At 44.7% G+C, this 72,089-nt stretch overlaps 3 protein-coding genes across 4 annotated transcripts; all 3 read left to right on the top strand.

Annotated features, from left to right (window-relative positions):
• The first annotated feature begins 3,096 nt into the window (after nt 1-3,096).
• On the top strand, nt 3,097-4,026 carry LOC139229066 (olfactory receptor class A-like protein 4). Its single transcript, XM_070860724.1, has one exon. The coding sequence runs from the start codon at nt 3,097-3,099 to the stop codon at nt 4,024-4,026; it is 930 nt and encodes a 309-aa protein (XP_070716825.1).
• A 10,342-nt stretch (nt 4,027-14,368) lies between these two features.
• On the top strand, nt 14,369-44,746 carry otud3 (OTU deubiquitinase 3). 2 transcript variants are annotated; one of them, XM_070860958.1, is made up of 9 exons: nt 14,369-14,388; nt 15,081-15,499; nt 26,311-26,459; nt 28,649-28,761; nt 32,708-32,830; nt 33,398-33,544; nt 34,464-34,560; nt 35,986-36,173; nt 43,460-44,746. In XM_070860958.1, the coding sequence occupies exons 2-9, from the start codon at nt 15,297-15,299 to the stop codon at nt 43,634-43,636; spliced, it is 1,197 nt and encodes a 398-aa protein (XP_070717059.1). In that variant the 5' UTR covers nt 14,369-14,388; nt 15,081-15,296; the 3' UTR covers nt 43,637-44,746. The 2 variants fall into 2 exon arrangements, with proteins under 2 accessions (XP_070717059.1, XP_070717058.1); XM_070860957.1 differs by lacking the exon at nt 14,369-14,388 and adding an exon at nt 14,406-14,671.
• Nucleotides 44,747-51,122: 6,376 nt separating this feature from the next.
• LOC139229283 (E3 ubiquitin-protein ligase RNF186-like) lies at nt 51,123-51,752 on the top strand. The gene has a single exon (XM_070860956.1). It carries the CDS (start codon nt 51,123-51,125, stop codon nt 51,750-51,752), a length of 630 nt encoding a protein of 209 aa, XP_070717057.1.
• Nucleotides 51,753-72,089: the final 20,337 nt, after the last annotated feature.

Genomic DNA, 72,089 nt, shown 5'->3' with positions numbered 1-72,089 from the left:
TGGGAGCCCTCTGCTACCAGTGTTCCTGGCTACCAGCTCCAGGGCCTCCTCCATCCCTCCCATGTTATATCTTATTTGTTGGACAAAAACTCGGTGCCAACTATGTTCTTGGTGCTTAGTAGGCTTATTGCTGCTGGTGAATCTCCATCGTGCCTCTACACAACAGCCAAACAAGCACACACCACACCCACACACGCTTTCGGTGCCTCTCGGCTCCCTCTCTCTCTGTCTACTCTTCTGTGCATGTCATGATGACCCTTGACCTCCTGAATCGCGGGAATCGAGCCATTGCCATGCCGTTGCCAAGGATGGTGACACTTTACGGCAGAAGGTCAAAAAAATTTAACACTAACGCCCATTTCATATCGCTCGCGGTAACGCCCATTTTCAAAAATGGAGACTAGGTGCTTTGAGAATGGGCGAGAAGCCGGCGAACTGAAAAGCCTTTTTTACTGCCCACGCCAGAAATATCATCCATTTTTGGGCGATAAGCTCAAAAGTGGAGGTTCTAGCCCCAGGAAATTCAATATTAAAAACAGAAAAAGGTGGAAATACATAGCAATCAACATCCGTAAAGAAAAGATGCTGAAGTGAGAAGTAGATCAGGACAGGGCTGATGATGGGTGACTGGGATTGAGAACAGGATAGAATACAGGCAGCGTATGAGTTGATACAGATGGTGCCAGGTGTAAAAACCCGGCAAAATACTGACAGCATTTCGAATCATAGAATCACAGAATGGTTACAGCACAGAAGGAGGCCATTTGACCTGTCGAGCCCGTGTCAGCTCTCTGCAAGAGCACCTCAGCTAGTCCCCCTCCCTCCACCCTTGCCCCGTAGCCCTGCAATTGATTTTCCTTCAGGTACTTATCCAATTCCCTTTTGAAAGCCGCGATTGGGTCTGCCTCCACCACCCTTTCACTGCATAAAAAAGTTTTCCCTCATGTCGCTGTTGGTTCTTCTGTCAATCACCTTAAATCTGTCTCTCTAGTTCTCGACCCTTCCGCCAATGGGAACAGTTTCTCTCTATCTATTCTGTCTAGAACCTTCATGGTTTTGAACACCTTTATCACATCTCCCCTCAGCCTTCTCTGCTTCAAGGAGAATAACCCCAGCTTCTCAGGTCTATTCATGTAACTGAAGTCCCTCATCCCTTGTAAATCTTTTCTGCGCCCTCTCTAAGGCCTTCACATCCTTCTTAAAGTGTGGTGCCCAGAATTGGACACAGTACTCCAGTTGAGGCTGAATCAGTGTTTTATATAGGTTCATCATAATTTACTTGCTTTGCACTCTATGGGGCTGGACTTTCGGTTGGAGGCTTCTTAGGGCACTAATGGCGACAGGTCAGTAAATTTTGCGCCGGAAAATGGTTTGCCACGGCAGCCAAAAAGATTTGGTTGTTGCGCCCTGTGGGTGGAGCGCTAAGTGAGGTGTTCCACATCTCTCTTAGCACGCTAGGCCGAGTGTGCAACTGAAAATCCGTTGTTAAAGCGTCGGCTTTAGAGAGGCCTCCCTGCAACAAAAAAAATCATGACAAAAAACACAAAAAACATTCCCAATAAAGTATTCTCCCCCCACCCCCCCACCCCGCCCAAATAAAGGTGAATCACAAAAAAAAAACCCAAACAAATATCAATTTCACTTACCCTTTTCAATCATTCCTTCCTTTAGAACCCCATGATAGCTCTGCACACCGGCTTTCCCTGGCGGTCTCACCAGGGGGCGCTATGGGTGCCGTGCCAAGCAAACATCGCCTCGTTGTCGAAACGTTGCACATCGGCGCGATGCTCCTGGGCGGCAAAACCGGCACCAAATTTCCCGGCGGGGTGCTGGAAGCTGGCTGCCCGGGCAGTAAGCATTTCGAGACCCATTACCGCCCCTCCGGGATGCTAACAGAGGCACAATCCAAATGAAATCCCAGCCCCGTGCCTCTATTTCTGAAGCCCAGGATCCTATATGCTTTTTTAACCACTTTCTCAATCTGCCCTGCCACCCTTCAACGATTTGTGCACATTTACCCCTCGGTCTCTCTGTTCATGCATCCCCTTTAGAATTGTACCCTTTATATTGTTTATATTGCTTCTCATCGTTCTTCCGACCGAAATGTATCACTTCGCACTTTTCTGCGTTAAATTTCATCTGCCACGTGTCCACCCATTCCACCAGCCTGTCTATGTCCTCTTGAAGTCTATCACTATCCTCCCACCTTCCAAGTTTTGTGTCATCTGCAAATTTTTAAATTGTGCCCTGTACACTCAAGTCCAAGTCATTAATATATATCAAGAAAAGCAGTGGTCCCAGTACCGACCCCTGGGGAACACCACTGTATACCTTCCTCCAGTCTGAAAAACAACCGTTCGCCACTACTTACTGTTTCCTGTCACTTAGCCAATTTCATATCCATGCTGCCACTGTCCCTTCTATTCCATGGGTTTCAACTTTGCTGGCAAGCCTATTATGTGGCACTTTATCAAACACCTTTTGGAAGTCCATGTACATCACTTCAACTGCATTGCCCACATTAACCCTCTCTGATACCTCATCAAAAAACTCAATCAAATTAGTTAAATACGATTTGCCTTTAACAAATCTGTGCTGGCTTAATCCAAACTTGTTCAAATGACTGTTAATTTTGTCCCGGATTATCATTTCTAAAAACTTTCCCACGACCGAGGTTAAACTGACTGACCGGTAGTTGCTGGGTTTATCTGTACACTCTTTTTTGAACAAGGGTGTAATATTTGCAATTTTCCAGTCCTCTGGCACCATCCCTGTAACTAAGGAGGAATGGAAGATTATGGCCAGTACCTCTGCAATTTCCACCTTAACTTCCCTCAGCCTCCTATGATGCATCCCATCTGGTCCTGGTGACTTGTCTACTTTAAGTACAGTCAGCCTTTCTACCTTCCCTTTATCATTTTTGATCCTATCCAGTATCTCAACCACCTCTTCTTTCACTATGACAGGTATCGGTGCTGATCAGGGCTCCGTTTAAAAATCACAACTTGCTACCGATTCATTTAAGATTTCTTTTTAATCTTTTACAGGTTGCTGATCTGGAGATAACGAGTTTGTAAAGAGCTAGGAAACGAGGTGATGGAATTTAAGAGTTCAGCTCAGCTCATCATTTATGGGATATTGGTGTTTCTGGGGATTTTGGGGAATATCTTGGTCTTGGTGACAATATTAGCCACGACCTTGGAAAACCATGGCCTCGCCGCCTCCGACATCATTCTAACCAACTTGGCAGCTGTCAACCTGCTGATTGCAACTTTTCGAAACATCTTGCTGTTTGTTACAGAGTCGGGGGTGAATATTTTGCTGCCCCTCAATTGGTGCAGAGTGTTCATGTTCCTCTGGGTGTGGCTGAGGTCTGTCAGTGTCTGGGTCACTTTCTTTCTCAGTTACTTCCATTTTCTCAAGATAAAACAACACTTCCATTTGAGCACAAAGATGAAGGAGATAATCTACGTGCTGACCATATTATTTGCCGTGTGGTTTGTTAATTTTCTCTATGCAATCCCAGCATTTATTTACAGCCGGACTGTTAGTGGGAACGAGACGAGGACGCTGATGGTGGTCAGCACCACCCTGGAACCTTTGCTGGGCTGTGACTGGAAGTTCCCAAATCATGAAAGCGGCATAGTATTTGAAAAATTCACTCTCGTCCTGCACGAAGGCATGCCCATCGTCCTCATGATCGGCACCAATCTCAGCACCGTGTTTTATCTCAACCAACATATCAGAGCGATCGCAGACGAGCACTTGCACAGTGTGCATATGGAGAGGACAGCAGCCAAGTTGATCATGGCACTAGTGACACTGTTTGTCCTGTGTTCGGGCACCCACTTGGTGGCTGTGATTTACTACAATCATAATGGGGGCCCGCCCACCGCCTCTTTGCTGACTTTGGCTAACTACTGTGCCTCGGTATTTATAGGCTTTAGTCCCCTGCTACTGGCTGGAGGACACAGTAAGTTGCGAAATAAAGTTTGCAAAGTCATGCACATTAAAATATATAGTTAACTTTAAAAAAAATAAAAGCATCACTGTTCTCAACAAGTAGAGCCGAGATTAAGTGTCTGACGGATGATAGTTATACACTCAAGTTGTGAAACAATACTGTAATCCAAAAGTTAACGTTTGGGTTCCTGTTGCTCTCTGATCCGTTTTGCCCCCTGCAGAACCTCCTTTTTTTATTCATTCCTGAGATGTGGGCGTCGCTGGCAAGGCCAGCATTTATTGCCCATCCCTAATTGCCCTCGAGAAGGTGGTGGTGAGCCGCCTTCTTGAACTGCGGCAGTCCTTGTGGTGAAGGTACTCTTCATTGTGCTTTTTAGGGAGGGAGTTCCAGGATTTTGACCCAGCGACAATGAAGGAACGGCAATATCTTTCCAAGTCAGGATTGTGTGTGACTTGGAGGGGAAGTTGGAGGTGATGGTGTTCCTATGCGCCTGCTGCCCTTGTCCTACTTGGTGATAGAGGTCGCGGGTTTGGGAGGTGCTGTCGAAGAAGCCTTGGCGAGTTGCTGCAGTACAGCTTGTAGATGGTACACACTAGAGCCATGTGCGTCGGTGGTGGAGGGAGTGAAGGTTAAAGGGTCCATCTCATGTGGTTTTGGCACCCTTTCTATTTCAGCCTTTCTCTCTTTTTACTTTTCAATTGAAGACTTGTCTCTTAAAGAAAAAACAAAGACTTGCATTTTCTAGCGCCTTTCACGACCATGGGACATCCCAAAACGCTTTACAGACAATGAAGTACTTTTTGATGAGTAGTCAATGTTGTAATGTAGGAAATGCTTTAAACACAATAAATCTCACATTGATGTTCTTGTGGGTGTCTGTTTTTCCAGCTCAGTAGCTGATACCCTTGTTATTCTACAATTTTCTAGCCAAGTCGAGTGTACTGAGCCATAACGTTCAGATAGGTCCCAAGTTCAATTCCTCAGTCAATATGCTGAGTTAGCAGATCTTAGCAGGGGCAGTGGTAGGGGGAGCCTCTGAATCAGAAGGTCGTGTGTTCAAGTTCCACTCCAGAGACTCGAGCACATAATCTAGGCTGACACTCAATTCAGTACTGAGGGAGCGCTGCACTGTTGGAGGCGCCGTCTTTCAGATGAGATGTTAAACCGAGGCCCCATCTGCTCTCTCAGGTGGACGTAAAAGATCCCATGGCACTATTTTGATGAAGAGTAGGGGGGGTTGTCCCCAGCGTACCTGGCCAATACTTATCCCTCAACCAACATCACTAAAACAGATTATCAGGTCATTATCGCATCGATGTTTGTAGGACCTTGCTGTGCTCAAATGGGCTGCCCTATATCCTAAATTACAACAGTGGCTACACTTCGAAAGTATTTCATTAGCTGTAAAATGCGTTGGGAAATACAAGTTGTTGTTGCAGGGGCGCTACAATTGGCCTCAGTACCTCAGGGTTAGGGAGTTGTAAACAACCAGGAAACCTACTCCCGATCACTATCCAGTGCTGGAAATGCACCTACAGATATTGGGTGGTGAAAGGATCAGGCTCAGCTGTGACATCCCCATGAATGAATAACTTGCCAACACACATTGCCTTGGTTCACCCATGAACAATAACCCCTTGGATGAGGGATCTGTGGGGTGTCAATGGCCAAGATACTGGACACAGTAGAGTCAGTCGATGTGGGCGGAGGGAACAACTGAGTCTGATCCTGTCATCACCCAATATCTGTGGAGCATAAACCCCCCTCTCTGAGATTAAGGAGTGGATGGCCGCCTCATGACATTAGGTAGCACTGAAACACAATGCTTTATCAGAAAACATTGTTAGCTTACTAAAATAGAATATAATATAATATTGAATGGTGGTGCAGACTCGAAGAGCTGAATGGCCTACTCCTGCACGTATTTTCTATGTTTCTATGTTAAGACAAACAGGTCTCCCAATGGTCCAGAAGACCAGTAGCTCTGTGTTTGAGAAATGCAAAGATGTTTGAACATGTGCTGATATCGCCAGCCCTTCCTTTACAGGGTGATATTTCATTATTAGTGCTGTTCTACTGAGCGCTCTGGATACTCAAAGTTCAGTAGCTCCATCTTGTGTTGCATTAAGGTTTAGCTGCTCTGAGACAGAGTGTTTTTGCTGTTTATCTTTCCTCAGCTCTCAAACTGACAGAAAATGAATTTCGAAAAAAATCTAAATTGAAAAAGCTAAATAGTGTGTCAATGAATTCAACAGAGTAAATTGCATCATTTGTTGTCATTGTTTATTACTCATTTATGATGTATTTTAAAATGAACATGTCAAATCACTGTGGAACAGTAATGAATTAAATGCATAGAATATGGAATTATATTGCTAGATCAGTTGAATACAAATCAGAAAATATTACACCAAAATTGTACAGTACACTAGTCAGACCTTGCGTACTGGGGATAGCTTTGATCAAAAGGACATCATGGAAACTTTCAACTCCTAGAGACTGTGAAGAGAAGGACCACAAGGCTGATCCCGAGGAAAGATTGGAGAAACTGGGGCCCTTTACCCTTGAATGAAGGTGACTATGAGGAAACCTATAGATGCATACAATAAATTAAATGGTGTAGATACGGTAAATCTAGAACACTACTTCAAAGGATGGCAGGACACTAGAACAAGGGGGTACTTAAAACTGGTGAAAGGAATGTCTGGGACCGATATCAGGAAGCATTTATTTATGCAAAGAGCAATCAATTCCTGGTACAAAAGAAACCTGGAACCCTTCAAGAGACAGTAAAATGGCCTAATGGGTGGGTTTTCTCTATTCTGATGGGTGAGCTAAAATGGTTCCCTCATCTATACCTATCTTGTGATTTTATCTATATCGCTATGATTAATAAAAATTACAATTAATCCACGTGCATTACTCTTCTTGTGTTTGCATTACTTCAAGAGCTTTTTACTGCAGGACAGTCATTCCTGACTAATCACCTGTGACATCCGCATCGAGTTTTGTAGGAACCGATTTTTACACCATCTGGGATTTCACCATTTAATTACTGGCAGGTAATTAAACTGCAATCGTTCCCTTAAATTTCACATCACTGCACATATCCAACCTGTTTTAACACAGCAGTGATCGTTTATCGAAAGTCAGCTAAAAACACAAAAGTAGCTCATTATTATGTACACAGCAGATAAACTTAAACCTGCACATTTTGACACTCAATACTTTATACCACTAGCAATCAGACTCACCCTTCTTAAGTGGACTTACATTTTTAAATATAATTTCCACTATGAAATGTGTTTTGATCTTGACTGGTCCACTGTTTCCAATCAGTTTAGGGAGTCCCATGCACTAGTCCCCTTTATGGCAATCAGTCTTTTGGTTTATAATGCCAGAAGAAAAGCTTGTGCTCTCAGCCACAGTCATGAGCTCGCCCATCCAACCGACCAAATAGCAACTGAAGAACTTTTAGGTGTTGTGAAGCAACAGTTTTCCACCCCCACATCTTTGGCTGAATGCCATTCAACAAAAATCACACTGTTGCTGTGCATCAATGTGCTGTACACAGAGAGGTAGAATGATGTTATTCCATATATAGTGTCCTCTTGATCAGATGAGTCATCATCAGGAAGATGTCAAGTGGACATGAGGGATTTCCACACAAGAGAGAAATAGTCAGAGATCGGCCTATCCTCACACAGCCTATCCTCACACAACTCCCAACAGTTAGTTACCATTGCAATCCAAATACTGTTTTCAACCAAGGAACCCAAAATAGGACCCTGTTAAAACATCAAGGAAACATTGCTGGCTGCTTTCCAATGTTCTCGGACTACCCCGGATTAACTACCCGACATCCTTCCTTCCTGAAAATGGAACATAGGAACAGGAGCAGGTCATTTAGCTCCTCAAACCTGTGTCTTCCTATCTGGAGCAAATTTTAAAACATTTCAGCAGATAAGCATGTTCCCAGAAACGGAATTACTTTGAATTTGAACTTGTACAGGTTACTGATCCAACATATTGTGCTGTGAAGTCACAGGTCACAACAGTAGTTCTCCTCACAGTGAGATCTGCTTTGTAACATGGGGGTTGATGGAAAGTGAGAATAAGTCTCAGAGAGCGACCATACCTCACACAACTGACCCATGGTATCAGATTTATGGTCACCACCTTACACACCTACTTACTTATTGGAATGGCCACGAACAGGCAACATTCTTGTCCTATTAACTAAAGAACTGTGCAAAGCTTGCCTGTCAAAGAAAAGAAAAAGAAAGTACTTACATTTATATAGACCTTTCATGACCATCGGACGTCCTAAAGTGCTTTACAAAGTACTTTTGTAAGTGTAGTAACTATTGTAATGTAGGAAACGCAGCCGCCAATTTGCATACAGCAAGGTCCCACAAACAGCAATGTGATAATGACCAGATAATCTGTTTTAGTGATATTGATTGAGGGTTAAGTATTGAACAGGACACTGGGGATAACGCCCCTGCTCTGCTTCAAAATAATGCCATGGGATCTTTTACATCCACCCGACGGAGCAGACGGGGCCTCGGTTTAACGTCTCATCCGAAAGACGGCACCTCTCCCTCAGCAGTAGAGTGGGACTTGAACTCACAACCTTCTGACTCAGAGGTGTGGGTGCTACCAACTGAACCACTATCACTGTCTACACTATCTGGAACAGTTTTAAGGGAAGGAGGAAATAATTAACAACAACTTGCATTTATATAGCACCTTTAATGTAGCAAAACGTCCCGAGGCGCTTCACTGGAGTGTTAGCAAACAACATTTGACACTGAGCCACAGATGGAGATTAGGACGGGTGAGCAAAAGCTTAGTCAAAGAGGTAGGTTTAAGGAGCATCTTAGAGGAGGAAAGAGAGGTGGAGATGCGGATAGGTTTAGGGAGGGAATTCCAGAACTTAGGGCCGAGGCAGCCGAAGGCATGGTCACTAATGATAAACAGCTGGGGCCCCAGCACAGAACCTTGCGGTACCCCACTAGTCACTGCCTGCCATTCTGAAAAGTACCCATTTACTCCTACTCTTTGCTTCCTGTCTGACAACCAGTTCTCAATCCATGTCAGTACACTACCCCCAACAGAACAGAAAAGCAAAATATTATTTAAATGGAAAGACTACAGAATGCTGCGGTACAGAGGGATCTGGGTCTCCTCGTACATGAAACACAAAAAGTTAGTTTCATGTATCTCACACTACTGTACATAACTGTATCTTACCATGCTATACATGACTGTAACTAGAGATGACCTGTAACCACAAGCTTACCTTACCACCAGGGGTGCACTTACAGGAGACACTGGTTACCTGTCCCAGACAGGTCTCAGGCAAGTGTGGCATTCGAGAGCTGTGAAATAAAGGTGCAGGTCCTGAGTGACCTTGACTTCAGCATGTGCCTCGTGTGAGTCTGTACTGCAGGGACAGGACTTTACAGTGGCGGTGAGTTGCGGGATTACAGAATCCACAGAATGGCGACCAATGTTTCAGATGAAAAATACAATGCTGGAGATAATTGGGAGGACTTTATAGAAAGGCTCCAGCAAAGCTTCGTAACCAAAGACTGGTTAGGCGACGATAAGGCAGATAAGAGAAGAGCCCATCTCTTGACCAGCTGTGGCTCGAAAACATACGCCTTAATGAAGGACATGCTGGCACCCGAGAAATCAGCAAGCAAGTCGTTTGAAGAGTTGAGCACACTGGTAAGAGACCACCTGAAGCCAGCGAGCAGCCTACACATGGCCAGACACAGGTTCTACAACTACAGACGCTGTGTGGGCCAGAGCATACCCGACTTTGTGGCGGAACTTCGGAGGCTGGCTAGTTTATGTGAGTTCTCCGATGAACTAAGGAGAGAAGTACTGAGAGACTTTTTTATTGAAGGAATAGGCCACGCAGGCATATTCCAAAAGCTTACAGAGACCAAGAACTTGACCCTAGAGGCAGCAGCACTGGTTGCACAGACATTCTTGGCAGGAGAAGAAGAAACGAGGTTGATCTACACTGCGGGTACGACAACAAACGAAACATCGGAACAAGGGGTTCACAGCGTGAAACAAGCCGCTATCCCCACACACAGACAAAGGCAGGAGAGCAGGCCTTCAACAGCAGGCAGTGGCGCCAGAAGCCATCAAGGGCCACATGAACGGCCGTTCACACCTCATCCCCACAATGCGAGCAATCAACTACAAACTGAGAGAAGCTCAAGAGAGATCAGCCAGACGTAGCTCATCCTTTGGAAACAGTGGAAGCAGTCTGTGCTGGAGATGTGGGGGAAGGCACTCATCAAGGGGGTGTCGATTTCAGCATGCTGTTTGCAGAAACTGCGACTATACAGGGCATCTGGCCTGCAGAAAAATGGCAGCTCGGCTGGTATGCGAATCGGAAGGGTCGGAAAGCGGACCAGAAGACGGTGGGGACAATACCCGGGACACCGAGGTACAGTGGGTCAACACGATCAATGGCCACTGCTCTTACAACAAGATGCCTCCAATAATGATGAGGGTCCTACTCAACAGGATACCCGTCAACATGGAGCTGGATACGGGAGCGAGTCAATCTCTCATGAGCGCTCAACAATTTGAACAGCTGTGGCCGCACAAAAAAAACAGACCAAAACTCACAAGGGTCGACACCAAACTAAGGACCTATACCAAACAAATTGTCCCAGTCCTTGGCAGCGCCATGCTCTCAGTCACACACAAAGGGACAGTGAACCGACTTCCCCTGTGGATTGTTCCCGGAGATCTCCCAGCACTGCTGGGGAGAAGCTGGCTGGCAAAACTAAACTGGAAATGGGATGATGTTCACGCCATGTCGTCAGAGGAACGGACCTCCTGCTCAACAGTTCTAAGTCATTTTGAATATCTCTTTCAGCCAGGTGTGGGCACCTTCAAAGGGGCTAAAGTCAAAATTACATCACACAGGATGCCAGACCAGTCCATCACAAGGCTAGAGCTGTGCCCTATGTGATGAGGGAAAAGATTGAACATGAACTGGACAGGCTTCTGCAGTAAGGCATTATCTCACCCGTGGAATTTAGCGATTGGGCAAGTCCCATCGTCCCAGTCATGAAGCCTGATGGATCCGTACGAATCTGTGGGGACTACAAATCTACCATAAACAGAGTCTCCCTACAGGACCAGTACCCGCTGCCCAGAGCAGAGGACTTATTTGCCACATTGGCTGGAGGTAAACTTTTCTCAAAATTAGACCTCACATCTGCGTATATGACGCAAGAATTGACCGAGGAATCCAAGCTACTCACCACCATCAACACACATCGAGGCCTTTTCATGTACAATCGATGCCCATTCGGCATCAGGTCGGCAGCTGCTATATTCCAACGCAACCTTCTGTGTTCCAACAGTGTTTTGACTTTCTTTGATCCAGGTAAAAAGCTAGTTCTTACATGTGATGCGTCAGCGTACGGGGTCGGGTGCGTTTTACAACATGTCAATAGTGCGGGTAAATTACAACCCATAGCTTATGCCTCCAGGTCACTTTCGCGGACAGAGCGCGGGTACGGAATGGTGGAGAAGGAGGCGCTCGCGTGCGTGTACGGTGTCAAAAAGATGCACCAATACCTTTTCGGGGCCAAGTTCGCGTTAGAAACCCACCACAAGCCCTTCACGTCCCTACTCCGAGAGCAAGGCAATAAACGCCTCGGCACGCATTCAACGGTGGGCACTCATGCTGGCCCCTTATGATTACATCATAAAGCACAGACCAGGCACAGACAACTGTGCCGACGCGCTTAGCAGGCTACCCCTGCCGACCACGGAAGGGTCTGACGAACAGGACTGTGAGATAGTCATGGCAATCAATACCTTTGAGTCCACAGGTTCGCCCATGATGGTTCGCCAAATCAGAGCCTGGACAACCAGCGACCCCACGTTATCTCTAGTAAAAAGATGTGTCTTAACTTGTGACTGGGCAGAGACTCGCGATGCCTTCCCTGAAGAGATCAAACCTTTCCATAGGCGCATGCATGAGCTGTCAATACAAGCAGACTGCCTGATGTGGGGCAGCCGAGTAGTTATGCCTCTGCAAGGCAGAGAGGCATTTGTCCGGGAACTCCACCGCGAGCACCCGGGGATCGTTCTCATTAAGGCCATAGCCAGATCCCACGTCTGGTGGCCTGGCATTGACGCGGGCTTGGAGCTCTGCGTCCGACAGTGCACCATTTGTGCCCAACTCAGTAATGCCCCCAGGGAGGCCTCCCTGAGCCCCTGGCCCTGGCCCACCAAACCATGGTCGCGGGTGCACGTAGACGATGCGGACCCATTCATGGGCAAAATGTTCCTTGTAGTTGTAGATGCATTTTCAAAGTGGATCGAATGCACCATTTTAAACTCGAGCACCACCTCCACCACTGTGGAGAGCCTTGGAACCATGTTCGCAACGCACGGCATTCCTGACATATTGGTCAGTGATAATGGTCCATGCTTCACCAGTGCAGAATTGCAAGATTTTATGAGTGACCACGGCATAAATCACATTAGGACGGCACCGTTCAAGCCGACCTCCAATGGCCAGGTGGAGCGAGCAGTGCAGATCATTAAACAAGGCATGCTCAAAATCCAAAGTCCCACGCTGCAGGGCCGCCTGTCGCGACTGCTGTTGGCATACAGATCTCGTCCGCATTCATTGACTGGAGTTCCCCTCGCGCAACAATTGATGAAACGGACCTTAAAGACAAGGCTCTCATTAATCCTCCCAGACATGCATGAAATCATTGAGGCAAAGCTAACTGAGTACCATGACTGAAATTCGAGGGGGAGGTGGAATGAGATAGGGAAAAAGTGTTTGTGCTAAACTATGGCAGGGGTCCCAAATGGCTTGCAGGGACAGTAACAGGCAAGGAAGGAAACAGGTTACTGGTGGTACAAATGGACAATGGCCAAACCTGCCGGAGGCATGTAGACCAAGTCAAAAATAGATTTACCAACAACACTGCTGAACCAGAAGCAGGCTACAATGTGGAACTCACACCACACCTGGTGGACAGACAGAGGGAACAACCTGAGGAAAGGGCAATCCCAACAGACAGCCCAGGTGAGACACCAACAATCATACTGAACGAAACAGACAGCCCAGGCGAGATACCAGCAATCACACCGAAAGAAAAACAGGCACCAAGGCAAACAACTGAACCACAACTAAGACGCTCCACGCGAGAGCGTGGACCACCTGAGAAACTGAACCTATAACCTTGGGGGAGGGTGATGTCATGTATCTCACACTACTGTACATAATTGTATCTTACCATGCTATACATGACTGTAACTAGAGATGACCTGTAACCACCACCAGACAGGTATATAAGGACAGGTCTCAGGCAAGTGTGGCATTCGAGAGCTGTGTAATAAAGGTGCAGGTCTTGAGTGACCTTGACTTCAGTATGTGCCTCCTGTGAGTCTGTACTACAGGTTCAGCAAGTAATTAGGAAGGCAAATGGAATGTTGGCCTTAATTACAAAGGGGATGGAGTATAAAAGTAGGGACGTCTTGCTACAACTGTATAAAAAACAGGGTACTGCATAGAGTTTTGGTCTCCTTATTTAAGGAGGGATATACTTGCATTGGAGGCAGTTCAGTGAAGGTTCACTAGATTGATTCCTGAGATGAAGGGGTTATCTTATGGGAAAAGATTTAGCAGGTTGGGCCTATATTCATTGGAGTTTAGAAGAATGAGAGGTGATCTTAGTGAAACATATAAGATTCTGAGGGGGCTTGACAGGATAGATGCTGAGAGGATGTTTCCCCTCGTGGGGGAATCTAGAACTGGGGGGCATAGTTTCAAAATAAGAGGTCACCCATTTAAGACGGAGATGAGGAGGAATTTCTTCTCTCAGAGGGTTGTGAATCTTTGGAATTTTCTATCCCAGAGAGCTGTGGAGGCTGTGTCATTGAATATATTCAAGGCGGAGATAGACAGATTTTTGAACTACAGGGGAGTCAAGGGTTATGGGGAACAGGCAGGAAAGTGGAGCAGATCAGTCATGATCTTACTGAATGGTGCAGCAGGCTTGAGATGCCGAATGGCCTACTCCTGTTCCTATTTCTTATGTTCTTATGAAACTCAAAAACCTCCCTCAGTATGGATCAGTACCACATGAGAGATAGATTTACTGACAAAGACAATTTGAATGACAAATTAATTTAAAAGAGTGCTATAAAGTGTGGAGTAGGCTGGGACGGGGTTAGATTGCAATTGAGACAGGGTCAAATTGGATTGGAACAGACTGGAAGTTTGACAGGTTTGGTGCTGGGATTGAGAGAGGTTGGAGTTAGGACAGAATAGATGATTGGGACAGGCTGGGATTGGAGTAGGTTAGGGCTGTGGCTGGGACAGGATGAGACTGGAAGAAGGATTGGGGCAGGTTGAGGTTGGTCTTGAGGGGATTAGGAGCAGAGCAGATTGAGATTGGGGTTAAAAATTCAGGTTGGAATAGGTCGCAGAATAGACGACCTCTTGTTTAAACTGTGGATTGCTGAAGTGTTCCCAGCGCTGCGGGCACTGGGAGAGCCAGCCACCCGGGGTCCAGCTGCCACTGAGCTGGGAGCCAGCTCCGGGCTGTGTGGCCTACTCCCACTCCACTCCGCTCCTTCCCCCGGCAGGGACAGCAACGAACTGCCGGCCTCTGCCTTTCTCGATGGGCTGTTGCGAGGGTGAGTGAGACGGCAGCGACAAGCCTTTGGTTCCCGGCCGCTTTTTCAATGCGAGGGAGGGCCGAGCTTGACTCATTCCCAGTCCCCGCCTCCGTAAACTCCAATATATATCTATATATATATTTTTAAAGCTGCGAAGGAGGAGGAGCCGGCCGGCGCCGGGTGCCTGTGACCTCTCGCGGGCAGCGTTACCACGCAAGCCCGAGGCTTCAGGTTTGCCTCTAGGCCCTGCTTGAATAGAATAAAACAAAACCAGCAGCAGCTCTTGTTGCGTCAAAGGTTATCACAATGTGGCGGGGCTGAGCTCAGCCTGTCCGACTTCTCTCTAAAGCATAACGTCATGTAATATAATAGTTGCTCAGCCCACCTCCTGCTCTCAATAAAAAAAAATTATTTTCTCTTTTTTCAGGGCTTGAAGTTCCTCCTTCATTTCGAGGTGAAGACAAGAGTGAGAGCGTGGCCTCTGGCTCTCTGTTTCATTTAATTTCGAACTCTTGAGTCCAGCTTTTACATCTCTCTGGTTTGGCCTGTCACCATGGTGACACTCGGCCCTTTGCCTCTCTAGACTCTCATCCTGGTTCACCTTGTGCAGCTGCCAGCTTCCACACTCCCTGCTTTGTAAGTCATGTCCAAAAAGCAAGTTGTTAAAACCAGGACTAACAAGAAGCTGGATTTGGAGCGGAAAAGGGACGAAAAGGCGGTGAGGCGAGCCCTGGCGAAGGAGAGGAAGAACAGGGCCCAGGATGGGACAGACGATGAGGAGTTTGTCAGCTTTGCCAACCAGCTGCTAACCATGGGACTCAAGCTCCGGGAGGTGCCTGGTGATGGGTAAGGAGCATGTAGTCATCACACAGTCCTTTCACCCCTAGAACATAAGAACATAAGAATTAGGAACAGCAGTAGGCCATCTAGCCCCTCGAGCCTGCTCCGCCATTCAAAAAGATCATGGCTGATCTGGCCGTGGACTCAGCTCCACTTACCCGCTCGCTCCCCATAACCCTTAATTCCCTTATTGGTTAAAAATCTATCTATCTGTGATTTGAATACATTCAATGAGCTAGCCTCAACTGCTTCCTTGGGCAGAGAATTCCACAGATTCACAACCCTCTGGGAGAAGAAATTCCTTCTCAACTCAGTTTTAAATTGGCTCCCCCGTATTTTGAGGCTGTGCCCCCTAGTTCTAGTCTCCCCGACCAGTGGAAACAACCTCTCTGCCTCTATCTTGTCTATCCCTTTCATTATTTTGAATGTTTCTATAAGATCACCCCTTATCCTTCTGAACTCCAACAAGTAAAGACCCAGTCTACTCAATCTATCATCATAAGGTAACCCCCTCATCTCCGGAATCAGCCTAGTGAATCGTCTCTGTGCCCTCTCCAAAGCTAGTATATCCTTCCTTAAGTAAGGTGACCAAAACTGCACGCAGTACTCAAGGTGCGGCCTCACCAATACCCTGTACAGTTGCAGCAGGACCTCCCTGCTTTTGTACTCCATTCCTCTTGCAATGAACATTCCATTCGCCTTCCTGATTACCTGCTGCACCTGCAAACTAACTTTTTTATCTAAAAGAGTTTCTAAAAGAGTTTCATGCACAAGGACCCCCAGGTCCCTCTGCACTGCAGCATGTTGACATTTCTCCCCATTCAAATAATATTCCCTTTTACTGTTTTTTTTTCCAAGGTGGATGACCTCACATTTTCCGACATTGTATTCCATCTGCCAAACCTTAGCCCATTCGCTTAACCTATCTAAATATCTTTGCAGCCTCTCTGTGTCCTCTACACAACCCGCTTTCCCACTAATCTTTGTGTCGTCTGCAAATTTTGTCACATTACACTCTGTCCCCTCTTCCATGTCATCTATGTATATTGTAATCAGTTGTGGTCCCAGCACCGATTCCTGTGGCACACCACTAACCACCGATTTCCAACCCGAAAAGGACCCATTTATCCCGACTCTCTGCTTTCTGTTAGCCAGCCAATTCTCTATCCATGCTAATACATTTCCTCTGACTCCGCGTACCTTTATCTTCTGCAGTAACCCTTTGTGTGGCTCCTTATCGAATGCCTTTTGGAAATCTAAATACACCACATCCATCGGTACACCTCTATCCACCATGCTCGTTATATCCTCAAAGAATTCCAGTAAATTAGTTAAACATGATTTCCCCTTCATGAATCCACGTTGCGTCTGCTTGATTGCACTATTCCTATCTAGATGTCCCGCTATTTCTTCCTTAATGATAGTTTCAAGCATTTTCCCCACTACAGATGTTAAACTAACCGGCCTATAGTTACCTGCCTTTTGTCTGCCCCCTTTTTTAAATAGAGGCGTTACATTAGCTGCTTTCCAATCCGCTGGTACCTCCCCAGAGTCCAGACAATTTTGGTAGATTATAACGAATGCATCTGCTATAACTTCCGCCATCGATTTTAATACCCTGGGATGCATTTCATCAGGACCAGGGCACTTGTCTACCTTGAGTCCCATTAGCCTGTCCAGCACTACCTCCCTTGTGATAGTGATTGTCTCAAGGTCCTCCCTTCCCACATTCCCGTGACCAGCAATTTTTTACATGGTTTTTGTGTCTTCCACTGTGATGACCGAAGCAAAATAATTGTTTAAGGTCTCCGCCATTTCCACTTTTCCCATTATTAAATCCCCCTTCTCATCTTCTAAGGGACCAACATTTACTTTAGTCACTCTCTTCCGTTTTATATATCGGTAAAGCTTTTACTATCTGTTTTTATGTTTTACGCAAGTTTACTTTCGTATAGTATCTTTCCTTTATTGCTTTTTTTTAGTCATTCTTTGCTGTCGTTTAAAATTTTCCCACTCTTCTAGTTTCGCTCTAACCGTGGCCACCTTTTACGCCTTGGTTTTTAATTTAATACTCTCCTTTATTTCCTTGGTTATCCACGACTGGTTATCCCTTCTCTTACCGCCCTTCTTTTTCACTGGAATATATTTTTGTTGAGCACTATGAAAGAGCTCCTTAAAAGTCCTCCACTGTTCCTCAATTGTGCCACCGTTTAGTCTGTGTTCCCAGTCTACTTTAGCCAACTCTGCCCTCACTTGTTTAAGCATCGTACGCTCGTTTGAGACACTACTTCCTCACCCTCAATCTGTATTACAAATTCAACCATGCTGTGATCACTCATTCCGAGAGGATCTTTTACTAGGAGATCGTTTATTATTCCTCTCTCATTACACAGGACTAGATCTAAGATAGCTTACTCCCTTGTAGGTTCTGTAACATACTGTTCTAAGAAACACTCCCATATGCATTCTATGAATTCCTCCTCCAGGCTACCCCGTGCGATTTGATTTGACCAATCGATATGTAGGTTAAAATCCACCATGATTACTGCCGTTCCTTTTTCACATGCCTCCATTATTCCCTTGATTATTGTCCGCCCCACCGTGAAGTTATTATTTGGGGGCCTATAAACTACGCCCACCAGTGACTTTTTCCCCTTACTATCTCTAATCTCCACCCACAATGATTCAACATTTTGTTCATTAGAGCCAATATCATCTCTCACAACTGCCCTGATTTCATCTTTTATTAACAGAGCTACCCCACCTCCTTTCCCTTCTTGTCTATCCTTCCGAATTGTTAGATACCCCTGTATGTTTAATTCCCAGTCTTGGCCACCCTGCAACCACGTTTCTGTAATGGCCATCAAATCATACCCATTTGTAATGATTTGTGCCTTCAACTCATTTACTTTATTTTGAATGCTGCGTGCGTTTAGGTAGAGTGTTTTAATACTAGTTTTTAAACCATAATTTTTAGTTTAGACCCCTCCTGCAGCCCCTTTATATTCATACATATTGTCCCTTCCTATCACCTTATGGTTTACACTTACCCCAGTGCTACTCTGCTCTGTTGCCTCCTGCCTTTTGCATTCTTTCTTGGGGTCCTGTTCATCTGTGCTCTCACCCACTAACTAGCTCAGAGCCCTCTCCTGGGTTCTGAATACTCCTCGCCTTGAGGCACCGAGCTTTCAGGCTTGCCTTTTTGTAGCACAAAAAGCTGTAGCACAAGCCAGTTTTGATAGCATTTTGACCTGAAAACTAGTGGCAGTTAATGCTCTATCATATCTTTGATTCCATGTAAATTATACAGAACTTTGGACTCCGTCTCCTCCAAGTTGAGAGAGGGTAGGATTCAAATTCCTTTATTCACAAGTGTGTGACATTTGCTGAGCAGCTCTAAGCTGTAATGCATTGAAAGAGTGCAGTAACTCAGCGTTTCCTCTAAACCTGCAGTTGCACTGCACACAGTGACTGGGAGTAAATCACTCACTGATTTGCTGTGACTATGGAGACCATGATTACGCTGCAGTAAGGAATGGCAGTTTGAGTTTAAAATCCCCAACTCCTGAGGATTTGATTTGCAAATTCCAGTGTGGTGGAAAATCAGATGTTTACACTTTAAACTTTAATGACAACTGCTTTGCTGCAAATCTAAAGTTGGTGTGCACACGCACCCACCCAACCATTTTTTATCAATGTTACATATTTTTAAATTAATTCCTGGATGTGGGCGTCGCTGGCAAGAATAGTGTTAAAGCCAAGGAAGAGGCATATAAATTGGCTAGAAAAAGCAACAAACCTGAGGACTGGGAGAAATTTAACAGAGGAGGACTAAGGGTTTAATTAGGAGGGGGAAAATAGAGTACGAGAGGAAGCTTGCAGGGAACATAAAAACTAACTGCAAAAGCTTCTATAAATATGTGAAGAAAAAAAGATTAGTGAAGACAAACGTAGGTCCCTTGCAGTCGGATTCAGGTGAATTTATAATGGGGAACAAAGAAATGGCAGACCAATTGAACAAATACTTCGGTTCCGTCTTCATGAAAGAAGACACAAATAACCTTCCGAATGTACTAGGGGACCAAGGGTCTAGTGAGAAGGAGGAACTGAAGGATATCCTTATTAGGCGGGAAATTGATGGGATTGAAGGCCGATAAGTCCCCAGGGCCTGATAGTCTGCATCCCAGAGTACTTAAGGAAGTGGCCCTAGAAATAGTGGATGCATTGGTGATCATTTTCCAAAAGTCTATCGACTCTGGATCAGTTCTATGGACTGGAGGGTAGCTAATTAATACCACTTTTTAAAAAAGTGGGGAGAGAGAAAACGGGTAATTTATAGACCGGTTAGCCTGACATCAGTGGTAGGGAAAATGTTGGAATCAATCATTAAGGATGAAATAGCAGCGCATTTGGAAAACAGTGACAGGATCGGTCCATGTCAGCATGGATTTATGAAAGGGAAATCATGCTTGACGAATCTTCTGGAATTTTTTGAGGATGTAACTAGCAGAGTGGACAAGGGAAATCAGTGGATGTGGTGTATTTGGACTTTCAAAAGGCTTTTGACAAGGTCCTGCACAAGAGATTGGTGTGCAAAATCAAAGCACATGGTATTGGGGGTAATGTACTGATGTGGATAGAGAACTGGTTGGCAGACAGGAAGCCGAGAGTCGGGATAAACTGGTCCTTTTCAGAATGGCAGGCAGTGACTAGTGGAATGCCGCAGGGCTCAGTCCTGGGACCCCATCTCTTTTACGATATACATTAACAATTTAGATGAAGGAATTGAGTGTAATATCTCCAAGTTTGCAGATGACACTAAACTGGGTGCCCGTGTGAGCTATGAGGAGGATGCTAAGAGGCTGCAGGGTGACTTGGACAGGTTCGGTGAGTGGGCAAATGCATGGCAGATGCAGTATAATGTGGATAAATGTGAGGTTATCCATTTTGGGGGCAAAAACACAAAGGCAGAATATTATCTGAATGGCAGCAGATTAAGAAAAGGGGAGGTGCAACGAGACCTGGGTGTCATGGTTCATCAGTCATTGAAAGTTGGCATGGAGGTACAGCAGGCGGTGAAGAAGGCAAATGGTATGTTGGCCTTCATAGCTAGGGGATTTGAGTATAGGAGCAGGGAGGTCTTACTGCAGTTGGTGAGGCCTCACCTGGAATATTGTGTTCAGTTTTGGTCTCCTAATCTGAGGAAGGACATTCTTGCTACTGAGGGAGTGCAGCGAAGGTTCACCAGACTGATTCCAGGGTTGGCTGGACTGACATATGAGGAGAGACTGGATCAACTGGGCCTTTATTCACTGGAGTTTAGAAGGATGAGAGGGGATCTCATAGAAACGTATAAGATTCTGACGGGACTGGACAGGTTAGATGCGGGAAGAAGGTTCCCGATGTTGGGGAAGTCCAGAACCAGGGGACATAGTCTTAGGATAAGGGGTAGGTCATTTAGGACTGAGATGAGGAGAAACTTCTTCACTCAGAGGGTTGTTAACCTGTGGAATTCTCTGCTGCAGAGAGTTGTTGATGCCAGTTCATTGGATATATTCAAGAGGAAGTTAGATATGGCCCTTATGGCTAAAGAGATCAAGAGGTATGGAGAGAAAGCAGGAAAGGGGTACTGAGGTGAATGATCAGCCATGATCTTATTGAATGGCGCTGCAGGCTCAAAGGGCCGAATGGCCTACTCCTGCACCTATTTTCTATGTTTCTATCCCTAATTGCCCTTGAGTAGATGGTGGTGAGCTGCCACCTTGAATCGCTGCAGTCCTTGTGGTGAATGAACTCCCACAGTGCTGTTCTGGAGGGAGTTCCAAGATTTTGACTCTGCAACGATGAAGGAACAGCGATATATTTCCAAGTCAGGATGGTGTGTAACTTGGAGGGAAACTTGCAGGTGATGATGCTCCCATGCGCCTGCTGCCCTTGTCCTAGGTGGTAGAGGTCGAGGGTTGAGGAGTTGCTGCCGAAGAAGCCTTGGCGAGTTCCTTCAGTGCATCGTGTAGATGGTACACACTGCAGCAACGGTGCGTTGGTGGTAGAGGGAGTGACTGTTGAAGGTGGTGCCGCTCAAGCGGGCTGCTTTGTCCTGGATAGTGTCAAGCTTCTTGAGTGTTGTTGGAACTGCACTCATCCATGCAGATGGATGTTGATGGTGGGGGATTCGGCAATGGTAATGCCGTTGAATATCAAGGGGAGGTGGTTAGGCTCTCTGCCTGGCACTTGTGTGCCGCGAATGTTACTTGACAATTATCAACCCAAGACTGAATGTCGTCCAGGTCTTGTTGCATGCTGGCATGGATTTCTTCATTTTCTGAGGAGTTGCGAATGGCACTGAACACTGCAATCATCAACCAACGTCCCCACTTCTGACCTTATGATGGAGGGAAGGTCATTGATGAAGCAGTTGAAGATGGTTGGGCTTAGGACATTGCCCTGAGGAACTCCTGTGGCGATGTCCTGGGGCTGGGATGATTGACCTCCAACAACCACAACCATTTTCCTTTGTGCTAGATATGATTCCAACCAGTGGAGCGTTTTCCCCCTGATTCCCATTGACTTCAATTTTACTAGGGCTCGTTGATACCACACTCGGTCAAATGCTGCCTTGATGTCAAGGGCAGTCACACCCACCTCACCTCTGGAATTCAGCTCTTTTGTCCATGTTTGGACCAAGGCTGTAATGATACAGACCATTGATTGGGAGATTTTGAGGCCGGATACTTTCTTCCTTGTTGCAAACTTCCCCAAGGCCTAGGTCGTGCAGTCGCCTCCTGGTTTGAGTTAAAATGTCTGATTTTAAAATATTGTGACCGCTCTTTTGGTTGTGAGGTATTGAATGCACTGTCAGTTGCCCTTCTATGCACATTTCAATGGATGTTTAAGCTTTGCATCTCCTATTTTGATATAATTCCTATAAATTAAGCTGTGCATTATCAATTGAACATTTAATGTGCTCATATTGAATTCCTCTGCCTTGCATTTTAACTGAATTGTTAACCCGTTAATATAGTGGAGAAAGGAATTTGATGCAATCATATTAGCGTGCATATGGTCTCACATAGGGCAATTTGCAGACTATGATCCTGAGTGATGTACGCATGGGCAGATGAGAGTGTGATGAGGCTTAATAACAAAGCACTGGGCAACATCCCAGACCTCCAGGGTAAAGCTGTCTGATACTTTCTTGTCCAAGAGCTCAGACTGTGTTACATAACCCCATGTTGTGCTGCTCCCTCGTAACATGGTATGAAGTTAAAAAAAAATCACTGATATTTCAATTGCAATTGTGCAATTTGATTGTGGGAGCTGGAGCCACAGCCAGCAAGACAACATTCTGTAAAAATACTTGATGTGAGGATTAAAAACTTGCCCATCCAAATCAATATGAGTTCCCCATATACGTTCTACAGAATAGATTCAGACCATGGCTCCCTGTATACAATATACAGAATAGTGTCTAAATCCCTTCATAGACTTGCTTCCTTATCTCTAACCTCCTACAAACCCCACCGTCCCACCACCAAACTCTCCGTTCCTCTGACTCTGGGCTCCTGTGCATCCCTCCCTCCATTCGCTCCACCATTGGTGGCCATGCCTTCAGTCGCTCTGGAATTCCTTCCCAAAACCGCTCTGCCTCTCCATCTCCCTTTCCTCCTTTAGGACCTTCCTTGAAACCCAACTCTTTGACCAAGCTTTTGATGACCCCCCCTAATAGCTCTTTTGCTCAGCGTCTATTTTTAATCAAGATTATGCCTCTGTAAAGTGCCTTGAGATGTTTTACTACGTTAAAGGCGCTATATAAATAACAGTTTAGATCCCAATTGTGAGTTCTCTTTATACATTATACAAAATAACATCCTGAATGTCATGATGATCAATAAACTGGCAAAACCTTCTTATCACAATTCACGAACATTGAACCACCGAGATGTGTTATCTTCTTGCAGCAGTACTTTCAAATATAGTTCACAGAACTGCACCTCCATTTTTGAAGCACTCTTCAAGATTTTGAATCATAGGATTTACAGCACGAAGGATCACCACTTCAGTGCTCGCTCTTTAACTGCAGCTAGCTTTTCATAGAACCGTAGAAATTTACAGCATGGAAGGAGGCCAATTCGGCCCATCGTGTCCGTGCCGGCCGACAAAGAGCTATTCAGCCTATCCCACTTTCCAGCTCTTGGTCCGTAGCCCTGTAGGTTTCTGCACTTCAAGTGCATATCCAAATATTTTTTAAATGTGGTGAGGCTTTCTGCCTCTACCACCCTTTCAGGCAGTGAGATCCAGACCCCCAACATTCTCTGGGTGAAGAAATGTCCCCTCAAATCCCCTCTAAACCTCCTACTGTAGATACTGGATTCTTTTCCCTTCAATCTGTTTCAGCGAATTCACTGACACACGAACACATTTAGTCTTAGCAACATAAGATCTTTATTAGAGATTCTCCGGCCGGGACCTGTTAAGATAAAGGGTACACCCTCGATTTGAGCCTGTCCACTTCTCTCTTGACAAGTCTCGTTACAGCACGAAACCACAGCAGTTATACATTTTCAAAACAGAACACATTTGATTAGCACTTAGTTCATCCAATCACTTTCTGCTTCCCCTAGAATACATCCAATGGCAGGCCGACAGGTCCCCCAGACAGGGCGGGCACTAGGCCTAGCTTGTTAACAGTTTCGGGGCTTCGTATTTCCCTATTTTATGGCTTGTTATAGCGTCTGACTCATACCTGACTTCGCTTTTCGCGTAACTCGTGTTTGACCACAACTCTGAGTAACCTCTTTTTGTGTCGACATTGCAAATATCGCAGCTTGACATTTTCTTTTAGCTATCTTCCCATGATCTTTTTCAACTGACACATTCACAACTCTTCTATTCACATTCTCACAACCAATTATTTTAAATCTATGCCCCTGGTTGTTGACCCCTCTGCTAAGGGAAATGGGTCCTTCTTATCCATTCTTTCTAGGCCCATAATTTTTTTACACCTCAATAAGGTCTCCCCCCAGCCTCCTCTGTTCTAAAGAAAACAAACCCAGCCTATCCAATCTTTCCTCATAGCTAAAATTTTCCAGTTCAGGCAACATCCTCATAAATTTCTAGTGCAATCACATCTTTCCTGTAATGTGGTGACCAGAAATGCAGCAGTACTCTAGCTGTGGCCTAACTAATGTTTTATACAGTGCAAGCATAACCTCCTTACTCTTGCATTCTATGCTGTGGCTAATAAAGGCAAGTATTCCATATGCCTTCTTAGCCACCTTATCTACCTGGCCTGCTGCCTTCAGGGATCTGTGGACATGCACTCCAAGGTCCCTTTGTTCCACTACACTTCTCAGTGTCCTACCATTTAATGTGTATGCCCTTGGCCTGTTAGCCCTTCCCAAATGCACTACCTCACACTTCTCCAGATTGAATTCCATTTGCCATTGTTCTTCCCACCTGACCAGTTCATTGATATCTTCCTGCAATCTACAGCTTTCTTCTTCATTATCAACCACACAGCCGATTTTAGTATCATCTGCAACCTTCTTAATCATACTCCCTATATTCAAATCTAAATCATTGATACATATCACAAAAAGCAAAGGACCCAGTACTGAGCCCTGCGGAACCCCACTGGAAACAACCTTCCAGTCACACAAACACCCATTTTATTCTAATCCCATTTCCTTCTTTATTTTCCTCCTTTTTTCTAATAATTATCCATATTGATCAGTGGGCGGAGAAATTGCAGATGCAGTTTAATACGGGGAAAAGCAAGGTACTGAGAATTGCTGGAGGGAAGTTTGATATGAATGTATTTGAGGTTTTGGAAGGGGAAAGAGATCCTGGGGTCTCTTTGGACAGGTCATTAAATCTTGTCAACACACTGTTCCCAGTTAAGCAAATAGAAGGTTGGGATGCATAGCAAGGGGTATAACATATAAATCCAGAGACATTTTAAAACTATTTGATCCTGGTAAGACCACATCTGGAGCACTGCATGCAATTTTGGTCCTATTTCAAAGAAGGTTATTGAGTTATTGGGAGTGGGTGCCGAGAAATGCTTCATGGTTGACCCCAGAACTTAAGGCAAAGACGTACACGGAAAGATTGACTACCCTGGGTCTTTTCTTTCGTGAAAAGAGACTAAGGGGGATATGACAGCAGTGGTTAAAATAATGAAGGGTCTGGACAAATTGGATCCAAGTAAGCTTTTCTGCTGTGTACTGTGCACAAAAGGTCACATTTACAAATGAAGGATAAGAAAATAGGAAATGCAGGAGGAGCTTTTCTAAGAAGTAGAACAGATTATGTGGAACAGATTACCAGCACAGGCAGTGGAACAAGAAACCTTAATGGGTTTCAAGAAGAAACTGGACAGATTTTTGTCTACAAATGGGATTCAGTGTTATTAGAAATGCACCAAGGGAATACTGTGGATTGGTGGGCTGGATAGATCAAAGGTCTTCTTTAACTTAAACTGGTATATCCTTTTTTAAATAGCTGTAGAAGTGTGACAATGAAGTTTGCTGTGTGGCAGTGGAGTAGTGTACACAACCCCTTTAGCTATAGTTGTATTTAGTGCTGAACGACCTGAGATTTCTTTGTTTGGAGAACAGAACCCTGATTCATTTGGAAATGGCTTAACCCATGAGTGTCCAACGATGAATTCCTTGGAGAGCCTGTCTTTCTTCTGGTGATACCACCATCCTGTCATGATCCCTTTGATCCTGGAGTTGCTGATTTTTGCTTACTCTAATTTTAATTTTAGAGCGAAATAAGGGGTTAAATAATCAACAGTTTAATTTTTTTTAAAGGAATTGTCTGTTTCGTGCTCTTGGCGACCAGCTGGAAGGTCACTCCCGGAACCACTTAAAACACCGGAGGGAAACAGTCGACTTCATGATAAAACATCGGCAAGATTTTGAGCCATTTGTAGAGGATGATGTCCCCTTTGATCGATATGGTGAGTCCTGAATGTGCTTGTCTCGTTAAAAACTCAAATGTCAGCAAAAGCGTGACATTAAAATATGATCATTGGCCACGGGTTGCGCATACTTCATGAAATAGTAATGCATCAGCCTGGGGGTGCTCAGTGGTCTAGCTCTCCTTCACTTGTTGCTGTCGACAGACTTGCTGCTCGATATGCCTCTCCATGCATCCAATTCAATGTGACTCCCTCACCTATGATACACATTCAATCACTCTTGAGGCGCATTGTGTTGCAGCATTTCGGAGAGTGGCCCTTCACTAAAAGTTAAAGTGTAGCAGTGCTTTACGTTCTGTCGGATTGTCCATTGTAGTGTTACTGATTTGATTCCAACCTGTATGTGGGGGAGGTGAGAGGAGTGATCTAATTGTCTAATTACCAGCTCAACTGAAGTTAGCCATGATTCAGGTAACACTCTCGTCTCTGAATCAAAAGGTTTGTGGGTTCAAGTTTGTGGGCGGTGCAGAGACTTGAGCACAAACTCTAGGCTGATACTCCAGTGCAATACTGAGGGAGCCTCCGCTGCACTGTCAGAGGTCTTTTGGATGGGACGTTAAGCCAAGGCCACGTCTGCTGTCTCAGGTGGATGTAAAGGATCCCATGACACTATTTCGAAGAGAGCAGAGGTGTTCTCCTGGTGTCTTAATCAATATTTATCCCTCAACCAACTTCACTTTAAAAAAAAAATTATCCGGTTACTATTTCATTGCTGTTGGTGCACAAATAGGCTGCTGCATTTCCTACATTACAACAGTGAGTGCACTTCAAAACTACTTCATCGGCTGTAAAGTGCTTTGGGACGTCCTGAGGTTATGAAAGGCGCTATATGAATGCACGTCTTTCTTTCTTTAACAGTGATTCAGCCACAGGATTCCCAGCATCCAGTCTGCAAATGCTGGGGCTGACCGTTGGCCCTTGAAAAACCAAGGTTTGAAAAATAATTTTCTGCAACAGGAGAACAGCTAATCAGAACCGATATCAGTTTTTTGTTCAACTGAAGTTATGCTGTTCAAAGTGACCGTTGAACAAAGGAAAGACAAGCTGAGGAAATGAGTGTACACCACAGCAGAGCAAACTATTTCACTTTATTCTTTGAGCCATATTCTTTGAATATGGGCAATGCTTGCAAAGCCACGATTAGTGCCCATTACTACTAGATGCTTTGAAAAGGTGGTGGTGGGCAGTCTTTTTGAACTGCTGCAGTCCTTGTAATGATGGTGCTCCTGCAATGGTGTTGGATAAGGAATTCCAGGATTTTCACCCAATGACAATAAAGGAAGGGCACTATATGTCCAAGTCAGGATGGTGTGTGGCTTGGAAGTGATGGTGTTCACATGATCTTGCTGCTCTTGTCTTTCTTGGTGGCAGAGCAATACAGGGTAACAAAGCTGCCCATTTAACTTTTTGTGGCCATGCAGTCTCCTGTACAATTGTAGTAAATCTGGCAGATGTTTTTGATCTCCCTTCTAATGCCTCATAGAAACATAGAAATTTACAGCGCAGAAGGAGGCCGTTTCGGCCCATCGTGTCTGCATGACTCTGAACTACATTGTGTTTGCTGGGGCTTCCAGCCATTTCTGGCGGCATCTCGTGTGTGCAGTCACTGTTAACATGACTCTTGCTGCTAGTTGTAATGGGTATATTAAACAGAATCTTAGAATGCTATCTCTTGACACTTTATAATCTCCCACCCATGGTCAACAACAGCTTGCATTTATATAGTGCCTTTAATGTGGAAAAATGTCCCACTGTATTTCTGGAAAATGGACACCAGAGAGGTTTAGGGAAGCAATTCCAGGTGGCTGGAGGCACCGCTGCCAGTGATGGGGTGATTGGGGGGGGGATGTACAAGACGCCAGAATCCAAGGAATGGCGAGTACGGGGATATGGACATATTTAAACACACGGATGGAAATTTTAAATCTGAGGCATATTGGGGGACCAGGGATATTTGTCGATCAGCGAGGACTGGTGTGATGGGTGAGCTGACTTGGTGTGGGACAGACTGGTTACAAATAAAGCTGTTCTCTAAACTGGAACTATTGAGCCCACAATTTCAGCTCGCACTATATCTCCTTCAATTATTTAATACTGAGCCTGCATGGCGATAACGATTGGCATATATTATGACCGCCACACTAATGGTTTTCATTTCTACTTTTCAGTTACGAATCTGGAAAAGCCTGGCACATTTGTTGGCAACGACGTGATCGTCGCCTTTGCAAGGAACAACCAAGTGAATATCGTGATCCACCAGCTTAACGCTCCACTTTGGCAGGTAACGCACTGTGCAGCGTAACACTTCACATGTTAAGAGATGCCGAGATAATACACTGGGTGTGTAGAGGATACTGCATTGGAAAATCTCAATGCAAGGAGACTGTAACTCGTCAGTGATTTTGTTATGAATGATTTGTACAGACCCCCGTCACATTACATTTTGTACTCTGAAGCTTCCTCTAATATGCTTGTGGTGTTCTGTTTAAAGACTTCTAATAAAACTACATTGTAGCGGTGGAGTTCTGATGCAATGCTTCATTTGCATGGAGCACTTGGTCTTGTTTGTGTGGAGTGACGTCCAGCAAGTCATGTTTCTGAATGCTTAGTGTTTGTTGCAATGTACGTGGCATTATCAGTCGGCCGAGCCTGTGTGTCAGATGCTTATTGGGCCACGCTGGGAGATTGATATTTGATGGCTTTATAATAATGATGGGTGATTATTTTATATCAGTCATGTAGTACATGTGTGCTTTTGTGGTATTAATGCCGTGGCTGGGAACAGTTCTCTGCAGGAATTGCAATGGTCGTATTTGATTCTAAATTGCTGGTGGCTCACAGGTGGTTCTAGTCAGGCTGATCCCACGGAAATCACCCAAAAATCAAACTAATCTTATCACATCAAACTAACTATTTAGTCATCCAGCCACTAACACTCAGGCAGCTTTCATGGAGGTGCAGTACTTTTTACTTTACTTGGGTCCAGACAATGCAAGCACAGCAGAATGAGAGCTTGGACAGTCAAATAAGAGGTCATCTGAGACACTGTAGACTGTGACAATTTAAAAGAGAATGATTGAGATAGGGCAGGATCACCCCCACCCTATACACATTTAATAAGCAGGATTAGTGGATGCAGGGAGTAAAATTAAGGTCACTACTTCTGGGACTCCTGATAGGACACCAATTAAACCCCAATGCAAGCAATGTTATGGGCTTCTTCCATTACTGCACCTAAGAAGGAACAGCAAAACTCCAGGGGGTAGAAACTCAGGCCCGCCCGAAACGGGTCGCACCTACTGCTATTGAAGTGTTTTTTCCGCCGCTGTGGATGAGGTGGCCTCATGCGCAGAATTCAACTCTTTGGCCATTTTTTGGGAGCGGACTGAAAGCCAGTCATAATGGAAGTGGAGGCGGGACGAAGTCTCCACCACTGTCAGTCATCAGCCTGGCGCTGATGACATCATGACGCGTGTGCGTCACCATGTCCCTCCCTTTCACTTAAAGGGGAGAGCCTTTGCCATTTTAAAACTTCGGTCCACTGGGCCACTAGGGAGGGTTTCGGCCTGTTGGCGGCCTGGCCGAACCTGGGGGCATAACCGCGCGGCGGGACGAAGATTTTTTCAGATGAATTTAGATGGAGGTGCGTGCTTTGATTACGCACTTTGGAGGGGTTGGCAGCAGTGGAGTGGAAGTAGGGACCGCTGGGAACCCCCCCCCCCCCCCCCCCCGAGGTGAATTTCGCTGGCGGCGGCCATTCGACCACAAATCGGCGGCCACTCAACTCTGCATGGCACTGAACTAGACTGTTACTCTAGTGTGTCTCGCAGCACCCCACAGGGCAGCTCTGTGACTCTGGGCCAGAAACTGTGACATCATAATGTAATCATTACATCCCATAATACGCATTTATAAAGAACATGTATGATCAGCTGTTGTTGCCATACTCAACAACTTTTGAGTTCTCCTCATCCAGTAAACTGCATCTTTGTTGGTCAGTGGCTGTGCCCATGAAGATGAGAGGTGTTAATTAATGCAGAGGCATGGAACACTTTCCCTCTTTGGGCGCTCAGCGTCAGCATCAAGCACTCCCAGGTCTGTTACAGCACCAGTTAGGGCAGTGTCTAATATATTGCCTCACGTACTCTGCCATTATTTGTCATTTCATGTCTGCTAAAGACTCCTCTTTTATTGGCCCTTGTCCTGCCCTTCTACCAGTACGAGTGATCCTCCACAGGCTGCCCTAAATAGTGCGGGATCAACTTCAGAAACTGGGGCCCCTAAATGGCCCCAAGTTTCCACATGATTTGCTCCTGATTTTTAGGAGCAACTGGTGTAGAACGGAGTATCTTAGAAATCGGAATTCTCCACATTTAGTTTTCTGCAGTTCTAGTCAGGTAGAACAGTTTCACTTTGGAACTGAATTTATTTTTCAAAAGGGGGCGTGTCCGGTCACTGACGCCTGATTTGAAAGTTTCCACAGTGAAAACGTACTCCAAACTAACTTAGAATGGAGCAAGTGAAGATTTTTGTACGCTTGAAAAAACCTTGTCTACACTTTAAAAAATCAGGCGCAGGTTACAAATTAGGCGTCGGGAACGAGGTGGTGGGGGGAAGGGAAGTCATTAAATTCTACAATCAATCCTTAGTTATACTTATACAAATATTATACAAATAAATCCAACCTGAATAAAAATTTATAAGCAAAGAAAAGATTAAATAAACCATGTTCCTACCTGTGTGAAAGTGCTTCAGGCAGGCCTTTCGGGCAGCGGTGTGGCGTCAGTCTCGGGGGCAGGCAGCGCTTGAGGCAGCGGTGTGGCGTCGGTCTCGGGGGCAGGGGCAAGCAGCAAGCAGCCTTGGTGCTTGAGGCAGGCCTTCATTCCCCGCGAAGATGCAGCACCCGGACGGACTTGAGGCCATTCGGCCATGGGATTGCAGCGGCGTCAGTGGCTGGCCGGGAGCCGAAGAAAGAACAGCAGCAGCCTTCGAGCTGTGAGGGGGACTGACTGAGGCCATTTGGACAGGGAGAGGCAGCCACATCAACATCTTTATATTTAAATTTGCAGAATGGGTGCACCACATATTATGCAATGGTTTGCTTCCTCATGCAAGAAATTCTTTGTTCTTGGTGGAAGTTGATCCATTGCAAAGTTGAATTGGCACTTTTATTTCTTCAAACATACAGTCCTTAATTTGCAGGCACTGGTTCTGCAAGTTTAGCAGTGAAAAGCTGAACTCACTGATTTCAGCAGGTGATTTATTCAGCAGTGCTGCTAAAAGCACTCCCTCACACACAGAAATATCAAGAAAATTAAAATGCAAGCCTTTGCAGGGGTCCAAGAAACAAATCTTCACTTTTTCTGCAGCACTTTTAAAAATGGCCGAGTGCCAATGTTTATTTCAGACTGCGCGAACGCTCCAACGCGCACGCGCAGGGTTGCCGGCACCTAGAAGCCTCATTTAAATTGTATCCGCCCCATCCTGCTTACAAAATCGGCGCGAGTGGTAGGCTCCGCCCCCTGTGCGCCGCGCCAAGCAGACATCGAGCTCCAAGGAGCTCGAGAATACCGCGTTTTTTTTTCAGGCGCCGTTTTCGGCGCGAAAAACAGGCACCCAGCTCTGAGGGGCGCCTTTTTCGCCGCGTGTGGAAACTTGGGGCCAATGTTTCAGATAACACAGTGCAACTTGTGGCAGCAATTTGCGTGCATTGGTGCAGCTCGTGCAGAGACACACTGTGCAGTTTATCTTAAACTTGCACTTGTAGGCAATGTTGGGGCATTATGGATGCCATGATGGGCACTCACTGAGAGATGCTGGACTGCTTTCCACCCAAGGGTTCTGCATAGCTGGAGTTTGAAGTCTGTATTCTTAAATGCTGCAGAACCTGGAGGTGTGCACCGAGCACATGCTCAGAGCTTGTCAGTATAAATTAAATGAGGCCGTTGTGCGTATAAAGTCCTTGTGACTGGTTAATAGCTGTCTCTGTAGCTCATTCCCAGTGTTTTCGATGTCAGAATGTGGGAAAAGTTTTTCTCTGCGTCTTGCGTATAATGGTATCATAAACTCATTTATAAAGAACAGGTTTCCCATTTTTATTTGCACGCACAGTGCAATGGAAATCTTGCCCCCATAAGGTCATACATGTCTCTCATACAGTACACTCATGGGTAACTCAGAACAGGAAACACAGCCTTTTAATAGTTAATCAATTATTTTAACTGCAGGTTTTTGGAACCCGGAAGAGCAATGCTGTGGAGTTGCATATTGCCTACAGATATGGGGAGCACTATGACAGTGTGCGTATGGTCAATGATAATTCAGAAGCACCTGCAAACCTGAAGACAGAGGTTGGTAAATGCATATGGTTGTGCCCTTAACCCTTTGTACACTCCTCCTTACACAAGTGTAATGGCAAGTATGCAATATTGAGATCTAGTAGTTCAAAGTTTAGACGGGTCTGCAACCTGCATTCCAGTTCTTAACCAGCAGGGAAAGAGACAGAAATAGAAGTCAATATGTAGCTAAATTCAAAGAAGCTCAAAACAAGTGCAAGTTTAAGCTAGCTTAGAAATTCTTGCTGACACAATGGTTCAATTTCTTTTAATGTTTGCCGCTCAGGCTGTGGAATGAATTCTGAATACAGCCAGGATTCAGGATGGGGAGGGGGTACTGATCTGATTTAACTCTACCAGACAATAGCGACCAGAAACCTTGGTGTCCGATGTGTTAAAAGGTGAACCTTTAATTTTCTTTCGAACTGTGGGTAGAGACAATATACTGTAGGGCTGCCTCTGCATTTTGCAGTGTTTCGTACAGCTCCTGGTTTAAATGCAGCACTTTTAAAAAAAATTGTGAAGTGGCCTCTACAGCACCGGATCCACAAATATCCATGTTTAAATCCGTGACTCTCACAGATGCTCGTTAAAGATGACTCAAAGAAGAAAGATCGAAACAAAATGTGTCATTATCAGATGGAAGATATACGGGATTTTGAAAGTGAAGTGACAGAGACTGATTTGGATGATGCAGTTCAGAAAGTGCGCAACGCAACAGGGTGCATGGTGAGTAACTGGAAACAAATCGGCTAAACTGCCTTCAGTGATCCTTGGCCAAGCTTACAGTAAAACACGTGAAGTAACACTCCCAACTGCTGAGATCAGGCTCTGTATTTATCAATTAAAATCCTCCGAAATGAATTGTAACAGTTCTGCATCTATCTATGAACAGAATTTGTCTTCAGACAGATTTGTTTTAATGTAGGTTTGTGTAAAGCTGCTATAAATGATGTCTGCTGATCATCATGTAAATACCACACTGTTTATATATTTTTAAATTATGACCAGTCTAACAATTTGATTTTGAGATCATGCTTTGTGCAGTTTCTGTTCCTATTTGTGAAGTCTTTGCTTGCTGCGAGTTGCAGTCCTTCATTTGGAGTTTATGGTGTAGGAATTGTATATTTAGGCCCTTTTTAAAAAAAAAAATTTAAAAGACAAACATTTATCAGCGTAGCGGCTAAATGCAGTACCCTGCACCTGGTGCAGTACTGAGCCACAGTAACCAGGATTGATCGATCGATCCAGTGTGGTACTCAGTTGGTTGATCAAGTCAGGGGGCAGTAGGGGTGCTACAATTGGCCTGTGTGCTATTTCGTTCGGAAGAGGGGAAAATCTGCCAGGATTGCTGCTCCTGAACACTATTCAGTGACCCCTACTGAAAGCTTTGGTGCGCGCGGGTGTGTTTGGTGAGGTGGGACATGTCGGGGTTTGGTTGTGATGTCCCCCACAGTCAAATATCCAGAAGACATTTGCTGTTGGGGATCACGCATGAAGAGTGGCCACGGGGATGAGGTGCCAGAGGGTGTGCGGTGCACTTGGAACCAGTATGCGAATAAGAGTCAGTGTTCACAGGAGAGAAGGGTAGAAAAATTGGGAAAGTGCCGTGACTTGTACAGTTGATGATCTCCTTGCTTTCCTGTAGGACACAGATATGATTGTTCAGAATCTGGAGGCTGAAAACTACAACATAGGGTCTGTGATATTTGCCATCTTGCAGATGGATGAGCTGAAGAATAGCAGTGAGTTCCACAAGTGACTATTCGAATACGTTCCGTGTACAACATGTTGCAAGTTCACTTTAATAAGAGATTTTGAACTGTAATGATTTTCTGACTGACTTTGTATTTTGATTGTATCACTGTGTAAGATTTGTCCTTTGGTGTTCCAGATTCCGTTGGGTATTTACACGGTAAACATCTGACTTGTAGAGGGTCCTGAGGTTAGCTTTTACTGTAGTTGTTTAGATGGCATCAAAGATATTTCTGAATTGTAATTGGGTGAATGCTTCAGTTTATGCAAATTTTCAGATCAGTGCTAGTTTATATTATCTAAAACAGGCTAGCTCTGTCAGAATAAAAGATTGCAATTTATAACAGAAGAGATTAGATGAGTTACAATGGGTCTGAAGATGCAGCCTTCCCTGATGGTCCAATGGGTAGATATACTGGGTATAAATATAATGGATATAGCAGTAATGGACTTAGTTGAGAATTTAAAAAAAAAAGTAATATAGGTCTAGGATGTCTTGTCTTGTTTTGCCCCTTTTCACATACTGTAATTGTGATTCAATCATTATGTACTCATTGGTAGGAAAAAAGTTGAAAAACAGAATATTGTTTCAATGGTGAGAGATTGGGAAATGTTGGTGTTCAGAGGGACCTGGGTGTCCTTGTACGCGAACCACTGAAAATTAGCATGCAGGTACAGCAAGCAATTAAGAAAGCAAATGGTATGTTGGTCTTTATTACAAGAGGATTTGAGTATAAGAGTAAAGACGTCTTACTGCAATTATATAGGGCCCTGGTGAGACCACATCTGGGTATTGTGTACCATTTTGGTCTTTTTACTTAAGGAAAGATATTCTTGCCATAGAGGAAGTGCAACAAAGGTTCACCAGACTGATTCCTGGCATGGGGGGGATTGTCCTAATGAGGAGAGATTGAGTAGACTAGGCCTATATTCTCTGGAGTTTAGAAGAATAAGAGGTGATCTCATTGAAACATACAAAATTCTGACATGGTTTGACAGGGTAGATGCAGGGAGGATGTTTCCCCTGGCTGGGGAGTCTAGAACCAGGGGTCACAGTCTCAGAATAAGGGGTCAGCCATTTAGGACTGAGATGAGGAGAAATTTCTTCACTCAGAGGGTGGTGAATCTTTGGAATTCTCTACCCCAGAGGCCTGTGGAAACTCAGTCATTGAGTATATTCAAGACAGAGATTGATAGATTTTGGGATATTAAGGGAATCAAGGGATATGGGGATAGTTGCAGAAAGTGGAGTTGAGGTAGATCAGTCAGCCATGATCTTATTGAATGGCGGAGCAGGCTCGAGGGGGCTTAATGACCTACTCCTAATTCTTATATTCTAAATGCTGTCTGTTGTGTGACCCAGTTTTGGACCTGTGATTATAATCATACGTGAACTTAATTTTTTGTTGGATTAGATAGCGATGAAGAGTCCAACAGAACCAGCTCTAACTGCAGTCCTCAGCACATGGCTTCTCTCTGGATGGAGAATGGAACTGGTACCAGGATCTTTGGAAATCAAAGTGTGAAAACTGAAGAAATTGAAAACAATAGGATGCTGAACGAAAAGGAAGAAAACAAGAGGACCAAAAATAAGCTCTGTAAGGTACGTGTTAGACAGTGTAGCTGGGGACAGATAAAAACATAAGAATTCGGAACAGGAGTAGGCCATATGGCCCCTCGAGCCTGCTCCGCCATTCAATAAGATCATGGCTGATCTGATCATGGACTCAGCTCCATTTTCCCGCCCGCTCCCCATAACTCCTTATCCCTTTATCATTTAAGAAACTGTCTATTTCTGTCTTAAATTTATTCAATGTCCCAGCTTCCACAGCTCTCTGAGGCAGCGAATTCCACAGATTTACAACCCTCTGAGAGAAGAAATTTCTCCTCATCTCTGTTTTAAATGGGCGGCCCCTTATTCTAAAATCGTGCCCTCTAGTTCCAGTCTCCCCCATCAGTGGAAATATTCTCTCTGCATCCACCTTGTCAAGCCCCCTCATCATCTTATACATTTCGATAAGATCACCTCACATTCTTCTGAATTCCAATGCGTAGAGGCCCAACTTACTCAACCTTTCCTCATAGGTCAACCCCCTCATCCCCAGAATCAACCTAGTGAACCTTCTTTGAACTGCCTCCAAAGCAAGTATATTCTTTTGTAAATATGGAAACCAAAACTGCACGCAATATTCCAGGTGTGGCCTCACCAATACCTTATATAGCTGCAGCAAGACTTCCTTGCTTATATACTCCATCCCCTTTGCAATAAAGGCCAAGATACCATTGGCCTTCCTGATCACTTGCTGTACCTGCATACTATCCTTTTGTGTTTCATGCACAAGTACCCCCAGGTCCCGCAGTACTGCGGCACTTTGCAATCTTTGTCCATTTAAATTATAAACAGTTGGCGAGAGGCGGGAGCAGCGTCGGAGCGGCCTATAAAAGGCCCAGTGGGTGTTCTACAGGCAGCAGCAGTTGGCGAGAGGCGGGAGCAGCGTCGGAGCGGCCTATAAAAGGCCCAGCGGGTGTTGCACAGGCAGCGGCAGTTGGTGAGAGGCGGGAGCAGTGTCGGAGCGGCCTATAAAAGGCCCAGCGGGTGTTCCACAGGCAGCGGCAGTTGGCGAGAGGCGGGAGCAGCGTTGGAGCGGCCTATAAAAGACCCAGCGGGTGTTCCACAGGGAGCGGCAGTTGGCAAGAGGCGGGAGCAGCGTCGGAGCGGCCTATAAAAGGCCCAGCGGGTGTTCCACAGGCAGCGGCAGTTGGTGAGAGGCGGGAGCAGCGTCGGAGCGGCCTATAAAGGCCCAGCGGGTGTTCCACAGGCAGCGGCAGTTGGTGAGAGGCGGGAGCAGCGTCGGAGCGGCCTATAAAGGCGGACTTGTGCAGCTACAGCGGGGAGAGAAGGCAAAAAAGAAGTAGAAAGGAATCAAAAGGTGACGTCACAGCCAAGGGGGTAAGTGATTGGCTGGTGATTGGTGAGTAGCTTTTCTTTTTATTTTTTATATCAGTAAGTAAACTGTAACATTGTTACCAATTTAAGGGTATCTAAGGGTTAAGGCATGGCAGGAGAGCTCGGTCACGTGTTATGCTCCTCCTGTACCATGTGGGAACTCGGGGACACTTCCGGTGTACCTGAGGACTACGTGTGTGAGAAGTGTATCTACCTCCATCTCCTGACGGACCGCGTTGCGAAATTGGAGCTGAGGGTGGATTCACTCTGGAGCATCCACGATGCTGAGAATGACATAAGTGGCACGTGTAGTGAGTTGGTCTTACCGCATGAGAAGGATCCACAGCCAGCTAGAGAATGGAAGACCAGCAGGAAGAGTAGTACAAAGAAGGTAGTGCAGGGGTCCCATCTGGTCATCCCCTGCAAAACAGATACACTGCTTTGAGTGCTGTTGAGGGAGATAACTCATCAGGGGAGAGCAGCAGCAGCCAAGTTCATGGCACCGTGGCTGGCTCTGTTGTACAGGAGGGCATGAAAAAGAGTGGGAGAGCAATAGTGATAGGGGATTCAATCATAAGGGGAATAGACAGGCATTTCTGCGGCCGCAATCGAGACTCCAGGATGGTATGTTGCCTCCCTGGTCCAAGGGTCAAGGATGTCTCCGAGTGAGTGCAGGACATTCTAAAAAGGGAGGGAGAACAGTCAGTTGTCGTGGTGCACATTGGTACCAACGACATAGGTAAAAAAAGAGATGAGGTCCTATGAGACAAATTTAAGGAGCTAGGAGTTAAATTAAAAAGTAGGACTTCAAAAGTAGTAATCTCGGGATTGCTACCAGTGCCACGTGCTAGTCAGAGTAGGAATCGCAGGATAGCTCAGATGAATACGTGGCTTGAGCAGTGGTGCAACAGGGAGAGATTCAAATTCGTGGGGCATTGGAACAGGTTCTGGGGGAGGTGGGACCAGTACAAACTGGACGGTCTGCACTTGGGCAGGACCGGAACCAATATCCTAGGGGGAGTATTTGCTAGTGCTGTTGGGGAGGAGTTAAACTAATATGGCAGGGGGATGGGAACCAATACAGGGAGACAGAGGGAAACAAAAAGGAGACAAAAACAAAAGACAGAAAAGAGATAAGTAAAAGTGGAGGGCAGAGAAACCAAAGGCAAGAAACAAAAAGGGCCACTGAATATAAAAGGGCTGCAGGAGGAGTCAAAACTAAAAATCATGGTTTAAAAACTAGGATGAAAACACTCTACCTAAATGCACGCAGCATTCGAAATAAAGTAAATGAGTTGACGGCACAAATCATTACAAATGGGTATGATTTGGTGGCCATTACAGAAACATGGTTGCAAGGTGGCCAAGACTGGGAATTAAACATACAGGGGTATCTGACGATTCAGAAAGATAGGCAAGAAGGGAAAGGAGGTGGGGTAGCTCTGTTAATAAAAGATGATATCAGGGCAGTTGTGAGGGATGATATTGGCTCCAATGAACAAAATGGTGAATCATTGTGGGTGGAGATTAGAGATAGTAAGGGGAAAAAGTCACTGGTCGGTATAGTTTATAGGCCCCAAATAATAACTTCACGGTGGGGCGGGCAATAATCAAGGGAATAATGGAGGCATGTGAAAAAGGAACGGCAGTAGTCATGGGGGATTTTAACCTACATATCGATTGGTCAAATCAAATCGCACGGGGTAGCCTGGAGGAGGAATTCATAGAATGCATACGGGATTGTTTCTTAGAACAGTATGTAACACAACCTACAAGGGAGCAAGCCATCTTAGATCTGGTCCTGTGTAATGAGACAGGAAAAATAAACGATCTCCTTGTAAAAGATCCTCTCGGAATGAGTGATCACAATATGGTTGAATTTGTAATACAGATTGAGGATGAGGAAGTTGTGTCAGAAACGAGCATACTATGCTTAAACAAAGGGGACTACAGTGGGATGAGGGCAGAGTTGGCTAAAGTAGACTGGAAACAAGGACTAAACGGTGGCACAATTGAGGAACAGTGGAGGATTTTTAAGGAGCTCTTTCATAGTGCGCAACAAAAATATATTCCAGTGAAAAAGAAGGGCGGCAAGAGAAGGGATAACCAGCCGTGGATAACCAAGGAAATAAAGGAAAGTATCAAATCAAAGACCAATGCATATAAGGTGGCCAAGGTTAGTGGGAAACTAGAGGATTGGGAAAATTTTAAGCAACAGCAAAGAATGACTAAAAAAGCAATAAAGAAAGGGAAGATAGATTACGAAGGTAAACTTGCGCAAAACATAAAAACAGATAGTAAAAGCTTTTACAGATATATAAAACGGAAAAGAGTGACTAAAGTAAATGTTGGTCCCTTAGAAGATGAAAAGGGGGATTTAATAATGGGAAATGTGGAAATGGCTGAGACCTTAAACAATTATTTTGCTTCCGTCTTCACAGTGGAAGACACAAAAACAATGCCAAAATTTGCAGGCCACAGGAATGTGGGAAGGGAGGACCTTGAGACAATCACTATCACTAGGAGGGTAGTGCTGGATAGGCTAATGGGACTGAAGGTAGACAAGTCCCCTGGTCCTGATGAAATGCATTCCAGGGTATTAAAAGAGATGGCGGAAGTTATAGCAGATGCATTCGTTATAATCTACCAAAATTATCTGGACTCTGGGGAGGTACCAGCGGATTGGAAAGCAGCTAATGTAACGCCTCTGTTTAAAAAAAAAGGGGGCAGGCAAAAGGCAGGTAACTATAGGCCGGTTAGTTTAATATCTGTAATGGGGAAAATGCTTGAAACTATCATTAAGGAAGAAATAGCGGGACATCTAGATAGGAATAGTGCAATCAAGCAGACGCAGCATGGATTCATGAAGGGGAAATTATGTTTAACTAACTTACTGGAATTCTTTGAGGATATAACGAGCATGGTGGATAAAGGTGTACCGATGGATGTGGTGTATTTAGATTTCCAAAAGGCATTCGATAAGGTGCCACACAAAAGGTTACTGCAGAAGATAGAGGTATGCGGAGTCAGTGGAAATGTATTAGCATGGATAGAGAATTGGCTGGTGAACAGAAAGGCAGAGAGTCGGGTCCTTTTCCGGTTGGAAATCAGTGATTAGTGGTGTGCCACAGGGATCAGTGCTGGGACCACAACTGTTTACAATATACATAGATGACCTAGAAGAGGGGACAGAGTGTAGTGCAACAAAATTTGCAGATGACACTAAGATTAGTGGGAAAGCGGGTTGTGTAGAGGACTCGGAGAGGCTGCAAGGAGATTTGGATAGGTTAAGCGAATGGGCTAAGGTTTGGCAGATGGAATACAATGTCGGAAAGTGTGAGGTCATCCACCTTGGGGAAAAAAAACAGTAAAAGGGAATATTATTTGAATGGGGAGAAATTACAACATGCTGTGGTGCAGAGGGACCTGGGGGTCCTTGTGCATGAATCCCAAAAGGTTAGTTTGCAGGTGCAGCAGGTAATCAGGAAGGCGAATGGAATGTTGGCCTTCATTGCGAGAGGGATGGAGTACAAAAGCAGGGAGGTCTTGCTGCAACTGTATAAGGTATTGGTAAGACCGCACCTGGAGTACTGCATGCAGTTTTGGTCACCTTACTTAAGGAAGGATATACTGGCTTTGGAAGGGGTACAGAGACGATTCACTAGGCTGATTCCAGAAATGAGGGGGTTACCTTATGATGATAAATTGAGTAGACTGGGTCTTTACTCGTTGGAGTTCAGAAGGATGAGGGGTGATCTTTCGAAACATTTAAAATCATGAAAGGGATAGACAAGATAGAGGCAGAGAGGTTGTTTCCACTGGTAGGGGAGACTAGAACTAGGGGGCACAGCCTCAAAATACGGAGGAGCCAATTTAAAACCGAGTTGAGAAAGAATTTCTTCTCCCAGAGGGTTGTGAATCTGTGGAATTCTCTGCCCAAGGAAGCAGATGAGGCTAGCTCATTGAATGTTTTCAAGTCACAGATAGATAGATTTTTAACCAATAAGGGAATTAAGGGTTACGGGGAGAGGGCGGGTAAGTGGAGCTGAGTCCTCCCCTCCCTCTCTCTCCCCATTCAATGAGCCATGATCTTATTGAATGGCGGAGCAGGCTCAAGGGGCTAGATGGCCTACTCCTGTTCCTAATTCTTATGTTCTTTTGTTCTTATGCTCTTCGATTTTTTTTTTCTCTGCCAAAGTGCATGACCTCACACTTTCCAACATTATACTCCATCTGCCAAATTTTTGGCCACTCACTTAGCCTGTCTATTCCTTTTGCAGATTTTGTGTCCCCCTCCTCACACATTGCTTTTCCTCCCGTCTTTGTATCATCAGCAAACTTGGCTACATTACACTCAGTCCCTTCTTCCAAGTCGTTAATATAGATTGTAAATAGTTGGGGTACAGCACTGATCCCTGCGGCACCCCACTAGTTACTGGTTGCCAACCAGAGAATGAACCATTTATCCTGACTCTTGTTTTCTGTTCGTTAGCCAATCCTCTATCCATGTTAATATATTACCCCCAACCTTGTGAACTTTTATCTTGTGCAGTAACCTTTTATGTGGCACCTTGTCAAATGCCTTCTGGAAGTCCAAATACACCACATCCACTGATTCCCCTTTATCCATCCTGTTTGCTACATCCTCAAAGAACTCCATCAAATTTGTCAAACATGACTTCCCCTTCATAAATCCATGCTAACTCTGCCTGACCAAATTTTGCTTTTCCAAATGTCCTGCTACTGCTTCTTTAATAATGGACTCCAACATTTTCCCAACCACAGATGTTAGGCTAACTAGTCTATAGTTTCCTGCTTTTTGTCTGCGTCCTTTTTTAAATAGGGGCGTTACATTTGCAGTTTTCCAATCTGCTGGGACCTCCCCAGAATCCAGTGAAATTTGGTAAATTACAACCAATGCATCCACAATCCCTGCCGCTACTTCTCTTAAGACCCTAGGATGCAAGATGAGAAGAGAATGGTCTGTACAGGAACGTGTGACCTGTACCCTTGTTATACCAGAGCTTGTAATGTCCAAGGCGCCAGGTGCTGCAAAATCTCCAAATTTTGTAATGCAGAGTGAATTCCACAGCACCATACAGCGCGTCACACGTCCCACTTCTGAGTCTCTCAATTCATGGTTTGCAGCATCATTTGTGGCCAGCAAACATTTCACAATGGATCTTAAAGGATCAATGGCAGGAAAACCATATAATCAGCTTTTATGGGAGGCAACAGTGCCATCTCATTTACCCCCCTACCCCCATAGCTTTCAAAGTTAGAGCTGCCATCAGCAAAGGTGCAGTAAACAGGTAGAAATAGTGTGACGTTTTTAGTGTGCATTTTCTTCAATATTCGCTCCTGAAGGCATTGATTCGTTGCTGAGGTACAGCTCTGTAAGCAAAGGATGCTCTTCTCCCTCACTCCAAGTATCTTGCTCAAGTGGCCAATATTCATATGTTGTTCTTATCAGTGAGCATTGGCAGGCTATTCAACTACAAGGGGCATCTCAGTCGAGCCCACTCTTGTCCTCTGAATACTTGCACTTCCAGTAGCGGTCACTGGATAGTAGTTAACAGAAGGAAATGCTTTGCTTTTTCTTTCTCCAGGGATACAGAGGCCAATTGTATCCCCTTAACTGCTGCCCCACCAGGCATCAAACCTGGGGCCTTCCTGGCTTCGGCTACTCACTGGATAAATTCAGAGCTACCAGGGAGCTGCTAAAAGTGCAACTTTAACACCACCTGCTGTGCTACTCTATGAAGAAGTTTATAAGGAAAAGTTTTAACTTGGTAATATTTATACAGATCATTTTTTGAAATGCTCATTACAGAAAATAGAGAAATATTGAACATGCATACTGGCTGTTAAAATGGATGGTGTTTATCAATGCATCAGTGAGATTTTTCTGGTCTCATTAATTAGCATTTTTTAAATTCTAGGTTACAAACAAGCAGCGAAAAGAACTGCAAAGGTTAGAGAAGAAGAAGCGACAGGAAGAAAGACATCGACAGAAGGTTCTCGACAGCAGAAGCAATAATTTAGAAGACCATGGGACTGATGGGGACTTGCAAACACCGGTCACCCTAGTAAAAACATTTGCTACTTTAAACATTTGACTTGTGAACAACGGCTCCCTCGACAGCTGGAGATCTCCTGACCTGTCTCCTAGGTGGGGATAACATGGTTGGAGAGGGGAAGGATTTTGGATGTTTTCTGATGCTGCTTTAGATTAAGAAAATATTTGATTTTGCACCTTTTGAAGAAATTGTTTTTCTTTGTAAACTTGAGAGTTTTTCTTCCAGTTTACATGCAAGGTGAAAGCAGTGGATTATTTACATTTTACAAATGCAATAAAAGCTTCAAATGGTAATAAGTGAGAATTAAAATGAGCAATGTGAAATGTGTGTTTAGATGAATTTTAGTAGTAAATGAATTTAAAAGCAAGAATGCTCTTTAATAGCTGTGAAAGTACGGGTTAGAGAGCCTGACTGTAACTTTTTAAAATATCATCCCCCTCCTTGCATTAATACTCATTAATGGAGGTGAAACATGAGGCCCTTTCTTTACAACATATATTTGCACAGCTCCCAAAAGAGATTCCCAAAAGAGATAGCTCACAAATAGTGGATTTTCCCAGGAATATTTCTGAACACATCATTGGTACAGTGTTCAAGAGGTAGTGCTCACCTGTCAGCACCTGTAGGGGTTAGGGCCTTAAACATTTGGAAAAGTGAAGCTGATTCTTTTTAATTCTTTCCAGGGCTGAAGTTTTATTTTAAATTTAAAAGGTACAAATATGCTGCTAACTACCAAACATGAAGGATGCTTTCCCTGCAGACTGATGCTAAGAGTGCGTGAGTAGGCTTAGCGTCTGTTAAACCGCTATGAGGCCACTGGAAGAACTGCAGCTTCTGACTGGCACTAGAGGTTCCTGTATCTTGCTCATTAAAGCTTTGTCAGAGATAATTTGGTTGAACACTCCTGGAGGTGACTTGAGTTAAAGAAACTCCTGAACTTATTTGTTGAATTTCTACCTCTTGAGATTTTTCCTTGCTCGTCAGTAAGGGACCATTTGATTATAGAAAATGGTTGAAAATAGCCACCGAGTGTTTAAAACAGTAACTCCCATGGACAACAATGTTAAACAGCTGGCTATTGTATGATTGCTTGTGTTTAATATATTTTTGTTCTGTATATAAAATTATAATAAATATATGATCACCTCATTGAGAAACTAACTTTGTTAAAAAGCAATTTTTAAAAACAATCTTTTTTTCTGTCACGATGATTTAGAATTAGTAAGGTCTCTTGAGGGTGGAGGCAATTCTAAGACGACATACCTGGTGATGGACATTTGGAACCAAATTAACTCTCTCTGGCAGACTTGGGAATTGAATCTCTGAACCGGGCAGGTCCATACACAACTTTGGGTACTGTTAATGATTGATCAGCCAACCTGGCTTAGTAATGGCCCTTGGAGGGGAAGACCTGTTGGTGGGGACTGGGAAAGCCCTGCAGGCTAAAGCCCCAATGGGGGTAGCTGGACAAGCAGTGGGAAGCTTAATGTTGCCTCTTAGCTGCATGGTGTTCAATGGCTAAACTCCCACACCTGCGTGCACTTGGGAGATCCAAAACCTGCGCCTAAGCTTTCTGGACTTTGGTAAGTGTAACTTGTCCCTTAGGGGAGAGAAAATGCACTCGATAGCAGGACAATCTATGGATTTCTCGATTTGTTTTAGCGACTCAAATCACAGTGATGGATTTCTGTACTTATTCAGCTTGGTTTAAAAAAAAATGTTGTCTATCCCTGACACTATGTCTATATACTTAATTGGGTTCATTTTTTGAGTTTTAGTTTTGGATGTCTAATTTTCCAAAGATTAATTTGTGTATTGGGGGAAGGTTGCTCAGAACACCTCTACACTGACCAGTTTTCATGTACTTTTTAAATTGACCTATGGCCATCCTTAAAAGACCTCTTTCAGGCCCTTTCCCATTTTGCTGCCTTTGCTCCAATGTGGCCAGTTGTTTAAAACATTAAAATTCTAGGGAAATTAAATTGCAGCCCAGATGAGAACTAGAGTTGATGTTCACTTTTCATAGCATGCATGCGGAGAGGAGGATAATCCTGATATTCACTACAGGAGTGAGACATGAATTTGGTAATTGTAGCGCGTTTAGTGCAACATCAATAACTGAAGAATTGTTCAACATTTCACAGCACCCCATCCATACACATCTTTAAGAGCACAAGAGCTGTCTGAATGGAGCTAGAGATGGTGGCTGTCCTCGAGGTACCTCACACTCGTGGCCATTCTTCAAGTGTGAGTCTCCTCTTAGGCAGTCCCTCGGAGTTGAGGATGACGTGCTTCCACACTAATATGAGTTCTCAGGTGACTGATGAGTCCAATGCGGGACCTACAGTCTCTGTCACAGGTGGAGCAGACAGTGGTTGGAGGGACGGGTGGGTGGGGTGCCTGGGTTGTCGTGCGCTCCTTCCGCTGTTTGTGCTTTGCTTTCGCGTGCTCCCGGCGACGAGACTTGGTGTTCTGCGCCTTCCCGGATGCTTCTCCTCCACTTTGAGTGTTCTTGGGCCTGGGATTCCCAGGTGTCGGCAGGGATGTCGCACTTTTTCAAGGAGGCTTTGAGGGTGTTCTTGAATTGTTTCCTCTGCCCACCTGGGGCTCGCTTGCCGTGTCGGAGCTCTGAGTCGAGTGCTTGTTTTGGGAGTCCAGTATTGGGCATGCTTTATCAGATTTTAGATGGTGCGTCTCGGCAGGCTATTCACAATCAAACCCAATCCTGCCCTTACCCCAGTGTCCATACTCATGCACACTTCCACTGTGGCACATTGTATAACAATCAGGAGTCAGAAGCCTGGCTGCCTTTTTTAATCCCTCACCTCCAGTTCAGGCGCAATAGTAACGATCCAACAGATCAACTAACTCAGCATGTAGTTGAAGATTTAAAAACGATTAGTGCTAGTAAAACTAATGGCAAACCTAGCTGGGCAGATTAAAACTATTAAACAACAGAAACGTGGCTCTCTTGAAGTCAGTAATTAGAAAATCCCCAGCAACTAGTAGTCTCTCTAAGCAAGTATCTCATCCCTGTATTACATTATTCATCATTAATACAAAGGAAGGAGCTCTAAGTAATGTGATCCAACTCACATTAATATCCAACTCACATTAATATCCAGCTGCTTTCCTTTTCTCCTTCACTGTGCTGTTTTGTTTGAAAGCAGTTGCGCTGCCTGAAATTTTTATAACATTGCTTTTTGAAGGTAGGCATTTGTAGCCTGAGGGGTTGGGCTCAGTCGGATTCCTGATCCCATGATTACAACAACAATTATTTACGCCTTTAATGTAGTGAAACCTCCCAAGATGCAATCAGACAAAAATTGACATCGAGCCAAAGGAGACATTAGGACAGGTGACCACAAGCTTGGACAAAGAGGTAGGTTTTAAGGAGGATCTTAAAGGAGGAAAGAGAGTTGCAGATGTTTAGGGAAGGAATTCTGAAGCTTAGGGCCTAGCTTGCTGAAGGCATGTTCACCACTAGTGGGGCGAAGGAAGTGGGGGTGCACAAGAGGTTAGAGTTGGAGGAACTGAGTTCTCAGAGGGTTGTATGGCTGGAAGAGGTTAGAGATAGGGGAAGTGAGACCATGGAGGGATTTAAACATGAGGTTGAGAATTTTAAAATCAAGGTGTTGCTGGACTGAGAGCCATTGTAGGTCAGTGAGCACAGGGGTAATGGGTGAATGAGACGGTGCGAGTTAGAATATGGGCAGCAAAAATTTGGATTAAGTTTATGGAGGGTGGAAGATGGGAGGCTGGTCAAAGAGCGTTGGAATACTCAAGTCTGGAGATAACAAAAGCATAGATGTTGATTTCAGCAGCATATGGGATATGCAGAGGCGGAGATAGGCAACGTTACAAAGTAGGCGGACTTGGTGATGGAGAGGATATGGGGGCAGAACCTCAGCTCAGGGTCAAATAGGCTGCTGTGGTTGCGAACCGTCTGGTTGGGCCCGAGACAGTAGCCAAGGAGAGGGATGGTGGCTAGGATTTTGTGGCAGCCTACCCAATGTTTAATTGGAGGAAATTTTGGCTCATCCAGGATTGGATGTTGGACAAGCAGTCTGACAATACGGGCCACTGGCCTAACTCAATATAATCCATTGTTGTATACATATTTCACAGTTACAGTACCTTGCATTTATCCTTAGCCTACCTGTTAATAGGTGATTGGTTTGAGTATTACCAGCTTTCCTCCTAATACTCAGCTGGGCACATAATCTTGGTGTCAGTAAATTGTTATACTACAGTATTTTAGGTGTGTCCTCCATCTCCCTTCTGAAAGACTGGATTTGATGTGGCAAAATGTATTTTCTGATTCCATGATTGTTATGTATTAATGCTTGGGGATCACCAGACATCAGAGGGTGCCGCGGTCGGAGGTCATCGGGCTGTACGCGTGTGGCATGTGTGCTTGGTCACCTGTATATAAGCTGGGTGTCTTGGTCAGGCTGGCACTCTTGGGCTGGAATAAAGATGGATCAGGTTGCACCTGAGTGAATTTACAGTAACCAGACTCTTGAGTCATTACAATGATTGAGATGGAAATCGAGGTGGTTTGTAACTAAAAATTCTGGTCTTGTGTCAATGTCCCCACGCTCACTTTCACAAGGTTTTGTATTTGGTTTCTGGTTTATTGGTTTTATGTTCAGTCTTCCTGTACAGAGGAGCATAGATGTTTAGTAACCGGTTACGGGAGGGAGAAAATAAATCAGGCAGAGATTTAGACAGACACAAACAGACTGGGGCGGGAAAGACAAAGAAGGAACCCGGCAGCGAGACAGATTGGGGGGAGAGAAGACATCATGTTGAGATTTAGACCAACAGGGAGAGGGAAGGAACCAGGCACCAGACAGACAGATGGGGGTGGGAGAGAGGGAAGGAACCAGGCAAAGACACAGTCAGAAGGGGGTTGAAAGAGACACACAGAGCAATAGAGACTGGTCTAAGACTGGTACCCTGTCAAGCTAGCTACATTTTATATAATATAAATATATATATCTATATATATATATAGATATATATATATAGATAGACAAAGAGAGTAAAATGCAAGAGGAAAAATATTTAAAATCAATGATTAATGTGGAATCTCTGAAATTCAGGGAAGTACCGAGATTGTTTAAATGTTGTTCTAATGCCAGGAAAGTGCGGCACAATTTCTGTCAGCTCCAGTGCCAGGACTGTACTGGTCTGAGGCATCCAGCTGTAGCAGGCAGCAGACCATGGATTTACTCTTGTGCAGGAGGTCACTTTCTTCTTCTGTATTAAATGAAAAAGAGCTCTGCCTTAGGTTCTTTGCTGTTGTGACAGATATGAGGTAGTCAGTGGTGCAGGGACAGTCGCGGGACTATTTTCTCTCCCACCAGAGAGTATTTGCTCTTCCCAGTGCTGATCCCGGCAGAGGAGAAGTTACAGCTTCAAATAAAGACTTACATTTCGATAGCGCCGTTCATTACCTAGAAGCCCCGAAGCGATTTACAGGCAATAAGTACTTTTTTGAAGTGTAGTCGCTGTTGTAATGTAGGAGACATAGCAGCCAATTTGTGGCAGCAAGGTCCCACAAACAGCTGTTTTTTAAGAAATAGCTGAAGGAAAATTGCTTGAAAATTAGCCCTCTCTTATCAGGTCGTTTTGATTTAGTACATTATAAGAAAGTGACTTTCTGCACAAGAGTAAATACAAGTCCTGGCGGCTGTGGTATTCGATGAAGAACTCCCCTGTTCTTCTTCAAAATGATACCATGCATTCTTTTAGGTCCACTTGAGAGAGCAGACGTCTCATCCAAAGATAGCAGTTGCGATGGTGCAGCGCTCCCTCAGTATTCCACTAGGAGTGTCCGCCTAGCATTTGTGCTCAAGTCTCTGGAGCGGGACTTGAACCCAGAACCTTTTGACTCGGGTATTGAGCCAGGCTGCAGGTCCTTTGGTAATTTAAGAGGAAGATGGCAGGGGTTCTCATAGCCATTGGGTTGATGTCAGATCCCTGATTCCAGCAATGGTCTCCTGCGGCTGATAGTTCACCAGCTCTCACTGTGAACCCCAACAGGGAATGATAACAACAACGTGCATTTATATAGCGCCTTCAATGTAGTAAAACGTCCCAAGGTGCTTTACAGGAGCATTCTCAAACAAAATTTGACACCTAGCCGCATAAGGAAATATTAGGACATATGACCAAAAACTTGCTCAAGGAAGTAGGCTTTAAGGAGCGCCTTAATGGAGAGGGAGCTAGAGAGACACAGAGATTTAGGGAGGAAATTGCAGAGGAAGCTGAAGTGGATGGATGCGCAAGAGGCCAGAATTGGAGGAGCGCAGAGATCTCGAAGGGGTGTCGGGCTGAAGGAAGTGAAATGGTGTCAAATCCAGCCTCTCAACTACCCTAACGTTATACCCACGGAACTAACAGAAGAAAGTTGGACAGACTGGAATGCTTCTCTTGCAGAGCAGACGCAGATTCCCTGGTCTGTCTTATTGTGTTCTTTAGCTAGACTTCAGTCTGTGCCATCTTGTTACAGGCCCTCCCACATGAAGTTCAGGTACCGAAACCCATGAGTCAGGCAACAAAACCAGATCATATCTGGATGTAAGTGTTAAGTCCTGACTCTAATGTACTGACTTACACGAGACACATGCTGAAGTCAAGGTCACTCAGGACCTGCACCTTTAATTCCAGCTCTCCAGTGCTGCACTTGCCTGAGACCTCCTTTTGTAAACCTCAGTGGGACAGGTATGGAGTGTCTCCTGCAAGTGCACCCCTGGTGGTAAGGTATACTTATTGTTACAAGTCATATCCAGTTACAGTCATGTATAGCATGGTAAGATACAGTTATATACAGTAATGTGAGATACATGACAGTAAGTTAGTTGGGAGACTCTGGCTGCAGGTAACTCTCCAAAACTCCCTTTTCGTTCTGTCCTCCTCCCCCCCCCCCCACCGCTTTCTCCCTCCCTCTCCCCTCCCTCCCTTCCCCTCATCCCCCCCTCCCCTCATCCCCCCCTCCCTCCCCTTCTCCCTCCCTCTCCCCTTCTTCCCTCCCCACTCCTCCCCCCTCTGCTCCCCTTCTCCCCCTCCCCCCCCCCTTTTCCCTGCCTCTGCACTTGCTTAAAGCCTGTTACATCTCTAACGTTTTCCAGTTCTGATGTAACGTTAACTATGTTTCTCTCTCCACAGATGATGCCTGACGTGCTGAATATTTCCAGCATTCTCTGTTTTTATTCCAGCCCCTCTTCGGGTTTATGTCATTGACACAGAAAGCAGTAACCCAGAAGGAATTTTAATTCGCAGCTCCAGCTTCTGCTGAACTGAGTCAGTTGGATCGAGTCAAACCATAAACTCATTAAACTAGTTACACATTACACTTGCTATAACTCTCTGGGGAATGATGCAATAAAACTTTTGAGCTGGAAGAACGTGTGAACGACCTGCTGTAAAGATATAAATACCGAGTGACTGCAGGCAGGAGCAGTCCTGAGGAACCACCACTCTACCTGAAAGTTAGATTGAAACTCCCCATCACAGAATGGAGAAAGTGGTTGTTGGAAATGCCTCGCCATCAGAGTTGGACTGTCAGATTTGCTTCAACAAGTATGACTCTTTCATTCGAAAGCCCAAGCTTCTGGCCTGCCAGCATTGTTTCTGCGCCATCTGCCTGAAGATCATGGTGTCAGACAAGGATGGCTCCTGGGTGGTCACTTGCCCTCTCTGCAGACGCTCCACCCTGGTGACGGAAGCATTGATCAGCAACCTCCCGGACAATCCGAGCCTGATGGAGGTCCTGTCCAGGAGGATGTCCGCCTTCCCCGAATCGGTGCCTGAGATGGTGCTATCTCCGCACCTGCTGATGCAGACCCAAGCTAGCAGCACCTTCACTCTGCTCGCCCAAGATCGTCATCCAGACCAGGACGAAGGCTTCAGGAATCGGGTAGCCGCCTCGGTCATCAGAGGCATTCTAATGACCATGATCTTCTTCCTGGTCCTTATGTTTGGACTGCAGTATTTCTTCAAAAACCCTGCTCTGATCTGCATTCTGATTGTCCTGACTATTCTGTGTGCATTGACGGGGCTGGTCCTTCTGTATGTCACTTGTCAGGACATCCGGGGTAGGCAGTCCAGCCGATACTGTGACTGCCTGCCGTTCACAAACCGATGAAACCTCGAGCCAAATGTAATAACGTCAATACTATCACTGCTATAGCTCGAAAGTCAAATGCTCATGTATTTAAATCACATTTTATGTATTTTATACAATAAAACGTGGGAGTTTAGTTGGGGGACAACTGGTGACATCTCGAGGGGCCAAATGGCCTATTCCTGTTCCTATTTCTTCTGTTCTTCTGTCACCAGTGGGTACTGGGCCAGGGGATTCAATGTTTCATTGAGGTAAATAGAACAATTGTTATTTGCACCGATTAGTATTACGTTAGTTTGGACAGACTGTTAATTTTATTAGTGACCCCTTCCGTTGTTATGGCGGGCCCCACCTATCGCTGGTCTCAGCAAAACAGGGCATCTGGAATCTGCATTCAGTAAACATCTTGAGGCACGGTCGGAATCGAGATTCAAATCAAAGACTGCACCTGTTTTTCTATTGTGCTGTAAACACTGAACTTTGGTCAAGGTCCCTTTATTGCAGAATGTTCTGTATCATGTTGTAATATGAAAGGTACATCTGCAGGTAACAGAGGGAGCGAGCTGAGTTAGTGGATGTCAGCTTCTCTGTGATTGTTTGTAACCTGAAATGTTGCCACGACCAAGAAACCCAAATAAACGGAATTTTTCTATCCCTGTCTTTACATTGTTTATTTTTAAACTCAAGATATATTTTTAGAGAATGTCAAACAATCTGACTGGTTATACCAGGGGATGTCGTGTTATAAAAGCTGAAAGGTCCAGCAGTCGAATGTTGACCTGTCCAACACCTTTTACAGAAATCGACCATTCAGGCCAACTGGACTAAGCTGGCATTTATGCTGCACACAAGCCTCCTCCCACCCCTCTTCCTATAACCCTATCAGCATAGCCTTCTATTCCTTTTTCCCTCATGTGCATAGCTAGCTTCTTAAATACATCTATGCTATTCTCCTTAACTACTCATTATGGTGGCAAGTTCCACATCTTGATTCCTGGGATGGGAGGATTGTCCTATGAGGAGAGATTGAGTAGACTAGGCCTATATTCTCTAGAGTTTAAAAGAATGAGAGGTGATCTCATTGAAACATACAAAATTCTTACAGGGCTTGACAGAGTAGATGCAGGGAGGATGTTTCCTCTGGCTGGGGAAGTCTAGAACCAGGGGTCACAGTCTCAGAATAAGGGGTCGGCCATTTAGGACTGAGATGAGGAGAAACTTCCTCACTCAGAGGGTGGTGAATCTTTGGAATTCTCTACCCCAGAGAGCTGTGAAGGCTCAGTCATTGAGTATATTCAAGTCAGAGATTGATAGATTTTGGGATATTAAGGGAATCAAGGGATATGGGGATAGTGCAGGAAAGTGGAGTTGGGGTAAAAGATCAGCCATGATCTTATTGAATGGGGGAGCAGGCTCGAGGGGCCGAATGGCCTACTCCTGCTTCTAATTCTTATGTTTTTACACTCTTTCCTGATAAGTATATCCTCTTAATTGCAGATGTGATATTCTGCAACGCAGCTCTTGTTTATGGCTGCCTGAAGTTTAAAATTCAAACTTAAGGGATGATTTGATCAAAGTTTTCAAGATATTTAGGGTAGATAGAGAGAATCTATTTCCGCTGGCTGGAGACTCTAGGGCGAGGGGGCATAGTCTAAAAATTAGAGCCAGACCTTGCAGGAGTGAAATTAGGAAAATATCACACAAAGGGTGGTAGAAGTTTGGAACTCTTTTCTACAAATGCCAATTGATGCTTGATCAATTGTTGATTTTAAATCAGAGATTGCTAGATTTTTTTTAACCAAAGGTTATAAAGGATATGGGGCAAAGGTGGATATATGGAGTTAGGTCGCAGATTAGCCATGATTCATAGAATGGCAGAATAGGCTCAAGAGGCTAAATGACCTATTCCTGTTCCTATGTTCCAAATCTGTGACTTAAATTTAGTTCTGTCTCTGCTTCACAAACTCTATGAACTGTTTGCAAGTATTGATGCTAAATTCTAGAATTAAATTTCTTGTGAGATTTTGCAAATAAACCTGACCTATTTTCATGTAAACACCCCACCAAAACTCTCAATGTGCCTTGTGTTAAATTCCATGGATAGATTCAGTGGCAGACACGTTGATCCACACTTTCTGCTGGATTATAATTGTTCTGATTTAAAAAAAAACATCGTTTGGATTAAATTAGCAACAACAAACACCCTCCCTTTTTTGGTTTATAAATTGAAAGATGCATTCATGATGTTGAACATCATCATCATCATAGGCAGTCCCTCGGAATCGAGGAAGGCTTGCTTCCATTCTTAGCATGAGTTCTTAGGTGGCTGTACAATCCAATACAAGAACCACAGTCTCTGTCACAGGTAGGCCAGATAGTCGTTGAGGGAAAGGGTGGGCAGGGAGCCTGGTTTACCGCACGCTCCTTCTGCTGCCTGCGCTTGATTTCTGCATGCTCTCGACGACGATACTCGAGGAGCTCAGTGCCCTCCCGAATGCACTTCCTCCACTTAGGGCGGTCTATGATCAAGGACTCCCAGGTGTCAGTGGGGATGTTGCACTTTATCAGGGAGGCTTTGAGGGTGTCCTTGTAACGTTTCCTCTGCCCACCTTTGGCTCATTTGCCATGGACGAGTTCCGAGTAGAGCGCTTGCTTTGGGAGTCTTGTGTCTGGCATGCGGACTATGTGGCCTGCCCAGCGGAGCTGATCAAGTGTGGTCAGTGCTTCAATGCTTCAACTACAGAACCAGTGGGAAGCTGTTCAACCTTCGCCATCTCCAGGCCAGGTCCAAGACCACTCCGACCTCTGTCATCGAGCTACAGTAAGCGGACGACGCCTGCATCTGTGCACACACAGAGGCTGAACTCCAGGACATAGTCAACATATTTACCGAGGCGTATGAAAGCATGGACCTTACGCTAAACATTAGTAAGACAAAGGTTCTCCACCAGCCTGTCCTCGCCGCACAGCACTGTTAAACATAGAGCAATCTGGACAGCTCTGATTGAGATTGGGGGAGGGTCAATGGGGGAAGGAGAAAGGAGACTTCTTGGTTGAGGAGAATTGAATTAAAGAACAAGATGACAAGACAATTATGGATTAGGAAAAACCATTCGCCTCATTTTAATTCATCAATGTGTTGTACTATCCAATTATTTCTTAAATGATTCCATGGTTTTTATTTCCACTGCTTTCCGAAAGTTAATTCTGTGTGTTAATCACTCTGTGTGAATAATTTCCTCATATCAGCCCCTATACTAGTTTGAACATTTATTCCCAGGTTCTATTCCCACAGTTTAATTTAAATTATTTAAGGTATTTTTTTTTTCTTAAAATCTTAACAATGTTATAACCTCTATAAAATCACCTCTTCGACACCTCCTTTCTAGACTGTAAAGCTCAAGTTTCACCAGCCTTACCTCCTAACACACATTATTGGCACTAGGGATTAGCCTTGAGGCTCTTCTCTGAACTGCCTTTAGCACTTGAATGAGGAGAGACTGGATCGACTGGGCCTTTATTCACTGGAATTTAGAAGGATGAGAGGGGATCTCATAGAAACATATAAAATTCTGACGGGACTGGACAGGTTAGATGCAGGAAGAATGTTCCCGACGTTGGGGAAGTCCAGAACCAGGGGACACAGTCTAAGGATAAGGGGTAAACCATTTAGGACTGAGATGAGGAGAAACTTCTTAACTCAGAGAGTTGTTAACCTGTGGAATTCCCTACCGCAGAGAGTTGTTGATGCCAGTTCATTTGATATATTCAAGAGGGAGTTAGATGTGGCCCTTAGGGCTAAAGAGATCAAGGGGTATGGAGAGAAAGCAGGAAAGGGGTACTGAGGTGAATGATCAGCCATGATCTTATTGAATGGTGGTGCAGGCTCAAAGGGCTGAATGGCCTGCTCCTGCACCTATTTTCTATGTTTCTATGAATGTCTCTCTTGTTTATTTGGCAACCAAAACTGGATGCAATATTCTCAGCACTCTCTTGATAAAGATGTTTGTGGTGACTGAAAATATCAGGAAGAAGTCCGCAAAGTTCTACAATTTTGATGTCCTGGGAAAGAATGAATTAGAATAGGTTAAATTAAACGAAAGGATTAACCTTGCCTGCCCAGTGGCCCAGTTGGTTATTGCAGTGAGTAGCTGAGACATACAGACCAGGAAAGTCCCATATTTGTGCTGAATTAGCTTTTCTCAGGCTTTGGTAGGGATGCAACAATTGGACTCAACACCCCAAGGTCCTGGAGTGAAAAGTTGTTCGGGGTTCCCAATCCTTGACTGCGATCCCGTGACCTTTACTGGAAATATATGTGTGTGAACACGGGGCAAGGACAAGCTGTGATGCCCTCAGTGGTAGAATGGCCTGCTTTCATTCGCTGTTCAGGCGTGCACATGATGAAAGGCCCATCACCGCCGGCCACCTGACAACTACGGAACCCACCGGTGAGGAGTTGATCCATTCAGAAGGGAAGAAAATTGACAGGATTTGGGGGGAGGGAAGGAATGAATCAGGATTTTAACACAGTAAGAATGCAGCATGAATAGAAAACCCTATATAATCTACCTGGTGACATTACATAGAATATACAGCACAGAAACAGGCCATGCGGCCCAACCAGTCCATACTGGCGTTTATGCTCCACTCAAGCCTCCTCCCATTCTTCCTCATCTAACTCTATCAGCATAACTCTCTAATCTCTTCTCCCTCATATGCTTATCTAGCCTCCCTTATATGCATCTATACTATTCGACTCAACCACTCCCTGTGGTAGCAAGTTCCACATTCTCACAACTCTCTGGGTAAAGAAGTTTCTTCTGAATTCTCTCTTTATTTCTTGTTGACTATCTTATATTGATGGCCACAAGTTTAAACACTCTCTCTGTGTATCTACTCTATCAAAACCGTTCATAATTTTAAACACCTCTATTAGGTCGCACCTCAGCCTTTTCTTTTCAAGAGAAAAAAGAGAGCCAGCCTGTTCATCCTTTCCTCATAGGTACAGCCTCGCAGTTCTGGCATCATCCTTGTAAATCTTTTTTGCACCCTCTCCAGTACTTCTATATCCTTTTTATAATATGTGACCAGACCTGTACACAATACTCCAAGTACAGCACAAATAGAACAATGAAAATAGTTTTCAATACAACTGACTCATTAATGTTCTGAATGGGGGAATAAGAGTGTGCGACTTACTCCAGAACACTCCAGAACCCAAAGACCGAAAAAACTTGCGGTTTATTTTTATTTTGAAATGTTAAATAATTTTCCAGCAAAGGGCTTAAAGGGAATTGAGATAGAAGAAATGGAAAGAGTTAGGGATGGAAAGGAAACAGTGTGACATTGTTCAGAATGAACAAGAAACATAACTACAGGAAATTGTAAAAAGCACTCAATCTACAATTTTAGGAGTTGGATTTGGGGTCAGTCTGAGACACGAGAGGCTTCTGCATGGATGCCTCACCATCGGGCAGCACAGAACACCAAGGAGTTCTGACTGGTCACACTGCCATGTTTTTTGTGTGTGTGTATATATGGGACAGGGTGCACAGTGTGCTAGCACATTGCATTAAAGCAGTCAGCACATTGATTATGGAACCAGTCTCCTTGGCTGACTGTTCCGCTAACTCGCAAATTCCGGAGCAAGGACGTACTATCACTGGTGTAGGGTAGTCTGCAAGGCATCCAACCCATTCTCACTGGCCTGAGGCCTGGGGCCACTCCCCGCTGTCTGAAATTCTCAAAATGTGGGCCATGTTTAAAGTAACGAGGGCAGCTAAGATTAATTGGATTGTACCAGACTGAAAGTTTCATGTTACATGACCTTGGGAGGCTTTGATATTTGGAATCAAATTGTTTTAGAATTGTAGTTGAAGAACAGAAACCTGTGAAAAGAAGCAGCATTTAACTATAAAACTGAAACAAGCCCGGGGAGGCTTTTTAACTCTGCAGATATTTTACATACACACATCGCCCACCTCAGCCCTGCCTCAGTTCATCTGTTGCTGAAACCCTCATTCATGCATTTGTTACCTCTAAACTTGACTGCTGCAATGCTCTCCTGGCTGGCCTCCCATCTTCCATCCTCCATAAACTTCAGCTCACCCAAAAGTCTGCTGGCCATATCCTAACTCGTACCAAGTCCCATTCACCCATCACCCTTGTGTTCACTGAACTACATTGGCTCCGGGTCCGGCAACACCTTGATTTAAAAATCCTCACCTTTGTTTTCAAATCCCTCCATGGCCTCACCCCTCCCTATCTCTGTAACTTCCTCCAGCCCTGCAACCCTCTTAGATCTCTGCGCTCTTCCAATTCTGGCCTCTTGCACATCCCCAACTTTAATCCGCCTTCAGCCGCCTGGTTCCTAAGCTCTGGAACTCCCTCCCTAACCCTTTCTACCTCTCTACCTCTCTCTCCTCCTTTAAGAGGTTCTTTAAAACTTACCTCTTTGATAAAGCCATCCTAATATCCTTATGTGGCTGGGTGTCAAATTTTGTTAGATAACACTCCTCTAAAGTACATTAGGATGTTTTATTACATTAAAAGCACTATTTCAATGCAAGTGTTGTTGTTGATACACACCATGACTGGATAACAAGTGAGAGTCCTGTTCACCGCAGTGTTCTTTATATTAAGAAGCCCAGGTGAAGGACCAAGGTCCATAATGTAGGCACCATCAAGGTTGAAAAGAGTAAAATGGAAGATGAAGCAAATGAAGAAATGATGAATAGGCGATTTCAAGGTTGGATTTTAAAAGCCTGTAGATTGTAGGAGGAAAGGAAGATGGAGAGGAAGGAGTTACACAGTTTGAAGTCCTGAGAAAAAACAAGTTAGAATAGGTGAGGATGCGATAAGTCCTGATATCAACAGCCAGGATGCATGGAGGAGGAAGACTATGTAGGAAAGTATTTGGAGCTTTGAAAGAACGAGAGGAAAATTCAGAGGAGCAATGATCATAGTAATATTGACAAAGTAGATAAAGACAAGAAAGGTTGACAGAGAAGCTGGAGTCCAGAGGTGAGAGAGAGATTGTCGATCAGATGATGAGCTTTCTCCTGTATCCTATTTAGGATCGAGAGACAAGTGTTAGAAGAGCCTTCTAGACATGGGATCAATATTCACATGTTGGATAGACTTGAGCCTAAGGGAGTTAGCAGTTACTGAGCAGAAATGACATGCTTGACATGAAAGAGGAAACCAAACTTCTTGGAAGCTTTTTTAGCAAGGGAGATGTGGGAGTTCCATTTAAGGTTAGAGAAGATCGTGACACCAGGGGAATCATTAAATGAAGGACTGAGGGTGGAGCCATCAAAGGGCAGAGGTGGAAGCTGTTGGTTAGCATTGTGGGAGACCTGAATAAATGTGTCTTTGAAGAAGTGAAGCAAGATTTTCATTGTCCCATTGAAGGGTACGTGGGAGATCAAGGTGCAGTGATTCAATTATTGCACTGTGAAAGGACAGGAGCAGGTGTGGACAGAGCAGCTGCAAGCTGAAGGAAATTGATGACTGTTGAGTGGAAGAAGAGTGAATTGGTTGAATGATTAATGGAGGAGTATTTCACATATCACCACTTGATGGCAGTATCTACTTGTGATTAAATCAGTAGCAGAGTGTTAACTATGGCTCCTTTACTGTAATTTACACATTTACAAACAGGCTTTGTGCTGATATTATACAGCATAAAACGCTGAATTCTTGATCTACTGCTCAGCAGTGATGCCTCCATATTTGAATGCTCTACCAACAATGTCTAGGTTCACACGTGACAAATGGCCACTTCTTGCTGGTGCCTGTGAAACTGTATCCCAGACCGGAACATCTCCCTCAGGTGCTGAACAGAGAAAATGACATTTTGTGTTGTTGAAAACTGCTGAAAATGCATTTCCAGGAGCAATCCCGAGTCCAATTGCTATTGTTTAAATTTGAAATAGTTACCTAACATTTTTTAATCCATTCTTGGGATTGAGAAAGAGATTTACTGTTTGGGTCTGTAGGTTTGTTGGATTTAAAGGTTTTGTTCGTAATATCTTGTTTAATATGTCTTCAGCCGACTACACATTGATCTGATTTGAGGTTCTTCCAGAACAATGCTCTTAGAAGGAGAGGTTGGAAAAGTTCAGCCTGTTCTCCTTGGAACAGAGAAGGTTAAGAGGTGACCTAATCAAGGTGCTCAAGATGATGAGAGGTTTTGATCGGGTCAATAGGGAAAAAATATTCCCTCTGGTGAGTGGGTCAATAACTAGAGGTTATGGATTCAAAATCATTGGAAAAAGATCTCGAGGGGAGACTGAGGAGAAATCTTTTCACTCTGGAACACTCCGACTGAAAAGGTGGTGGAAGCTGATTCTGTAAAACTTTTAAAAGGGATTGGGACAGGTACTTAAGGATGAGCAACTTTCAGGGCTACGGACAAAAAGCGGGCATGTGGGACTAAGCATGACTGCTCTTCCAAAGAGCCAGCACAGGCAAAATGGGCCGAATGTGCTGTATGAATGCAGGGTCCTGTTCCCCCATCTCTCGTCTTACTGGGCAGGGCCTAAAGTTGGACCCTGCCCCTCCTGTTACTCAGGAACTAATTGTGAAATTCAAGTGTCTAATCCACTGTACCACCCGGTTCCACAGGGCAGCATGATCCAAATGATGTAGATAATCAGTTTCAGGCCACACCCTGCGCGCCATCAGAGACCCAATGCATGTTTTCCTATTTCATACACCACAGTAAAATGTGCAACTTACCAGATTTGAAACCGTTCAAGTGCAAAGTCTGTTTTTAATCAATTCAATCTATTTTTTATTCGATCGATGGAAGACTTTGCTCAAACCAATGAGGTGGATATTACGTGTTGCTCTCAGCAACAATGTCCCTAATTGGAGTTCTGACTGGAGTGTCAGCTGTGGCTCAGTGGGCAGTACTCTTGTGTCTGAGTCAGAAGGTTGTGGGTTCAAGTCCCACTCCAGGAACTTGAACACAAAAATCTAGGCTGACACTCCCAGTGCAGTACTGAGGGAGCGCTGCCTGTCGGAGGTGCCATCTTTCAGATGAGACATTAAACCGAGGCCCCGTCTACTCTCTCAGGTGAATGTCAAAGATCCCATGGCCCTATTTCAAAGAAGAGCAGGGCAGTTAGTGTCCTGGTCAATATTTATCCCTCATCCAACATAACAAAAACAGATTATGTGATTATTATCACATTGCAATTTGTGGGAACTTGTATGCAAATTGGCTGCTGTGTTTCCTTATTTACAACAGTGACTACACTTCAAAGGTACTTCATTGGCTGTAAAGCATTTTGGACAACCTGAGGTCCTGAAAGATGCTTTAGAAATGCAAAACCTTCTTTCTTTCTGAGGTGAGTGAGTAGAGATCACAATTATTAATGACTGTACTTAACTATTGTACATTATGAACAAATGATAGATAAACATCTGCGTTAGACGTTGCAGTACAATTAAATTCAAAACAAGGACACGTTAGAATAATCTTACCAAGATGTCAGTTTCGTTCAGTATAGCATTGTCACCTCCGAGGTGCCAACCTGGGGAAGCTGCAACACAGGACTACATGCATGCTAAACATGGAAGCAGCATACTATAAACAGAGCTAAGCAATCCCACATTCAACAGATCATATCAAAGCTCTGCAGTCCTGCCACATCCAGTCATGAATGGTGATGGACAATTAAACAACTAACGGAGGCGGAAGCCTCATGAATATCCCCATCCTCAATGATGGCAGAGCCCAGCAAACAAATGCAAAAGACAAGGCTGAAGTATTTGCAACCATCTTCAGCCAGAAGTGCCGAGTGGATGATCCATATCGGCCTCCTCCTGAGGTCCCCACCATCACAGAAGCCAGTCTTCAGCCAATCCGATTCATCCCACTTGATATCAAGAAACAGCTGAGCGCACTGGATACAGCAAAGGCCATGGGCCCCGACAACATCCCGGCTGTCGTGCTGAAGACTTGTGCTCCAGAACTAGACACGCCTCGAGCCAAGCTGTTCCAGTACAGCTACAACACTAGCATCTACTCGACAATGTGGAAAACTGCCCGGGTATGTCCTGTCCACAAAAGCAGGACAAATCCAATCCAATCAATTACTGCCTCATCATTCTACTCTCAATCATCAGCAAAGTGATGAAAAGTGTCGTCGACAGTGCTATGAAGCAGCACTTACTCACCAATAGCCTGCTCATCGATGCTCATTGGATTCTGCCAGGACCACTTGACTCCAGACCTCATTACAGTCTTGGTCCAAACATGGACAAAAGAGCTGGATCCCAAAGGTGAGGCAAGAGTGGCCACCCTTGACATCAAGGCAGCATTTGACCGAGTATGGAATCAAGGAGCCCTACTAAAATTGAAGTCAATGGGAATCAGGAAGAAAACTCTCCACTGGCTAGAGTCATATCCAGCATAAAGGAAGATGGTTGTGGTTGTTGGAGGTCAACCATCTCAAGCCCTATTTATCTCTATTTATAAAAATCCAAAATGCTGTTGCCTTTTTAAGACTTTATCTACCTGCATTCACACTTCCAGAGAAATACATTTGAACCCCGAGGACTCTGTATTCCTCTATACCCTTCAGCTTTGCCCCTCCCACCCCCCATTAAGTACACACTCCCATTCCTTGTCTTTCTTACCAAAATGCTTCTTCTCTGTATTAAATCGCATCCACCACCTGTCTGTAAATTGTGCTAACCTGCCTATGTCCTCCTGAAGTCTTTTACAGTCCACCTCATTTTTTTGCCAAACTCCCTACTCATGCCATCAGCTACTTTTGTTACTGTATTCAACATGCGCACGTCCAAATCATATAATATATTCTCATATAATATACAGATAGGCACCTATAAATGCTCAGTAAATTGATCTCAAATCACAGATTCTATGAGCATGCCCACAACTGAGTTAGGTTAACTGATTTATAGAAGTGTTATATTGGCTACCCTCCAGTGATAAAGTATTCTATAAATACGTCTTTCTTTTGTCCCCTTTTTCTCATGGTTCCTTTAAGTCCCTCGACTATTTAGTTGAGCAGTTTTTGGTTGAGGGAGGAATGGTGATCAGGCTGTCATCCTGCTCTTCTTCAAAAAGTAATATTGGATCTTTAACATTCAACCAAACCACCAGACAGGACCATAGTTTAACATCGCATCTGAAAGACAGCATCTGGATAGGCAAGGAGCTATGGTGGGGGGGGGCAGGAACTTAACACAATCACAATCACTAAGGAGGTGGTACTCAGTAGGATAATGGGATTAAAGGCAGGTAAATCCCCTGGACCCGATGGCTTGCATTCTAGGGTCTTCAGAGAAGTAGCGGCAGGGATTGTGGATGCATTGGTTGTAATTTACCAGAATTCCCTGGATTTTGGGGAGGTCCCACCAGATTGGAAAACTGCAAATGTAACGCCCCTATTTAAAAAAGGACGCAGACAAAAAGCAGGAAACTATAGACCAGTTAGCCTAACATCTGTGGTTGGGAAGATGTTGGAGTCCATTATTAAAGAAGCAGTAGCAGGACATTTGGAAAAGCAAAATTCGGTCAGGCAGAGTCAGCATGGATTTATGAAGGGGAAGTCAGGTTATGGTAAATTTGCTGGAATTCTTTGAGGGTGTAACAAACAGGGTGGATAAAGGGGAACCAGTGGATGTGGTGTATTTGGACTTCCAGAAGGCACTTGACAAGGTGCCACATAAAAGGTTACTGCACAAGATAAAAGTTCACAGGGTTGGGGGTAATATATTAGCATGGATAGAGGATTGGCTAACGAACAGAAAAGAGAGAGTTGGGATAAATGGTTCATTCTCTGGTTGGCAACCAGTAACTAGTGGGGTGTCGCAGGGATCAGTGCTGGGACCCCAACTATTTACAATCTTTATTAACGACTTGGAAGAAGGGACTGAGTGTAATGTAGCCAAGTTTGCTGACAATACAAAGATGGGAGGAAAAGCAATGTGTGAGGAGGGGACACAAAATCTGCAAAGGGACATAGACAGGCTAAATGAGTGGGCAAAAATTTAGCAGATGGAATATAATGTTGAAAAGTGTGAGATCATGCACTTTGGCAGAAAAAAAATCAAAGAGCAAGTTATTTTTTAAATGGAGAAAGATTGCAAGATGCTGCAGTACAGCGGGACCTGGGAGTACTTGTGCATGAAACACAAAAGGATAGTATGCAGGTACAGCAAGTGATCATGAAGGCCAATGGAATATTGGCCTTTATTACAAAGGGGATGGAGTATAAAAGCAGGGAAGTCCTGCTATAGTTATACAGGGTATTGGTGAGGCCACACCTGGAATACTGCGTGCAGTTTTGGTTTCCATATTTACGAAAGGATATACTTGCTTTGGCGGCAGTTCAGAGAAGGTTCACTCGGTTGTTTCCGGAGATGAGGAGGTTGACTTATGAGGAAAGGTTGAGAAGGTTGGGTCTCTACTCATTGGAATTCTGAAAAATGGGAGGTGATCTTATCGAAACATATAAGATTATGAGGGGGCTTGACAAGGTGGATGCAGAGAGGATGTTTCCACTGATGGGGGAGACTAGAACTAGGGGGCATGATCTTAGAATAAGGGGCCGCCCATTTAACACAGAGATGAGGAGAAATTTCTTCTCTCAGAGGGTTGTAAATCTGTGGAATTCGCTGCCTCAGAGAGCTGTGGAAGCTGGGACATTGAATAAATTTAAGACAGAAATAGACAGTTTCTTAAACGATAAGGGGATAAGGGGTTATGGGGAGCAGACAGGGAATTGGAGCTGAGTCCATGATCAGATCAGCCATGATCTTATTGAATGGCAGAGCAGGCTCGAGGTCCTACTCCTGTTCCCGTATGGCCTACTCCTGTTCCTATTTCTTATGTTCTTATGTTCTTATCTGTGACAGTGCAGCACTCCCTCATTACTGCGCTGGAGTGTCAGCCTAGATTATGTGCTTAAATCTTAGGGTTGGGTTTGAACCCATCACCTTTTGACTCAGCCCTGACAATTAAGCTGACACTCCAGAGCAGTAATGAGGGAGTGCTGACATACTACAATGGGATCTAAAAGGTACTGGAGAGTCAAAGTAAAGAGGCACTGGAGAGCATTGGCTTTGAGATTGAAGAAGTTGCCCTCCGTGGTTTAGCTTCTATAGATATGTGAAGAGAAAAAGATTAGTAAAGACAAATGTAGGTCCCTTACAGTCAGAATCAGGTGAATTTATAATGGGGAACAAAGAAATGGCAGACCAATTGAACAAATACTTAGGTTCTGTCTTCACTAAGGAAGACACAAATAACCTTCCGGAAATATTAGGGGACCGAGGGTCTAGCGAGAAGGAGGAACAAAAGGAAATCCTTATTAGTCAGCAAATTGTGTTTGGGAAATTGATGGGATTGAAAACCGATAAATCTCCAGGGCCTGATAGGCTGTATCCCAGAGTACTTAAGGAAGTGGCCCTAGAAATAGTGGATGCATTGGTGGTCATTTTCCAACATTCTACAGACGCTGGATCAGTTCCTTTGGACTGGAGAGTAGCTAATGTAACTTCACTTTTTAAAAAAGGAGGGTGAGAGAAAACAGGGAATTATAGATCAGTCAGCCTGACATCGGTAGTGGGGAAAATGTTGGAATCAATTATTAATGATGTAATAGCAGCGCATTTGGAAAGGAGTGACAGGATCGGTCCAAGTCAGCATGGATTTATGAAAGGGAAATCATGCTTGACAAATCTTCTAGAATTTTTTGAGGATGTAATTAGTGGAGTGGACAAGGGGGAGCCAGTGGATGTGGTGTATTTAGACTTTCAAAAGGCTTTTGACAAGGTCCCACACAAGAGATTGGTGTGCAAAATTAAAGCACATGGTATTGGGGGTAATGTACTGATGTGGATAGAGAACCGGTTGGCAGACAGGAAGCAAAGAGTAGGAATAAACGGGTCCTTTTCAGAATGGCAGGCAGTGACTAGTGGGGTACCGCAAGGTTCAGTGCTGGGACCCCAGCTATTTACAATATACATTAATGATTTAGACGAAGGAATTGAATGTAATATCTCCAAGTTTGCAGATGACACTAAGCTGGGTGGCAGTGTGAGCTGTGGGGAGGATGCTAAAAGGCTGCAGGGTGACTTGGACAGGTTAGGTGAGTGGGCAAATACATGATAGATGCGGTATAATGTAGATAAATGTGAGGTTATCCACTTTGGTGGTAAAAACAAGAAAGTGGATTATTATCTGAATGGTGACAGATTAGGAAAAGGGGAGGTGCAACGAGACCTGGGTGTCATGGTACATCAGTCATTGATAGTTGGCATACAGGTACAGCAGGCGATGAAGAAGGCAAATTGCATGTTGGCCTTCATAGCTAGAGGATTTGAGTATAGGAGCAGGGAGGTCTTACTGCAGTTGTACAGGGCCTTGGTGAGGCCACACCTGGAATATTGTGTTCAGTTTTGGTCTCCTAATGTGAGGAAGGACATTTTTGCTATTGAGGGAGTGCAGCGAAGGTTCACCAGACTAGTTCCCGGGATGACAGGACTGACATATGAAGAAAAACTGGAACGACTAGGCTTATATGCAATGGAATTTAGAAGAATGAGAGAGGCTCTCATAGAAACATATAAAATTCTGACAGGATTGAACAGGTTAGACGCAGGAAGAATGTTCCCGATGTTAGGGAAGTCCAGAACCAGGGGTCACAGTCTAAGGATAAGGGGTAAGCCATTTAGGACCAAGATGAGGAGAAACTTCTTCACTTAGAGAATTGTGAACCTGTGGAATTCTCTACCACAGAAAGTTGTTGAGGTCAGTTCGTTAGATATATTCAAAAGGGAGTTAGTTGTGGCCCTTATGGCTAAAGGGATCAAGGGGTATGGAGAGAAAGCAGGAATGGGGCACTGAAATGCATGATCAGCCATGATCATATTGAATGGTGGTGCAGGCTTGAAGGGCCGAATGGCCTACTCCTGCAACTATTTTCTATGTTTCTATGTACCACCTACTGAGCCCTACAGCCCAGGAAGATCTAAATATTTTGTTTCTGGTTCCTGTTGAGTTGGCCAACGTTGACAAACATAACGATTCAGTAGGAGAACATTCTCGGCAGATTCAGTACTTATCAGATATATATTTGGAGCGGGTTCATCTTTTGGTGACTGATTGTTTCAGGGATTATTTTGTGGCCTGGGCGTGTTACTGAGTCCAGGTTACTTATTAATCCGTGTCTCAATAGTTTTGATAGCAGATGCACGAAAGCAAAGGGGCCCTTGAAGAGATACATATGATTTGAACTATCACTGATTGACTTTATATGGAGAGAATGTACGTTATCAGAAATATGAGGCTGTTAACAATGAACAGCGCTCATAGTCAGTTCCTGATGTTGCAATGTTCCTTGATAGACACTCAATAGTCCCAACAGTTTTGATTTGTCCAATAACACTGTTATGTGCAGTTCTCCCCATGATTACGGCAACAGGCTCTATGCTATGACTGTGTACACTATTCTCAACGGAAACGTGTGCAAAAAAATAACCATTTCCAATTAATCATTAAACCAGCTGACTTCAGGTATCATAACTGACCCATGTACCATGATTGACAAAAGTGACGTGTAAAGGGAATAAACTACAAACGCAAAACTTCTCAGAGTGTAAGCTTTTAAACAATGCTTTTGGTTTCCAGTTCACTTTGCTATTGGAGAATGGGATTGCTCCCAGGGGGTTCTTTGCTGATTGCACCGTTTGCATCAGGTCATAATTCTTTATTTTTTGCACATATATCTGGGCAGGTGTTTCATTTGAGAATGGGCAATTCTGTGTGAAGGCACTCATTGGGATGGCCATGGAAAATAGGAGCTGAAGGGTCATGTGGGGATGAGATTCTGTGAGTCAAGCAGCAATCAGACATGTCTGCACCTCCCTCGCAGGGTCGCGATGGCGAAGACGGCTCCTGGGTGGCAACGGGGATCCTCCTCCTCCTCCTGCGCCTCAGGTGGTACTGCTGGCTCGACCTCCAGCGGCTGGCCCCTCCTGAGAGCCAGGTTGTACAGCATTCAGCAGACCACCACGAATATGGAAACCTGTTCTGGAGAGTACTGCAAGGCGCCACCAGACCGGTCCAGGCAACGGAACCTCTGCTTGAGGATCCCAATGCAGTGCTCGATGATGCACCTGGTGCCAGAATGAGTGTCATTGTAGGCATGCTCGGCCGCTGTCCTGAGGTTCCGTAGTGGAGTCAGCAGTCAAGTGGACAGGGGTTATCTCTTGTCGTCAAGCAGACATCCACAATCCTGATTTGGCCCGGTGAAGAGGGTGGGTACAGATTGAAGGAATCATTGGCTGCTGCCTGGATACCTGGCATCAACTGCCAGGATCCTACACTGATGGTCAGACGCCAGCTATACATTGAGGGAGTGGAATCCCTTCCTAGTGATAAAGATCTCGGGATGGTGTTGTGGCGCCCTCAGGCCAACACCCTGCACCCTGGTGAACCCTGCAATCCGGACAAATCCGACATGCCGCTCCACCTGCTACTCCTTGGTCATCGGGAAGGAGATATAGTCCAATCTTCTTCTATACAGTGATAGGCAGAGAATTGTGAGATGTTGGATGTGTCAGCAGTCGCAGACTGGAAAGACCCTGTAGCATAAAAGTTCAGAGCTATGGTGACCTTGGTCTCAATGGGTCAGAGTTGTCCTGAGCCTTGTGTGAGGCTGCAGATCTTGGCGCAGGACATTGCAGAGCTCCCTCAGTATGTCCTTTCTAAATCTGAGCCTTCACAAGCATTGTTCATCACTGAGCTCCAGGAAGGAGAACTGATGTCTGTAAACCCTTTGATGGTAGGGTCTCCTTCCCCCAGGTCTGTGCTGGCCACCTCCCATGGCAGCTGGCTGATCGCCTTCTCCCTGTTCCTCCTCATGTTCGGGAGCCTCTGCAGGCTGCTGCTCGTAAGGCTCCGGGGGGGTCAGCGTACCTGACCCTTTTCCTCACGCCACCTCCCTCCTGGCCACCCTCTCTACGTGGTCTGTGCCAATCTGCAGGCCCTTCTCGATGTTGGGCAGCCATGGCTGCTGACTCCTTGGCCTGCTTCCTCACTACCTGTTGCTGATGGCATCACCTTCTCCTGCGTGCCGCCCTGTGTCTCATAAGGTGTTCCCCTGCCAACACTGAGCCCATTCTATGTGAAGGCTGGACCCTCAAAAGCAGGCCTCTGTGGAGCACAGAATGAGGCCTACAGGCCTCCGCCAATCAGTGAGAGGTAAAAGTCCTCAAAACACTCCCAGCAGGTTAACCAAATGCATAAAAGGAACAGAAAAGGTTTTCACCAAAAATACCCCCGATCGCAGGAATCCTCCGTTCTCCTCCTCCAGCAGTGTCGAGTAGCACGGCAAAGTATACCGACCCAAAAAGCTGGCGGGGGCACTGTCCAACAAAAAGCTCACTTTTTAAAGCTGAATTTGGGTGGCGGAGGTCGGCGGCTTGTGGTGGAAGTCCACACTGCCGAAAAAACTCCCACGGTGGCCAATCGACTGGAACGTGGCGGCCATTCGATTTTGCCAAATGGCTGCCGAAAACCCACAGTAAAGGTCCTTCCCAGGACCCTGAATTTCGGCCCCCTCATCTCTTAGGAATTGAAACTTGCATTTTTTGATTAACTCTGAGAACGGTAAATTGCTCACTGGATGCATGGCACCTCTGTCAGTTTAGATGCCAAAAATATTTGGACCACTTTGTACTCAATCTATGTATAATCTGCAATAATACTGCTCTGGGTATTATATGCAACACTGCTTTGTGTATTTTACATAAGAATGTTCTGAGTATTTTTATATACAATAACACTGTTCCATGTGTTAATATGACACTCTGATATATATATAACACTTTGTATTGCCTATGTGTTATTTTTTTTTAACTTGTGCACAGCCCACGTTTCCTGTTGTGTTGTGTTGATTTTTGATCATGCTTTTCTGTCAACATTTCCCAATCAATTTTGCTATGTCAACTCTCACAATGAACATGCAGGCTCTGAACACTAGGTGGCTCTGTGGAGTGACTTTCTGAAGACTCTTCCCACCTCCATTGCCATCTTATGTATTAGAAAAAAACATATTCATCAACAAACTGTGGGCAACGCAAAGAGCAATTTTGTACTTATCATTCTATTATGTACAATAGCACTTGTCTGTACATTATATACAATATAATTACTATTATATTCAAAATACCATTCTATATTACAAAAAACATCTCTACTATATACAATAATACTGATGTGTCCAATTGTATATAACGATTATATATTCCAACTCTCTGTTATATAGAAAGAAAAGAAAGACTTGCATTTATATAGTGCATTTCATGACCACCTGATGTCCCAAAGCGTTTTACAGCCAAGTGTGGTCACTGTTGTAATGTTGCAATATGGAAAATAATTGCTCTGTATTTTTGATATGACACTGCTCTGTGTTATTTATAGCACTGATCTAAGTATTATATGCAATAGCATTTCATATTTATATGCAAAATGCATAGCAGAGTTTTTAAGAACATAAGAAATAGCAGGAGTAGGCCGTACAGCCCCTCAAGGCTGCTCCACCATTCAATAAGGTCATGGCTGATCATCGACCTTAATGCCACTTTCCCGCCCGATCTCCATATCCCTTGATTCCCCTAGACTTTTCTCTTTACAGTGACGTTATTGTCTATAATCGCTGTCTATTACACAATAGAGTGATGTTACCTATAATACTATATGTTATTGTATCCGGACGTGGATTGGGTCTGTGGTGGAGCCGTTAGTCAGGATCACGGCTTGCATGTCATCGTGGAGCAGGCGGAGGACAAACTTTTGGGGGGCAGCCAAAACAGAAGAAATGGACCGGGGTCAAGCAGGGCTGTGTCATCGCACCAACACTCATCTCGATCTTCCTTGTTGCAATGCTCCCTCTCACTATCAACAAGCTCCCCGCTGGAGTGGAACTAAACTATAGAACCAATGGGAACCTGTTCAACCTTCGTCGCTTCCAGGCTAGATCTAAGGTCGGCCCATCCTCTGTCATCGAACTACAGTACGTAGACGACGCTTGAGTCGGCGCACACTCAGAGGCCGAGCTTCAAGCCATCGTCAACACCTTCACCAAGGCATGCGAAAGCATGGGCCTTACACTAAACATCCGTAAGACAAAGGTCCTCCACCAATCTGACCCCGCCGCACAGCACTGCCCCCCGGTCATCAAAATCCACGGCTCGGCCTTAGACAACGTGGACCATTTTCCATACCCCGAGAGTCTGCTGTCAGCGTGGGCAGACATCGATGACGAGGTCCAACACCGCCTCCAGTGTGCCAGCGCAGCCTAAGGAAGAGAGTGTTTGAAGACCAGGATCTCAAATCTGGCACCAAGCTTATGGTCTACAGGGCAGTAGTGATACGTGTCCTGCTATATGGCTCAGAGACGTGGACTATTTACAGCAGACACCTCAAAGCGCTGGGGAAGTACCACCAGCGCTGCCTCCGCAAGATCCTGCAAATCCACTGGGAGGATTGACGCACCAACGTCAGTGTTCTTGACCAGGCCAACATCCCCAGCATCGAAGCAATGACCACACTCGACCAGCTCCGTTGGGCGTGCCACATCGTCTGCATGCCCGACACAAGACTCCCTAAGTGCTCTACTCAGAACTTCTACACGGCAAGTGAGCTCCAGGTGGGCAGAGAAAATGTTTCAAGGACCCTTCAAAGCCTCCTTGATAAAGTGTAACATCCCCACCAGCACCTGGGAATCCCTGGCCCAAGACCGCCCAAAGTGGAGGGAGAGCATCCGGGAGGGCGCTGAGCATCTTGAGTCTTGTCGCCGAGAGCATGCAGAAACCAAGCGCAGACAGTGGAAGGAGCGTGCAGCAAACCAGGCTCTCCACCCACCCTTTCCTTCAATCAGTGTCTGTCCCGCCTGTTACAGAAACTGTAATTACCGCATTGGACTGTACAGCCACCTGAGAACTCACTTTTAGAGTGGAAGCAAGTCTTCCTCGATTTGAAGGAACTGCTTATGCTGATGATGTTATTGTATATAATACACTGCAGATGTTACAAATACACAGAGCAATGTTATACATAATACAGCAATATTATTCATAATACAGAGTTATTTATTTATAAATAAACATACAGTGGTGTTATGTATACAGAGCAATGCTACATGTTATGAGTGCTGTTATATATAATACACAAAGCAGTGTTTTACATAATACCTTACATAGTGTGATATTTGTGCAGCTGTGATACTTATTTATTGAAGGCCAACATTTTTTCAGGGACCAAATCACTAAATAATGAATTTAATGTTTGCATAGATCTGTTAGAAA

The sequence above is a fragment of the Pristiophorus japonicus genome, chromosome 18, assembly GCF_044704955.1.
Source record: "Pristiophorus japonicus isolate sPriJap1 chromosome 18, sPriJap1.hap1, whole genome shotgun sequence".
Lineage (NCBI taxonomy): Eukaryota > Metazoa > Chordata > Chondrichthyes > Pristiophoridae > Pristiophorus > Pristiophorus japonicus.
The sequence above is the reverse complement of the archived record's forward strand: the minus strand, read 5'-3'. Positions and strand labels throughout refer to the sequence as shown.

Excerpts from the sequence above, each read along its gene's own strand:
- LOC139229066 (XM_070860724.1), top strand. The coding sequence starts at position 3,097 with ATGGAATTTAAGAGTTCAGCTCAGCTCATCATTTATGGGATATTGGTG.
- otud3 (XM_070860958.1), top strand. The coding sequence starts at position 15,297 with ATGTCCAAAAAGCAAGTTGTTAAAACCAGGACTAACAAGAAGCTGGAT. Across the intron at positions 15,500-26,310 it reads CGGGAGGTGCCTGGTGATGG|GAATTGTCTGTTTCGTGCTC; the intron begins GTAAGGAGCATG and ends TTTTTTTTAAAG. Across the intron at positions 36,174-43,459 it reads CCAAAAATAAGCTCTGTAAG|GTTACAAACAAGCAGCGAAA; the intron begins GTACGTGTTAGA and ends TTTAAATTCTAG.
- LOC139229283 (XM_070860956.1), top strand. The coding sequence starts at position 51,123 with ATGGAGAAAGTGGTTGTTGGAAATGCCTCGCCATCAGAGTTGGACTGT.